The sequence below is a fragment of the Oppia nitens genome, unplaced genomic scaffold, assembly GCF_028296485.1.
Source record: "Oppia nitens isolate AA-2021 unplaced genomic scaffold, nextdenovo-longstitch-racon4-pilon3 scaffold3_pilon_pilon_pilon, whole genome shotgun sequence".
Taxonomy (NCBI): Eukaryota; Metazoa; Arthropoda; class Arachnida; order Sarcoptiformes; family Oppiidae; genus Oppia; species Oppia nitens.
In genome coordinates this window covers 5,701,015-5,761,962 of record NW_026533221.1, presented here as the reverse complement: position 1 = coordinate 5,761,962, position 60,948 = coordinate 5,701,015, and the positions used below count along the sequence as shown (strand labels likewise).

At 22.2% G+C, this 60,948-nt stretch overlaps 11 protein-coding genes across 11 annotated transcripts in view; 8 read left to right on the top strand and 3 right to left on the bottom strand.

Annotated features, from left to right (window-relative positions):
• Window positions 1-455: 455 nt before the first annotated feature.
• On the top strand, window positions 456-1,994 carry LOC128958323 (uncharacterized). The gene is made up of 2 exons (XM_054304164.1): window positions 456-896; window positions 1,287-1,994. Exons 1-2 carry the CDS (start codon window positions 516-518, stop codon window positions 1,845-1,847), a joined length of 942 nt encoding a protein of 313 aa, XP_054160139.1. The 5' UTR covers window positions 456-515; the 3' UTR covers window positions 1,848-1,994.
• Window positions 1,995-5,379: 3,385 nt separating this feature from the next.
• On the top strand, window positions 5,380-10,651 carry LOC128957958 (palmitoleoyl-protein carboxylesterase NOTUM-like). Its single transcript, XM_054303772.1, has 4 exons — window positions 5,380-6,380; window positions 7,916-8,354; window positions 9,570-10,331; window positions 10,639-10,651. Exons 1-4 carry the CDS (start codon window positions 5,588-5,590, stop codon window positions 10,649-10,651), a joined length of 2,007 nt encoding a protein of 668 aa, XP_054159747.1. The 5' UTR covers window positions 5,380-5,587.
• Window positions 10,652-11,053: 402 nt separating this feature from the next.
• On the top strand, window positions 11,054-12,276 carry LOC128957957 (uncharacterized). Its single transcript, XM_054303771.1, has 2 exons — window positions 11,054-11,170; window positions 11,263-12,276. The coding sequence occupies exons 1-2, from the start codon at window positions 11,066-11,068 to the stop codon at window positions 12,274-12,276; spliced, it is 1,119 nt and encodes a 372-aa protein (XP_054159746.1). The 5' UTR covers window positions 11,054-11,065.
• A 694-nt stretch (window positions 12,277-12,970) lies between these two features.
• On the top strand, window positions 12,971-14,155 carry LOC128957589 (28 kDa heat- and acid-stable phosphoprotein-like). Its single transcript, XM_054303381.1, has 3 exons — window positions 12,971-13,133; window positions 13,191-13,424; window positions 13,717-14,155. The coding sequence occupies exons 1-3, from the start codon at window positions 13,124-13,126 to the stop codon at window positions 14,004-14,006; spliced, it is 534 nt and encodes a 177-aa protein (XP_054159356.1). The 5' UTR covers window positions 12,971-13,123; the 3' UTR covers window positions 14,007-14,155.
• A 3,323-nt stretch (window positions 14,156-17,478) lies between these two features.
• LOC128958517 (uncharacterized) lies at window positions 17,479-18,425 on the top strand. Its single transcript, XM_054304388.1, has 2 exons — window positions 17,479-17,725; window positions 17,947-18,425. The coding sequence occupies exons 1-2, from the start codon at window positions 17,521-17,523 to the stop codon at window positions 18,309-18,311; spliced, it is 570 nt and encodes a 189-aa protein (XP_054160363.1). The 5' UTR covers window positions 17,479-17,520; the 3' UTR covers window positions 18,312-18,425.
• A 5,763-nt stretch (window positions 18,426-24,188) lies between these two features.
• Window positions 24,189-25,065, bottom strand: LOC128958439 (mite group 2 allergen Gly d 2.02-like). The gene is made up of 4 exons (XM_054304295.1): window positions 24,924-25,065; window positions 24,729-24,830; window positions 24,477-24,658; window positions 24,189-24,370 (listed from the first exon to the last, which is right to left on the bottom strand). The coding sequence occupies exons 1-4, from the start codon at window positions 25,018-25,020 to the stop codon at window positions 24,287-24,289; spliced, it is 465 nt and encodes a 154-aa protein (XP_054160270.1). The 5' UTR covers window positions 25,021-25,065; the 3' UTR covers window positions 24,189-24,286.
• An 890-nt stretch (window positions 25,066-25,955) lies between these two features.
• On the bottom strand, window positions 25,956-26,746 carry LOC128958487 (uncharacterized). Its single transcript, XM_054304349.1, has 2 exons — window positions 26,712-26,746; window positions 25,956-26,615 (listed from the first exon to the last, which is right to left on the bottom strand). The coding sequence occupies exons 1-2, from the start codon at window positions 26,718-26,720 to the stop codon at window positions 26,079-26,081; spliced, it is 546 nt and encodes a 181-aa protein (XP_054160324.1). The 5' UTR covers window positions 26,721-26,746; the 3' UTR covers window positions 25,956-26,078.
• A 4,087-nt stretch (window positions 26,747-30,833) lies between these two features.
• Window positions 30,834-31,507, bottom strand: LOC128958558 (uncharacterized). The gene is made up of 2 exons (XM_054304438.1): window positions 31,444-31,507; window positions 30,834-31,353 (listed from the first exon to the last, which is right to left on the bottom strand). Exons 1-2 carry the CDS (start codon window positions 31,450-31,452, stop codon window positions 30,838-30,840), a joined length of 525 nt encoding a protein of 174 aa, XP_054160413.1. The 5' UTR covers window positions 31,453-31,507; the 3' UTR covers window positions 30,834-30,837.
• Window positions 31,508-42,413: 10,906 nt separating this feature from the next.
• On the top strand, window positions 42,414-43,386 carry LOC128957956 (probable H/ACA ribonucleoprotein complex subunit 1). The gene is made up of 2 exons (XM_054303770.1): window positions 42,414-42,422; window positions 42,664-43,386. Exons 1-2 carry the CDS (start codon window positions 42,414-42,416, stop codon window positions 43,384-43,386), a joined length of 732 nt encoding a protein of 243 aa, XP_054159745.1.
• A 6,963-nt stretch (window positions 43,387-50,349) lies between these two features.
• LOC128957955 (uncharacterized) lies at window positions 50,350-51,050 on the top strand. The gene is made up of 2 exons (XM_054303769.1): window positions 50,350-50,358; window positions 50,436-51,050. Exons 1-2 carry the CDS (start codon window positions 50,350-50,352, stop codon window positions 51,048-51,050), a joined length of 624 nt encoding a protein of 207 aa, XP_054159744.1.
• Window positions 51,051-59,024: 7,974 nt separating this feature from the next.
• Window positions 59,025-60,948, top strand: part of LOC128957530 (F-box/LRR-repeat protein 16-like) — a 3,733-nt gene continuing 1,809 nt past the window's right edge. The window contains exons 1-4 of the mRNA XM_054303304.1: window positions 59,025-59,654; window positions 59,787-60,198; window positions 60,355-60,503; window positions 60,566-60,736. Of these exons, the coding sequence (XP_054159279.1) occupies window positions 59,175-59,654; window positions 59,787-60,198; window positions 60,355-60,503; window positions 60,566-60,736 (1,212 nt within the window). The 5' untranslated portion in view covers window positions 59,025-59,174. The remainder of the gene's footprint in view (window positions 59,655-59,786; window positions 60,199-60,354; window positions 60,504-60,565; window positions 60,737-60,948) is intronic.

Genomic DNA, 60,948 nt, shown 5'->3' with positions numbered 1-60,948 from the left:
ATATAAATATTATAAGTTTTATGATAAAAAATATCAAGTTAACTATTAATTACAATTTAGTCATGAATAATCATGAAAAAATTAATTAGACAAATATTGATTTTAATTTAGTAATTAAATTGCTTAAAATAATTATAATTATTAATAAATTATTTATAGCATGTATTAAGAACTAACAAATCATATAATTGGTTAAATGACAGTATTTATAGGCACTAATAATTGTGTTATTTATAATATCTTTATTATTATAAAAAAGGTATTTAATATTGATTTTAGTTTTGTATTTATGGTTCATTACATTTGTGCCTTTAATTAAGTAATTTGTAAAAATACTTAACAACAATGTATAAAAATGTACATGTACAAATAACTACGTTGAATTGCTAATTTTATCTTTGAATTGTTAGATAAAAGTCATATATAAAAATATAATGATTAAGTAGTGTATCTCCCTTAACAATAGTAGTTTTTAAGACAAACGGTATTACCACACATAAAGGTGTACTATAATAATGAACAAACTTTATATACTTATATTAATTGGTGCCATTTTGCTTGTGGGCACTGGTTTTGCAAATAGCCTAAAGTTAAAAGGTCACAATGGGTTTGGTAGTCAAAGCGATGAGTATACAGTAGGTCAAGACAATGATGACCAGAGTGATCAAAACGGCGATATATTTGACAAATTAGATGATTATGACGACGACAATCAGTTCATCACAAATGAGGCCAAACAATGTTTTAATAAAATTTTGGGCCCATCCATGTCGTGTGCCGTCGCAACTATGGGTCACTGGAAAGTCAGTGCCCAACAAATGCGAACATTATTAAACTCGAGGTCCGTTTGTTGCGCTTTTTGGCAAATGTCCGGTTGTTTTACAGAACAGGCAAAGGTATGTTTCAATTGTTTTATTGACTGAAATTATGTCGCAATCTTCATGTAATACTATTGTCAAGTCTTAAGACTTATTGTTAGTTTCCATGAAATTTTAATTAATATAAAATCTTGTGATTTCATTGATAGCTAATACCTAAGTAATGAGTAAATATTTTTCTATACAAATCAAACAATACTTTTATTATACATTATTTACTTATCATAAATGTCATGATTTCCTTATAAAAATATATTACATTTATTATACAGTATATTCTTAATTTAATAAAATTACTTTTTCAACTATTATACAGTATAAATAATTAATTACAATTTATTTAAATATTTTAAAAAATGAATTTAAAAACTTAATATTTTAATCATATATTATTGAAATAATTTTCAGAAACATTGCAATCAAAAGGAAAGAATTGATTTTTTGAATCACTTGTCTTCAGAAATCGAGAGAAGAAGTCGTAAAAACTGTTCGAACTATCCGTATGTCGACAATGACTGTAGTCTTGGATTGCAATCCAATGGCCGACAAACCATCAGAAATGAAATGTTATACCGAAGAGGTAATCGTTTTTCAGACGACACTGTACTTAGTCGTGAACTCAATACACCTCAGTTGCAACAATTAAGACCACATGACAGTGATGTCCAACAACACATTCAACAACAAAATGATCCGTTAGATCAACACAATGATGACAACCTATTGGATAAAATGCAATTACAAAATGATCAAAATCAAGCAGATTTCCAGTCTATGCCCAATATTGATGAGTTGGGTTTGGCAAACAAATTGTTAGATAGAATCGATAAGATTACTGTAAATCAGTATATTATTGATTTGTTGCCATTAAGACATCCTCACCGACAGCACCGATACGCTAGTAATAGGATGGTGTCTAAAAATAGATTGCAACATATCATTAGTGAACCGGTTGCTGATATGCCATAAACTGTATTAAACTAAAATAGCCAAAAATATTTTTAAATTTCAAAATTTTAATTTCTATCTGACTAAACAAAAATTAAAAATATAATATTTATCTTTAATATTATAAGCAATAAATATCCACATAAATTGTGCTAAATATTTTTGATTACAAAAAAATAAGTTTATTAATTTTCTACAAAAAAATTATTTTAAATAAAAATTTATATAACCACTATAAACAAAATTTTTTAATTTTTTCAATACTATCATAGTATCGAAAATGTAGAAAACTTTCGTAAATTTATATAATATTTTAAAACAGTGAAAATACTAAAAATTCAAAATACGAAAAAACAATAATAATAACAATTCAAGTAAATAGATGTTTAAAACTAATGCTTATTTAAGACATTAAATTTGATTTATAGAAAAGTTACTGTAATTTACTATTAAATTACTTTAAAAGTTGTATCAAATAATCCATAATATTAATAGTATAACAATACTTTTATTTTACTGAATATATTATTATAATATCTACTTTTATAATGTTACTATTATTTTTAAAAATAATCAATATTAAATTACATATACATTTTGTTTCTATAACAAAATATTATATAACTGATTAAAGCTTTTTTTATTTGTTTCCAACTTTATTGTTATATAGTATAATATATAGTATTTCAACCTAACATTGAAATATGATTTTATTTTTTATGCAAAATTAAAAACAACAGTTTTGTAGTTTCAGTCTTTTCAGATGTTTGAAACCAATTTGAAACCATTGTTGTTGTTGTTATTGGTGTTAATTTCAAAGCCTTAAATACAATTACAACATATGATTACAATTATATAATGTAATATAATAGTAATCAGTAATATAATGACTTATATTTGTAATTTTATTTACCTTTATATTTTCCGTATTTGTTTCATCTTGATTATAAACACATGCAACACTTAAAAATATATTTATTAATGTAATTAATAAAACACTATTAGCTGTTAAATACATAATAAATAATTTTTCAAAAAATCAAAAATGTTACTATTAGTTATAATATCAACATAAAATAATAACAATAAATTTAATTAAAAACTAATAATTTTGATTTCACGTTTATTTTAATTAAAATTTGAAGTAGTCATTTGTAATTAAAAGTATTTAACTGTAACTCAAAACATATGATATAGAAATTGATTTTTTTAATTTATTGAAATATTAAAGAATTATTAGTTTTTTTATTCATTCATTGAATTTTTTTTAATACAACCCATAATAATTAAATAACGTTTAAAGTAATAATTTTATTTATATTTTTTGTTTTACAATATTTATGTAAATTATATTATTATATTTTATAATTCTTATTTCTGTTGAATAATTAGTTATATTTAAACTATTTAAAAAATTTACAATAAAAACTCAATTAAGTAGATAATCTTATTTATTTAAAAATACAAATTAAGTAAATTATGTAATAAAATTTACTATATTTTAATAAACAGATCTAATAATAAACAAAGTAAAATATTTCTAACATACAATATATATATACCGTATATACAATTTATCTCAAATGTGATGATTAAATTTTATTTATTATAATCAACATTAACTAACATACACTAATTTGTTGATATAATTTACATACAATTTACACAATACATGTTTTGTATATACATTTGAGGTTATATGATAAAATTATATACAAACTAATCAAGATAATTTTTGTGTATTTTAGGACACTCTCTATTGCATTGAGGCCATTGACAGTCATCTACGAGCCAGTGATGACACTGATCTCTATGTGCTTGAATACGGTGCTGATGATGATGACTTTGATGGTTATTATTATTATTATGCTGTCTATGCTGATGAATGGCTCCAACAATACCAGTGCTCTTATTATTATTGGTATTATTATTATTATTAGAGATATTGTCATTAAGTAAAATTTGATCCCTTTTTGTCTTATGTCTTCTGCGGTTATGTTTTCGGCGTTTCTTTTTTTGCTTTGACTCTGGTTTTCGGTAATAATTATGTGGCCAATCGTTCATAAGCACCGTATCATTTGACATACCAGTACTACTATAATAATCAACACTATGTCTATTGATGACTGTCTTATGCGTGTAGTCATTGGTTGTGTGACTACATGACTGTTCCCAACATCGAATGGCATCCGTGAGTTTGACACCGTTGATGGAAATGGATCTCCAGTCAGGTTTAGTGAGAACACAATGCGAGACACAACTGGGCGCAAATACGGCCGACACGTTCTCAAGTGTTGACCGTAACTGTCGGCCCAAACTATGTATATATTTGAACTGTTGTTGTGAGTGACTTAAAGACAGGCCATCAATAGGCAGAGTACGACAATGAATGTCTGTATGGTTTAACAGGACAGGACAGGACAGGACAGGACAGGACAGGACAGGACAGGACAGGACAGGACAGGACAGGACAGGACAGGACAGGACAGGACAGGACAGGACAGGACAGGACAGGACAGGACAGGACAGGACAGGACAGGACAGGACAGGACAGGACAGGACAGGACAGGACAGGACAGGACAGGACAGGACAGGACAGGACAGGACAGGACAGGACAGGACAGGACAGGACAAAAACAAAATGATTAACCATCAAAAAGTTGTCAAAAAGAATAGTAAAAGTATACAGGTAATTAACTTATATAAAATAAAATTGATTAAAAATAAATTAAAACTACTATATATATAATTTACATTAATAAGTTTATATAAAATTTAAACACTAACTTAAATGCAGTTTTGATGCCATCCATAGGCGCACAGTTGATAGCATCGATACACTTGTCGGCACACTTCAAAGCACTCTCCCGGTGTCGACGCTGTTGCGCTCAAGTGTGCCATAGATCGGCACACATCAAAGGGATAGGTGTATACCGCCATTGCCTTTTGATGTGTGCCGACACATACAGATTACAACATATATAACATATCCAATAATCACAATATACTTACTGTGTGTATGTATTTGAGTGTGTGTTAGAGTGTGTGGAGTGTGTGTATGTATGTGTAGGTTCTCGGGAACCGATCATTCAGTTGACTGTTTGCCACAAAACTGTATGTAGTGTTGAATTATAAACTCGAGTTTCACTCGCTATCGGAGCTGATCTTCAATAATATATTAAAAATTATTTATGAATTTATATATTCACACATATGTTTGCCTATATAAGTGTGCTATTAATAAACTTGGTCATTGTCTAGTTTATTAATGTGTTTAAGTTTATTACTGCAACAATTTTATTGCCTCTTATTGGCAATAATAAGTAAATCTTTAAATTGTCTAATTGTGATTTTGCAAAAATTTATAGTAATATTGAAATACATCTAAATGTTATATTTTTTGCATTTTTTAATAATTATAAATTACTACAAAATGCTTGACATATATAACCAAATTTATATGAATATGTTCAACAAATATTGCATATTAAGCTATGTTTTATTAAAGTCATTAAAAATATAAAATATATCCTAAGTTTTGTTTTATCAAAATATGAGGATTTTATGAAACGGGAACGACATCTCTTAAATCAGTGCCAATCGGCGCCTAAAAGTAGAGCACAATAGCGATCAAAACAGATCATCACTGTTGTGACGGCGAAACGCTGACCATCGGTACCAACATTATTGATACCAGTGCCAGAAGTAGTACATCATTAACAGCGGACAGTTATAGTGAGAGCACTGAAACCACGAGTACAATGATGGATGTCTTACCATTAATTTTGCTGTTAGTCATGGGTGTCGTCATATCGACCACTTGTGGCAAATATACCTCAGAATCACAGAATATAAACAATAACACATCCGAGATATCAACTACCGATGCGCTCATAATTGATAATGACCACCCGGAACAGTTAAAACATGCTAATGAAGCTATTGATGGTGCAGCCAATGATGCAGTAAACTTGGATGAAAAATTTGTGGCACCCGATAGTAGCAGCAGTTATGTTCAAATGAAGCGACAATTATCAGCCCAGTCATCATCATTAGCAGATCCGTCACACATCAGTCAATCGATGCAAAATAGGAGACTTATGGCTTCATTGGTCGCCAATAATCCATCAAACAGATGGCCACCGCCGCCATCACCTGCAATACCAGTGGCAAAACCAAAGCACAGGGAATATACCGAACATCATAATCATGACAATCAAAACCATCGCAATCATAACCATCACAAACATCTCACGCAAAGATATAGTGACAGTCAATTGCACGCAAGTGCTGTCACCAGTAATACTGCCTATCAAAGTGACGGCCAGTATTACCGTCCCTACTATTTAACGAGAGTTATGTTAAGCAATAGTAGCGTCACATGCAATGATGGAACGGTAGCCGGTTATTATATTAGACAAAATTATGCCTCCCGGCGATGGATTGTCTTTCTAGAGGGCGGTTGGTATTGCTTTAGTGCCGTCACGTGTCACCAGCGATGGCTCAAAATGCGTGGCTTAATGACCTCCGCTCACTGGCCAGAGGCTAAATCAGGTATGGCTATGCTTTGTGAAAACTTTATGTATATACTATAATATATAGTATACTGTATATACTGTATACACACACACACTATGTTTAATCATTTGTCATGCCTTTCCCCACATTCACTAAATCTTTTAACTACCTGTGCGCTAAACCATATATACTTATAAGAAAACTCATTCAATTATTAAGCTGTTAATGTATTACTGCTAATAATATCTCTTCAATATTTGTTTTCTTTTGTATCAAACATTTTGCAAATATGAAACACAATTGAAAGTAATTATATATTTTTGCTTTAATACAATCTCTTTCTCTGTTTAAAAATATATTTTTTAATTTTATAAACAAAAATATACATTATATACCTTAGTATATATATTATATATAAATATATAAAAATATATAATATGTTTCAAAAGACAAGTGATTATTATTGATGTCTATAAAAATTATGAAATATTACAACAACTTCTTGTAAAACTCTTTATATTTACTGATTCACTCACTTTTTTCAAAGTACAGTATAAATCACTTTCAATGATTCATTCACTAACTCACCCACTAATCCGTAAATAATATAACAACATATGATGACAGATATATTATAAAATTATTAATTATTTCTAGTGTTTCTATAATAAATTGTAAAATAAATAAATTTATTATATATATTATATATATTTAGAGAATTTCTATACTTTTTTCAAAATTAACGTTAAATAAGTGAACTAAAATCTAGTTTAATGTTTATAAATAGATTTTGAGGAAAATAAATAGTTCTCTAAAGATATAATATAATATAAAACAATTTATTATACTTTTATTGATCTGTTATTTATGTTAATCTTTTTTATAAATTATCTTTGATTTATGAATTATTTTTACTAATAATAAGACGATATTTTCATAATATTATGTGAGCGCTCTTTTGAAATGAGGATAAAAGTATAAAAATAAAATATCTACTTAATGTAATTTTTAAAAATAATCTGGCAACCATAAACATTAATTTTGTTTTTAATGCTATTTTTAAAAAACTTCCTACAAATTGTAGGCTACAATACACTAGTTAACTGAACTTTTCAATTGATGCTATACTTTATATTGAGACCTGTTTAGTTAGAGTTTACTGTATTAGTACAAATAAATTACAATTTTTGTATCAAATATTTTATATAACGAACAAATTATTTAAAATTACATTTTTCGTAAATTGATATTATTTTTTTTTAAAAAAAACTATGATTTGATATAATCAATATTGTTTATGAGTTTGTTATTTTATTTTATATAATCAAAAATACAATTTGTTTTTTATTTTAAAAATTTGAATTAATAGTCAAAATCATAAAATTATTTATGTAACATTTAAAGATAATTATGTTTATACTACAGTATTATAGTTTTATACATTAATATATTATTTTTTAACATTTTACTATATATTTCTATTATATATTATATTTTTTATAGATGTAATCTATTTATAAATTTAATAATCTATATAATTAATAAATATTATAATATATTATTATATATAGTTGGAGGCATATTATCTTCATCACGTGATGAGAACCCTCACTATTGGAATGCAAGTCACGTTTATATACCTTACTGTTCATCGGATATTTGGTCGGGTGATAGTCCCGCCAAAGCACCGGGCGATCTGTCTTTTTTGGGCTCACGTATTGTCGAGCAAGTCATACGAGAACTGCTACCTCGGGGATTATCTGATGCATCATTACTGCTTTTAGCCGGTTCATCTGCCGGTGCTGCCGGTGTTATGATCAATTTAGACAGAGTCACACATTTGTTAACCAACGAGGGATCTAAAGCTCAGGTACGCGGTATCGCAGACTCGGGTTGGATATTAGATAACGAACCGTTCAATAATAATCTACATAACAATAATCACAATAAGAAGCCGTGTATCGATGCTATCAACTGTGCGCCTATGGATGGCATCAAAACTGCATTTAAGTTAGTGTTTAAATTTTATATAAACTTATTAATGTAAATTATATATATAGTAGTTTTAATTTATTTTTAATCAATTTTATTTTATATAAGTTAATTACCTGTATACTTTTACTATTCTTTTTGACAACTTTTTGATGGTTAATCATTTTGTTTTTGTCCTGTCCTGTCCTGTCCTGTCCTGTCCTGTCCTGTTAAACCTTACAGACATTCATTGTCGTACCCTTTTAATAATCTCTGTATTGTCTATCGATAACTATAAAAAACGTGATATTTAATTTTATATGCAATTAAGTTGATTAATATATTATATCCATTTATGTTTTTATAATTAGATAAATATTAGTATAAATTTACTGTATAATATAATACACTTTTATTAGTTTACATACCTATTGCTGTTTTTAAAATGTATTATTTATAAGATTAGCTAAGTTTACTGATCAAATATATAAAAAGGATTACAATTTAATAGAGGGATCACTGTTGTGAAATATTATCACATCCCGGTTTCTTCTACCAGTTCCTGCCCGGTATTCCCAGCATATATGGTATTCCCGGATAATTTGTATTTATGTATGAAATAAATTACAATAAAATTGATAATAATTTTATGTAATCACAGATAAAGTTTAAGTATTAATGTATTTTTTTTTTAAATAATTAAATTTTTATTATAAAATAATGTACTGATCTATTAAAATATTTATAGATAAAACTATGAAATAGAATTTTTTGTCTAATAGAAAATTAATGAAATAATTATTAAATTTAAATTGATACTACTAATCATATCAATCAAATCAATAGTCAAATTTCTAAAAAATTATAAAAATATTATATCTAAATAAAACATTTTTTATGAATTAGTGATATGATTTTAATTAGTGTTATTTAAGTCTGCAATTTATATATATACCATATATAGTGTATGTAAAGATTGTTAGTATGTTATGAATTTAGATAATTATTAACTAATTTAAAATTATTGACACATTCTTTAAATTCATTAGTAAATTATTTCATTCAATATTATATCATATGGTATACCCATACGATTCAAAGCGCAATTCATACCCAACCCTAATATAACTTCATATTTACTTAAGTTTAGTATTAATTTATATTAAACAAAAACTTGATTTTTAATTAAAATTTTATTGAAATATGAAATTTGTTGGAAAAATGATACTAATATGGGAACACTTGAATTATTAGGATGTGGTCATCTCGAGTTCCCAGTGCTTGTGCTATACACTATCCTTTAGAGCCGTGGCGTTGTATATTTGGTTACCGTCTTTATCCTACTTTGAAGACACCGTTATTTATCTTTCAGTGGCTCTACGACGAGGCACAGATGCATATTGACGGCCTGTCTTTAAGTCACTCACAACAACAGTTCAAATATATACATAGTTTGGGCCGACAGTTACGGTCAACACTTGAGAACGTGTCGGCCGTATTTGCGCCCAGTTGTGTCTCGCATTGTGTTCTCACTAAACCTGACTGGAGATCCATTTCCATCAACGGTGTCAAACTCACGGATGCCATTCGATGTTGGGAACAGTCATGTAGTCACACAACCAATGACTACACGCATAAGACAGTCATCAATAGACATAGTGTTGATTATTATAGTAGTACTGGTATGTCAAATGATACGGTGCTTATGAACGATTGGCCACATAATTATTACCGAAAACCAGAGTCAAAGCAAAAAAAGAAACGCCGAAAACATAACCGCAGAAGACATAAGACAAAAAGGGATCAAATTTTACTTAATGACAATATCTCTAATAATAATAATAATACCAATAATAATAAGAGCACTGGTATTGTTGGAGCCATTCATCAGCATAGACAGCATAATAATAATAATAACCATCAAAGTCATCATCATCAGCACCGTATTCAAGCACATAGAGATCAGTGTCATCACTGGCTCGTAGATGACTGTCAATGGCCTCAATGCAATAGAGAGTGTCCTAAAATACACAAAAATTATCTTGATTAGTTTGTATATAATTTTATCATATAACCTCAAATGTATATACAAAACATGTATTGTGTAAATTGTATGTAAATTATATCAACAAATTAGTGTATGTTAGTTAATGTTGATTATAATAAATAAAATTTAATCATCACATTTGAGATAAATTGTATATACGGTATATATATATTGTATGTTAGAAATATTTTACTTTGTTTATTATTAGATCTGTTTATTAAAATATAGTAAATTTTATTACATAATTTACTTAATTTGTATTTTTAAATAAATAAGATTATCTACTTAATTGAGTTTTTATTGTAAATTTTTTAAATAGTTTAAATATAACTAATTATTCAACAGAAATAAGAATTATAAAATATAATAATATAATTTACATAAATATTGTAAAACAAAAAATATAAATAAAATTATTACTTTAAACGTTATTTAATTATTATGGGTTGTATTAAAAAAATTCAATGAATGAATAAAAAAACTAATAATTCTTTAATATTTCAATAAATTAAAAAAATCAATTTCTATATCATATGTTTTGAGTTACAGTTAAATACTTTTAATTACAAATGACTACTTCAAATTTTAATTAAAATAAACGTGAAATCAAAATTATTAGTTTTTAATTAAATTTATTGTTATTATTTTATGTTGATATTATAACTAATAGTAACATTTTTGATTTTTTGAAAAATTATTTATTATGTATTTAACAGCTAATAGTGTTTTATTAATTACATTAATAAATATATTTTTAAGTGTTGCATGTGTTTATAATCAAGATGAAACAAATACGGAAAATATAAAGGTAAATAAAATTACAAATATAAGTCATTATATTACTGATTACTATTATATTACATTATATAATTGTAATCATATGTTGTAATTGTATTTAAGGCTTTGAAATTAACACCAATAACAACAACAACAATGGTTTCAAATTGGTTTCAAACATCTGAAAAGACTGAAACTACAAAACTATTAAAACCTACAGAAACTACAGAAACAGCAGAATCTACAGAAACTACAGAATCTATAGAGACTACAGAAACTACAAAACCTACTGAAACTACTTCTACCGATAGAAAGGAAAAATCAATAAAAGTCGGAACTAAGGATAAGCCAAATTTGAATCAACTGTTTTTGCTTAACTATCAAGAGTTTCAAGACCTGAATCCAAATATTTTACTTAATTGTAGTAAAAAAGCTAAATTTCCAAAAGTAGATCCAAACCTTAACTGGGGATTAAATCCGTCAAATATTAAGCGTTTACTGAAATCTGGTGCCATTGATGAAGATAATTATGAAGATATTTATCTGAAAATATCAATGGAAAGAAAACTCGATTGTAAGAACTGGATCTCAGATATCGAAGACACCAACGATTCCAAAGACGACAACAAACCCAACACAACGACTGAAGAAACTGAAAAAGAAGACGAAAACAGTGACGAAGAGTCGACTGTCGGTCTCTTCGATTCATTGGAAGTATTGAATATTCCGAATCGTTTGGGTAAACGATTAAATGGTATTAAAAGTATTAAAGGTATTCAAAGCATTTGTTACATACGGACACCACTTTCAGCACTTAATGGTGCCATTGAATCATTGATCAAATATTTGAAGAAACAACAGAAAAAGAGGCCTAAAAAACGAAAACTTATCAAAAAGTTAACTAAAAAAAATACAACACTTTATAAGGATTGTAGATGTGATGGGTTTTATGAAGATCTAACATTTGTGGGACAATCAGTAAAAACATTAGAGTCAGTCTTCATAACCACCAAACAAGTTATCCGATTGTTAGACTCAGCAATGATTTCACCATTAGGTGATTTGTGTGAAAATGGACAGGGTCAGTTGGCTGAAAAAATTGCTAGTGATGTACTACCATTGGATCTAATCGGCTGATTATCAATACTTTTTTTTATTAATAACAAAAATTACTCTGTATTTTAATCAATTTACTATTCATATATGTTTTTTAAGTTTAAAAAAAAATCTAATATTAATTCTATACTAATCTAGATAATTGTACAAATATTTTTGATTAGTTAATAATGTAATAACTAAATAATTCTAGATTAGTAACAATTTATAAGAATATAAATTAATAATAAATTTTGCTATAAATATATAACAAAGAATATTATAATTATAAATGTTAGCAAAAGAGAAATTTTTTTAGTTTATAAATATAATTGTAAATTTGAGGTAATGTCAGATCTAATACCTCATAGCTAAAGATCCAACGGATTTGGGATCAGGTTCTCCACAATTACATGGAGACCATCATTGATAGTATGCCAAACAAGATTCACGTTTGTAAAGACGCTAATGAAAGGGAATTAATTAATTAATTAAATTTATATACATATATATATATATATATGTTTATTATTTATTAAATATGTTTAAAATTGATTTTTTAAATTTATAAATATATTTGCAATTTATACTATAGTTTAGTAAAATTATAGGAAATGTATAGATATATGATTTAAAGTATTAGTAATACAAATGTACTAAAAATGCATAATATTTTTCAGTTAGAAATCCATTCAATAGATGGCAGAACAGCGCATGCGTTGCCATAAATGTAAAGCAAATGCATTGATGAACGCATTGATCATTGGATCGAATGTTTAGAACAACAAAACACAACACACTTTGCAAACAAACAATACATTCATTACATTGAATACAACAATACATTCAATACATACAAGACTTACAAGACTTGCATTCATTGCAAACAATGGCCAGAGGTTTGACATTTGACTCACTTTTGATGAACAACTGATCCACTCTTTGATTACTTTTAGGCAGAGGTCGCGGACATAAAGGACAGAGAAGACACTTCACAACACCTGAAGATATTGAGGCTCAACGAAAACGCAGAGAAAATGAAGAGTTAGACAGTGAAGAGTCAGAAGAAGGAAGTGAAGACTCGGACGATGAAGACGACGACGATTCCCGACCTAAAGGTGTTTCGGGTATTATTGAGATCGAGAATCCAAATCGTATTCAAAGAAAACCTCAGAAGAATCTTACACTCGGTATGTATTCGTCGAAACTTAACTTAATTTCTGATAACTGAATGCATTCTTTGATAATATCATTAACTGATCCATCAATGAATTGGTTTAATTGTTTAATTTATTTGTTTTTTATGACAAATACATACCTTATGAAGATATGATAACATTATTATTGTTTTTTTAATTGTCATTTTATCAATTGATGGATCAATCAAAATGACCGATCAGTTGATTAGTGAAATTGATTGTCAACGAAGAAGTAGTAGTAATAATAATAATAATAATAACGTATTGTTTATTTATACAACAGAAACCCCCAGTAGTTCTCGAAACGGACCTAACAATGATAGCGCGTCGGGAGGCGAACAACTGTCTAGACGTGAACGAGAAGAGATCGAGAAACAGAGGGCACGGGAGACGTACCAGCGGTTACACGCCGAGGGCAAGACTGACCAGGCAAGAGCCGATTTGGCCCGACTCGCCATTATTAAACAACAACGAGAAGATGCGGCCAAACGACGAGAGGCCGAAATTAAGGTCAAAGAGGCCGAAGTCAAGGCTAAACATTCAATGACTAACAAAGCGTTGGGCAAAAAATGACAAAAATGTCTTATTATTTCGATTATTAACTAATGTTTTCATTTATTATATTATATTAATAATATATTATTGAATTTTTTATTTATTCAATAAGTGTTTTACATAATTTATTTTTGAAAAATAATAACGATTTCTATAAACATTATCGACAATAGTTATACATCTAAAAACAATTTATTACACTTATTTACGGTAATAGTAAAACACAAATTAAAAATTTCAAATTGAATTTCTTACACTTATAAACATTGAATTTAATTATATTTAACTATAATTTGTTATAGTAAACTGAAATATATATTTTTATGTAAACTTTAATTTTATTTATAATTTTAAAATGATTTTCACTATTGATTAAATAATTTACAGTAACCATAGTTGATAGAAATGGTGATATACTGTATGTTTATGCATTGTTGGCAATTGAATTAATGATTGAAAAATAGATGTTATTTTATAATTTATTAAATGTTTGCCAATTGGAAAATGAATCCCCATTTGACAAATGAATTATTAATATCATAATTATATGCAGTATTAGTAAAGTTAATATTTTATCAAATTATTTATATCCGTAACTTAACATCTGTTTAATCCCAAAAATGTTTACTTATTTATAAACAGCAAAATAGAGGGCATTACTATGTTTTATAATTATATTTATTATTTTACATTTAACTACCGTTAGATAAATTATCAAGTTTTTAGTTACGGTAACCTATTTTGTGTTTAATATATTTCAGTTATAATTAAATGATAAAATATTATTTTTATCAATATTTATAAATTAATTATGTTTTCTAATTTTTTTTTACAAAATACTATTTTTCATTAATAATTATATTATTAATATCAATATTAATATTATATATTTTTTAAATTCTAGATTATATTTCTAAAAGTCATTTTCTACTTGTATTTGATTTTAAATTAAAGATGTTATCTTAATTTTATGCATTATGTAAAATATACTTTTAAATATTAAAGATATCTTAATTGATAATATTTTTATTTAAATATTTAGATAAATTTTGATTTATAATCTACATTTAAAATAATTTAACAGGAAATGGTATTATTTTTATAACAATAATAATAATTATTATTTGTAAATTAGTCCAAAACATAAATTTTACTAAATTTCTATTACTTTTATTAGATCTAATAACAGTACTTTTGGTTTTTATAAATTTCAATTAAAAATATATTTTTTTGATGTACAGCTAAACTTTTCACGAATTCCTGAAATGGCATTTTTGCATATTTGCATTCTATATGTCTGTCTGTCTGTCTGTCCCACAAAATTTTTCGATTTTTTAAATTTTGATTTCAGATTTTGATAAATCATTAAAAATAAGCTATGTGGATCCGTATTAAAATTTTGATATATTCTCATAAACATAGAGAAACTGGTGTCCAAAATAAAACAAATTTATTTTATTTTTTAATTTAGATTTGTGTAAAAAATAAAAAATGATTTATAGGGACCTGCATTTAAATTTTTTATCTCTTCAAGAACTTGGAGAACAATAAACCAAAAATAAAAAGAACAAGAAATTAAATTTAACTTAATTTTTATTTTTTATATTAATTTAAATTGTTTGAACAGCAAAATGGAGTGAAAATGTTTTAAAAAATTTTGATATATGTTTAAAAATGTCGGATCTTTATTTTAAATACTAATGTTAAATATATTAAACAAATAAACATAACTAAAGTTATTTGTTCTATAATTGTGAATCATTTGATACCCTATACGACTAATTTTGAGTTTATTCAGTCAAACCGAGTCATTTGAAACTTCAAGTAAATTATAATTAAATATTTAATTTGGATAAGGAGTTCGTATGGAAATGCTTTCTAGCATTCTCAACTGGTTATGAATAAATGTTTCATTATATTTGTCTCATTAATAATTTGTTTCTTCCATTTTCGCAGTCAATTAACAACTATTTGTAACCATTTGTTAATAACAGTCTTTTACTGTAAATTAAGAACATTAACCAAAATAAACATAAATAATAATACTTTTATTAACTGATACAAAATATTACAAAATTGAGTTTAAATTTTTATTGATATAATAATTTTATGACAAATTATATTTAGAGTATATATGTATTATACTGTAGTAATAGATCAGAAAATACAGTAAATAAGTTTTGTTATTTTTGGGTACTATTAAACTAACATTATATGAATGTGTAGTATAACTAATACGACAAAATCATACATTAGTCAATTGTGTTATATTTGTCGATGAAAATTGAATTCAGAAAGCATTAGACATTAGAAACAATTTTTTTTTTAATATAAATAAAGTTGTCTTATATTATGCATTAATACAATATATGTCTTATTAAAGTCCATTATCTGAAACAAAGATAATCTTATGATATCTAATGATATTCCTATGGGATCCGCAATCAATGTAAAGTATTATATGACTATAGATATGACATAAGTGTAAAACAAATGTCATTGAATTGATGTCTACATTGATGTATATCAATAATATTGACTTTTATATAAATATAATTTATACTGTATTTGTACTGTATTTTAATTAACTACTTATTTGTTAATTATTAACTATACATTAACTCACATTATTATTTAATAAAATATATAAATTAATTGATCTTTTAATAATAAATAAATAAATAACTAATAATAATAACTATAACAATAGTTTTCAAGTGTCTACAATAAAATCATAATTAAAATATGTATTATAAATTATTATTTATAGATTAATATTAATATATTCAAACTCTAAAGTAATAAATGATATATAAATTTAGTAATAAAGTTTATCAAATTTATTTGGATTTAATATATAAACCTCAAAATGACCTTTTATTATCTATAATTTTATAGATGACATCTATTGTGTAGGCATTACGTTGTCTCTATAATGTATAAGTTATAGGTATACTTAAATTAATGGGATGGTATAAAAAAAGATAACTGGCCAATGGTTGGTCAAAACATGTCAGATATGATATAAGACCATTATATTTGTTAGTATTATCTATATTACAAACTGTTTGCTTACTATGTTTATAATTCCTACGAAAAGTGCTTGAAAATATTTTTTCACTACAATTCACATATAATCGGACCGTAAGACAAAACATTTACAAATACAATACAATAGTATAAAAATCGTTGTTATTATAAAAAGCTTATGATCTTTGCGGTTAAAAGTAAATTATTTGAAGATAAACTTGTATTCAAAGTACAGAATATATAGTGAATTATATATTATAGACATTCATATATTAAGAATATTTTATAAATAAGACATTTAAAAAAATATCTGTGCTTTTAATATCTAAAGAACTATATTATAAATGAGTGTTTTTTCAAAAAAGCTTATCTGATATTTCATAAATAGTTTGTAAATTTTATTGTTTATACTTTTTTAATAATTTAAAAATTTATTACTATATCTCTAAAAAACATGATGAAGTTGATTGTATCCACTAATAAAAATTCAAACACAATATTAATGACCGTTTGGTTTGTAATGGCTTACATTATTATAATGTGTTGTCCAGCGTATGGTACGACCGGTGTTATGGTTGACCAGAGAGAGTATAGGAGAGTACCGGAAAATATTTTGCAATTAAAGGGAAGTCTGACGACAACACCCGCCGACTCTTATATAGACGAAGAGGACGACGTGTTTGCCATTCCTATTGACGACTTTAGAGGTCAATATATTTTTGTATTGCTTATCATTGTTCAAAAAATACTTTTATTATACTAATTATATACAATATATATTTGTAATCTATTTTATAATCTTTAAATTTGTTTTAAAACAAAAACTAGTTTTATTTTTTTTAAAAGTATTTTTCTACAATAAAGAGAATCGAAACAATAGATAATTAGAAAATATGTTATTAATAAAAATATTTGATATATACTGCAGACTATTGGTACGGTAGACGTATAAAGCGGTCGATTGAATCAGATGAACAAAATACTTATCCATCACTTAATAAGAGATCGGCATATCAGCCGTGGGGCGGAAAACGAGCCCGTTATCCATGGGATGTGATGCGGTTGCCTAAAGGTTTCAATCCTAATGGCGGCAAACGGGCGGAAATAACGCCTAATTACTCCATAAAGAAAGCCGATAATGAATCGGCAGATAATAAAAAACGTATGTCAAAGACATTTCAGAATTGGGCCGGAAAAAGGAAAGGTAGTCCACCGGCCAAGTCATTCGTTATTTGGGGAGGAAAAAGAAGCGGTAGTTTCCGAACATGGGGTGGCAAAAGGGCCGGTAATTAAATACTCATTTTAGTCTAGATTTATTTGATTTTATTATTTAGTATAAAATTTAAATAATTTGTTTATTTCAATGACTTTATTTTATTTAAAAATAATGTCAATATTCATATTTAATGCAGTACAAGCTAAATAATTATTTAGTAATATATATATAATATAATATATTACACAAATAAAAAGAAACAAATATTATATAATACACTGTTGTATAAATGAAAATATTGGTTTTCAAATATTATTTATATTTATATTTATTGCATATTAATTTATAATTATATTATAAAATTATTTGTACTATCTATGTATAAAAATATAAAACAATAAAATATTTAAAAAATAAATAAATATACTATTATACATACCATAATAGTAAATAAACTTAATTTATAAATGTTGAATAAAATACAGTATAAAAATATACTGTACTTTATATTATAATATAATAATAATAAATAATAATTATTATTAATGTTTGACAAATGCAATCAAAGAATGGACTCGTTTTTTGTCATAACCACTAATTTTTCCATATTTTTGGTACTCTTTCCATACGCTGGGCTTTACATGTATTTTAAGCTTTCGGTCGAGTTTTTTGTCGTCCAATACATAATCACGAACTGCTTCTTCATAATAATCTGCCGATCGTTTGAAAACTAAATTTGGCTTAAGTTTTGCCTCATTTTTATTGATGGAAAGCAATGGTCTGAGTCCTGCATAACCCGGTCTCAGACCACTATATGATTTTTTTACGTGAATATAGTCGGGAGTATACTTAGGTTTACTATAAATAGGCCTTAAAATACTGAGTCCAGCTCTCAAGGCATTGTATGACGGCTTCATTATGACATACTTTGGTATATTATCAGAATAGGATGGCTTGAAAACAGTATACGAAGAAATTGGACCATAATTATAGCCATAATTCCATGTCGATTGACAATGGCTTAGATAAACAGTTATTAAAAAGAGTACCTGGATCAAAATCAAAATCAAAATTTATTTATCTTTAATGCTAACCTAAAAATACAAAAATGTTATCAATTTTTATATATAAAAAACTTACCAAATAATTCATTGTCACACAATCTATGTGTTTGTTTGAATCACAAAACAAGTAATGAGAAAAATTTATTTTTAAACACAAGAAACAACTGATACGCTTTAATAAGAAAATAATTTCAATGCAACCAAACAAACAAACTGGTTATTTGCCGATATATTTCATGGCTGTTAAGCATCCCATCAAATGATGTACTTTTTATATATAATATAATGTGTGATCCAAATAATTTATACGTTTTTGTGTTTGATTTTTTTATTATTATTCTTTATTTACTTATTTATTTTCCTACAATAACACATGATTTATTTGTTTTATATACTTTACATTTTTTATATATAATTAAGCAAAAAATAATAAGCAATTTTTAGGAATAATGTATTAACATATACTGTACTACATTTTATATTACAACTACTGTACTTTGAAAATATTATTATTGCAATCAAAAATAAGATAATTTTATGCAAATATATGGGTTTCAATATTGACATATCAAACTTTTTTCCAATTTATTTTTTTTGCAATAAGGCTATGTGTTAAAGGTTAGGTTATATAAAACATTGAATCACATAATTGGCAAATCACACGAAATTGCATAACCGGTCCATTTATTGATAAAATATAGATATAACAAATGTATATTATATAAAAATAAATATATTGTATAATAAATGAACCAAATATTGATATTTAAATCTATAAGTTATTGATGTTTGATAAAAAATAAATAACATCAAATTATAAAAATATATTTTTTACAAACCTAAAAAATACAGCAATTAGGTTGTGTAAATATAATAATATACATTTATGTAGCTATAGCTATATTATTGTTTATTATGTTAAGTAACAGACACTTTGTATTATTATTACTAATAATAATAGGACACATTCAAACATATATAAATAAATAAATATATATATATATTGATTTTATCCAGATTTTATTTAATCATTATTGACTATAATATAAACATAATGAAATTTGTGGCAAACCATTATAATAATGTTGATATCCATTAGTCTCTTTCAATTTAATTATATTGTATCGCCAAACTATCTTTAATTTTAGGTAAATACTATTTTTAAATTATATGAATACAATTGGTATAATACAGTATATAAAACAAAATCTTTATACTTACAGTACTTACTTAAAGTATATATTGTATATGATATAAATGTCATTTTTAAACATAAATGTAGATCAAAATGTTAAATTAAATAAAATAAAGTGCATTAAACTTCTGTTTTAAAAATTTATTTACTTTTCTATTTATTACTTGACATTAAACTTGATTTACCTTTTTTTGAATTATAAAAGTGATTTTTTTTGTATAATCAAGATTTTATCAATTTATATGATGGCACAACTGTTTAAAAGGAATTAATAAAATGATATTCATATATATTTGTAGTATTTGTATAATTTATATTTAATAAACAACAAATAATTATTAAAGATTAGTAAAAACCTAACATAAATTAGTTTTAAGTTAAAAATATCGAATTAACAGTTTATCAAAGAGATATTTTTAAAAATATTTTTGTTTTTAATTCATTTTTATATAAATATATTATACCGATATACAAATTACTAATAATTAAAAAAATTTATTTTTGTAATATTTAGTACTCAAATTCATTATTATATTACTTAATATATATATATATAAATGATAATAGAAATAGAAATTAATATTAATCAAAATTCAGTTCATATAAAAAATGATAGTCATAAAAGAGTTTTGACATTTTTATATGATTTTTGTAACTTTAATCTACCCATAAAAAACTTTAACCCCTTTTTTAATGGTCAAAGTGAAGGACATAATAAAAAATTAAGATTATTGATCTGACTGCTACTATATAAATAAAGTACCAAGTGCATTTAGTCGACTATACAAGTGCTACACTTTACTAAACAACACTTATTTATATAATTAAAACTTTACTTATTATTATAATAATGAAATTTTTGGTAAATAACTAATTAAATAATATTAATGTAATACTAATATATATTATGCATTCAATTATATAGGTTATACTGTTTGCATTGATTTCAATATCATTGGCCGCACCGATACTCTATTATCCGGACACTTATGTGGATTCAACACTATATGCTTCCAATGGTTTATACGATTCAGGATTTGATACATTAGTTAATATTGGCACCACTTATGATACATACAATGACGGCTATTATATAAATTATCCCTTTTCTTATACTTATTTAAATAAATAAGTTTTACATAATTAACGGCTCATTATATTAAGAAAACAACCTTTAAATTGTTTGAAAAATAAATTTTCCGATTAATTCATTTAAAAATTATTAAAAAATAAAATTTTATTTATTTTTATAAATTATTGAAATAAAAATTAACTTTTGCATTTATCTTTAATTGTAAATTCATTAAAAACATATTCTAATATTTATATATTTACATAAAACTATAAAAGTTTTATGTAATAAATCTTTTTACGGTTTAATTATTGCAAATTTTAATGATTTATAAGCAGTGTATCATAAAATTATATGATATGTTATAAAAATCCTAAGTATTAAAATATAATATAATAATATTTTATTTTCTAAGTAATATTCTATTTAAATATAAATGATGTGTAGATACTGTATTATTTTTATTAATAAGCAAACTTTAATATGATAATATATGTAGTAATTTGTAATCAAATAAAATAATAAAAATAAAATTGTAATAAATTAAATAAATATATTTACAAAATTATATATTAATACATTATATAATTTTGTTGAATTTTATACTGTTAATTTTGGTAATACAGTAAAATTGATATTATTTAACTGTATTTCAATATATATATATATATATATTGTATGTACATATGTATATACAGTATATTATTTAAAGTGATTAAAATTTGATTTTCAAATATGTTAAATATAATGTTATTATTATTAGTTCAGTGAACAAATGATTTTTTTTGTTATCAGATAATAATGATTCTTATATTGAAATTAATTATTTATTTTTTTTAATTTTATGAAAAATTTTACCAAAATCTTTAATAACAATTCCATTTTAGAATATATCCATTTCCTAATAAAAAATCACAATTTTTGCTATAATTTTTAAAACACAAGTTATAGATAAATGATTGAGTTTGAGAAATGTTGGTATTTTTATATCTTTAATTATCATTATTTTTATTATGAAACAATTAATTGAAAAATGATAAATTATTTTATACATATAAACAAATGAATAAGTCTTATATATTAAATGATATTTTAATAACTAACGATGTATAACAATTTAAATTAACAGTTAATGAATATTGAATAAATATTGAAAACTTATTTAAATGTAAAATTTAATACTTTGAAACTATTAAATAATATAAATCATTGAACCAATTAAATAAGCATTATTACTAATTCAGTAAAAATAGCTAATTTATTTGAATCACGTTATACTGTATATAGTATATTGACGCCATTATTGAATCTTTAACTAATTTGAATCATTAATTGCGTAAACAGGACTATACATTATAAATTGTATCCACACATCAAAACAAGTCGTAACTCATCTTTAATTATCTATCTTTCTATTAATTGTTGAAATATTTGGTTTATACTGTATTATATTAACATTATATAATAGCATATATGAAATAATGAAAATTGATAAATATGTGTTTTAAAATTTTAATCAATATTACATAAAATCTTGGATTTTACGCTAACTTAAGTAATTATTTTTATTATAAAATTATTAACATTATAACTAACATATTTATTGCAAAGTGTTTTGAACCCATAATAAAATAACGAAAGGACTTTCCCTTTCAAATAATTTGGTAATTATGTCATTATAACATTTTATCAAGATCAATTTGTTTATAAGTAACATAATTTATTGGGCAAAAAAAAGTATATAAATAGAGTTTGCAAACTAAGAAAAAATAAATAAATAATTAGCTTTACTTTAAGACACTCTAAATCCACAAAAACAAAATAAAAATGAAATTTTTGGTAAATATTATTTTAATTTTAATTATTTTAATTAATTATTTATTTATAAAATATATAAACTATTTATATATTTTGTTTTATTTAGATCCCATTATTGGTATTGATTGCTATGGTTTGGGCTACTGAAGCAATATTGCCAACTTCTTATGGCTATTATGACTACCCGTATTCATACAATTATGGTTACAGCTCTCCCTATGCTGTATCCACGTACTACCCGTCCTATGGCTACAATTACTTGCCAACCTATAGCTCGCAATATGTGTACAAAACTCCTTATTATGGCTATAATTACGGTGTTTATGGTTATCCTATTGGATATGGATTAGGCAAGAAATGAGCACTTGTATTATAGCACCTGGATCATTTTTATTATGATGTTAACCTCCAAACAAATTACTTGTCAAAATTATTAATTATTTTTGTACAAAAATTATCAATTTTTATAATAAATAAAAAGACGTCATTCATATTATTATTATTTGTTATTTATTTATTAATTTTTGATCAAATATTGTTCAAATTTCTCTTTATAATTGATTTAATAATTTTGCTATAATCTTAAAAAAGCATTTAATATTTTAAGCAATAATTTTGTAAATTCATAATATTATCATTATACAGTATTATGCTTTTATACATTTTAAATATCATACTAATGTTGAAAATATTACAGTAATATCAAATAATTTTATTCTGAAGTTTCAATTATCATTTTGTAAAAAATCAATTATATTTCAAAACTATCACAACAAAAATTAAACATATTTTAATACAGAATAAAATATAATTGATATTTTATTGCTATTTTATATTATCAATTTTATAAATTTTTATTTTTTTAAATAAATAAAACAGTTTGAAATATACTATAGTTAATACTTATGACTTAATAAGGCTGTGAATTGATCCGCAAAACAGTTCATCGGAATTGCCTTTAAGTTGTGCCTTAAGATCGACTTCGATCTGTAAGAAGTGTCAAAATATTTTTAAAATAAAGTATTTAAAATGTTATTATATTTTTCAACATAAAAATAAAATCATATGAAAAACAATTGACAAAATGACTTACATCGGGAACTGATATGGGAACAACAATGTCATATTTGAATGATTGTTTGGCACCCTTTTTGATGGGACAAGTAGTTGAATGGCAACCGTTTTTATCGAAGTCCTTAATAAGTGTCGACATATCGATATCGACACCGCCGTGACTGGCAATCAAACTGAACTCAGCCTTATCTGAGTCCTGGTCTAACAATTATATTGTAATTTATAAATTTATAATAAAAATCATATATATATATAATATTACTATACTTACTGGCGGTAAAGTCAACGCTAAGAGTAATTTTGTTTCCTTTAACAAAAACACACGGTTCGCCACTACAACCGGTTATCTCAACATTTGTCACCTCTTTTTTGCCTATTTTTCAACAAAAAAAATTATTAGTAATATTATTTAAATATATATAGTTTATTCATAATTATTATTATTTAATATTTTTCTTATACAAACCACAATCCTTATAGGGAACTGAGGCCAGAGTCAAACCTAAACATAATATCAGAGTAAAGAGTCGCAGCATTTTTAGACTATTATAAAAAAATATCATTTATTTAAAGTAAAAGTATTATTAATGGTTTTAATGAAAAGAAAAAATATTAAGTATTTATATGTTTAAATAATCTTATATTAAGATATTTTAAAACATTATCAAACAAATACTCTACATTTATAGTCTAATTTTTAATTATACTGTTTATAGATATTTGTTACCAATTGTATAATAATTGAATTTAGGATTTAGATATCAGATAATCAGTTTTTGAGAGGTAATATTGAAATTACTGATCAAAGTCTATATAAATATAATTAAAAACCTGTAAATGATCAAGGACTCATTATAAATAATCAAATAAATTTAATATAACAAACTTTGAAACTTTTTATTATTAAGTTTACTCTGTTTTTCAAATTTATCTTATAATTAATTAAGATAATTGCTTATACAATATAAATTATATAAGATAAATGGCAGTCTGTTAACAATAAATCTGATTAATTAAATTAAACTTATTTACTAAATATTTCAACAAATAGCTATTATGAATAACTTAAAGGAAAGTTTATATAATAATATTAAATAAATCAGTTTATAATTAATACATTTATTCAATATTTAATATATAAGTCACACTTAAATAATTAATTATTACTTAATTTTTTGAAAAAATATAGATTTAAATGATATAAATCATTGTCAAACTAACAAAAATTGGTGTCAATTTTTTAATTTTATTTAATTATATTATAAAACAATTGTCTTTTTATACATTTCATATACTTACAGGTCTTTTTAATTAATTACAAATTACAAAGTAATAACATTTATTTGTAACAATATTTATTACATAAAATTAATAAATATTTTCTATCATTTCATTTAATTAAAAATGTAATTTGATAATAAATATTTATAAATTTTATTCACAAGTTTTTTTCTATACTTAATAAACACAAAATTTTGAATAACTTTGCAAAATGTGCCAATTTGTGGATGTGTTGTGTAGAGAGAGAGATAGGGATGTATAAGGGATTCAATGGGTCCGTGAGTTAAAAAAGGAGGTAATTTGTTGAGTGTCAGTCCGTAAATACATTGAGTGTTATTGTTTAATACCCTCCTTTGTATCCATCATTGCCACCATAACCTCCATTTCCTCCATCATTGCCGCCATAACCGCCGCGCTCTCCCTTATGTACTTTTGTGAGCACTTCCTCTCTGACCGGTTCGATAACTTGGACAACCTTTCTGAATGGAGTAATCACTTCACGGAGCTCTTGGATCACGGGTTTAGTCACTTCGTGGACCAACACATGTGGTTCGTCCTTTGATGACGAGCTTTGGTACGAGCCTTTGCTACCTCTGTGTACTTGATTCACGTGTACGGGTGACGATTGGGTGCGGAAAGTCATGTAAACTGGGAGAACACCGCCGGGAACATCAACATAGGTTGCGTGACTCTCTCCTGAACTGTGGACAGGAATCACTTCGATTCTATGGCTCGACTTAACGGGCAATTCAATAGAGTGACCACCATAACCACCATAACCACCATTACCGCCTCCATAACCGCCACCATAGCCACCTCCCATACCATTATAGGAACGGGCGGCACATACGACCAACAGAGCAGACAATGCAATGAACTATACAAATAAATGTTTATAATTTTATATTAATATTACAAACAATTAATTTATTTAAATTTGAAATTTCTTATTCAATTAATAAATTTCACTTACTCTAAACATTATTACAAATATTTATATAAATAACACAAATAAATAAAGTGATACTTAATAAAACTTAAATTTACAAATACTGAAATTATTAGCTAAAAGGTTATGATATGAAATTGTATCGAAATTATGCCCACTTTTATATAGTTGACTCCGTCAAGTCATTTACATACACACCCATAGAGTTTCACAATAATATTTAAAAAGACAACCAAATTTGAAAATATCTTTTTTTATTTATACTTATTTTTATTCTTTGATATAATTTCTTAGTCATTATAACATATTATGTAATATATATGTGTTATATACTGTACTTTATTTTGTGTGTGATGTTTGATATTGAGAAATCACCATATATTAAATTATCTGATGAATCTAAACATTATAAGCAATAAAAATAATAAAAATAAAAATAAAATTGACACATTCTGGGTAATTGCCGTTTAAATGACATAAAACGTGTTATTAATTAAGTAGATTATTATGCTTATAATAAATAAGTAAATAAAATATTTTTAATACAATAATAATAATAATGTTATTTTTATAAAAAAAATGTCTATTTCATTGAAATAAATGATATATTGCTACTAATTATTATATATAGTATTTTACTATTGCTTTTCATTTTAATCTAATTTATACAATACTTAAGATACAATTATTTTTAAATATTAATAATCTAATAAATAGATTGTTTTTATTGTTGTTAAATTTTATTTATGTATTTTATTGTACAATAAAACATTGAAATTGTTAATTATATTTTAATGATTTTGCAATTGAAATGTTGATATTTTTATAACAAAAATATGAAATTAATATTTATGTTAATTCTTATTTTAATTCATACACTTATTGTCAAATTTTAATGATAATATATAACTGATATTAATTTATTTGATTTAAATACATTTAATAAAAGTATTTAATTGTTATATAAATTATTAATAACACTTTTAATTAAACTAAAAATCATGTTTTTACTCTATTTTTTATCTTTATACATTTTATTAAAAATTACATGATATGATGAAATATTATGAATACTATATTCTAACAAATTTTGAAAAAATTGTTTACTGAAATCTATACAAGTATTTTGTGTGTGTTTATGTGTCTAATTTTATTTGTGAATTTCAGATTCAGTTAAAACAACAGTTAGAAAATAAGATAAAAGGGATGAGCATTAAAAAATGACCATGATCATCTCAGTAGAAACATAGTCAAAATGGCGGCCAAAGTATAAAAAAGTGCAAATTTTGACTTTGAATTCATATAAAGCTTTCAAACGTATAAAAGTTTGTCTTAAGAAGTCTTGTCTTTAACATAATCAAAATGGCCGACAAAGTTATTTTTACAAATTTTGAATGGTTTGAAATTAGAAATAATTATATATAGTATTAGATAAATATAATATAACTCAAAACAATTATCTTATTTTATTAAAACTTCAACTATGACTTTATAAGAAGTAATTTACATAGAGATGTGCAAATAGAAAGTTTCTAGAAAATTTCTCAGGAATAAATTTCTATAGATATTTAATTTTATTGTTATACTATGGGATCCCCATATCTATAGCTATTGTAATAATATATATATATATATATATATATATATTAATATATAATGAGAAATACTACTACTCATATAACATTATATTATACACTACTATAAAAAATTCGATACCTATATGTAAAATAATTATAATTATTTAATAATAATCAGTTCTGTAAAATTTTAATAATCATTTTATTAAATATATAAGAATTTAAGATAATTAAATAAATAAATTGTTACATTAATTAATAATTAAAATATTAATACTAATATTTAATTATTACTTGTAAAAACAATGTATTGTTACATAATAATATATATCGAGAAAAACAAAATTAAAATGGTAATCCCATAGATAGAAATTTCTTTTAGAAACTTTCTAGAAATTTCTCTATTATTTTATAAATTTCACTTTTTTGCCAAAACTAAATTTACGTCATTTAAATTTGTTTCTGGTAATGCTTTCTAGCATTCTCAACTGGTTTTATGTAAAATATAATAAATATTGTTAAATTTTATAATATAATTTATAATTTTAAAAATTATAATATAGTCTAAAATAAATTCAAATATTATTACCGTTGAATGCAAATCAAATAAAAAGACGATGTTAATAAAAGTAAAATTTTTAGTTACTTTAATTAAAGTTAATTAATTTAATTAGTATTATTAATAATAATACTATAATAGTTTGAAAAATATACATTAAAAAATATAAATTTAAAATACATCTATTAATATATTGTATATATATTCTTATAGGACTTGTAAATAATTATATTATTTGTTCTAATTTTATATAATTTAACTGCTGTTAAAAAATCAAATATTTATTATATATATATAATTAATTTATAATAAAAACTGTTATCTATAATATCAATATAATATATGAGATAAACAATTAATAATATAAAATTTATAATCAATAAAGAATAATAAATATTATGACAAAAAATAAACTTTCATACTTTATAAAATTATATAACCTTATTATATGAACTAAATAAAGTTTTAATAAGTAATTTACTAATTTTTATTAGTAAAAATATACTGTTTTAATATATAATTTACAATTTATAGCATAAAATAAATAAAACTATTAGTAATGAAAACAATTAAAAGTGAATATCATATTTAATGTAAAAATTTGAAAATGTTGAAAATTTGTTTACATAAACTACAATTATATTAACAATTATATTAATTTTATATATAGTGATGCAATTTGTTGGTATAAATATCTAAGGATTTCTTAGCATAAAAATAAAATATTGGTTTATAAAAACTTTTATTATAAATTCATTATAATTTCTATTTTCCTATCTCTAGTCTATAATCGTAACAATGTTTTTAAAAAATCAAAACTTATATCTAAGGAGTCAATTGTTGGCATTATTAAGACAAACAATTTTGGAATATATGAAAAATATGTGTTAAAAAATAGTATAATTTAATTTCGGTAAAGTTATACTTTAATTCAAGCATTTTTATGAAATGATGTTTTAATACCAACACATTATAGGAAAGACTCTACTGTAACGGCAATATATATAAATTTCATTAATTTTATATCAATATTAAGACATAATAACACTAACTTAAAATAGATATCAGAAAACATTGAAAGTGTTTATTTACAGTAAATTCCTAAATAAAAATAATATACCGACATATAATTTATACAACTATACTAACTTCATAATGCCATTTATTATAACGTGAAATTTATTATCATATTAAATGATTAACTCTTGATTTATAATTATTAATAAATTACTTTTAATACTAAAGAAAAACTTAATTTTAAATTATTATAATATTCTTATATTGTCTGTATTATTGTATTTAATATGATTTGCTATTTATGTCATTTCAGATTCAATATTTGTTTTAATTCAAATATTTATAATAATAGTGATACAAATAGTTTATGACTTTTCAAAAAAATGACAGTTATTTTGATTTATTATCAGTTAATTTTTGCTAATTATCAGTTTTACAGTACTTTGGTTAGCAGTGATTGTCAATAATTTTTTATTATTAAGTATATTATTATATTAAGTAAAAATAAAAGATTTAGTATTAAAACTAAAAATTTAATCGTTTTAAATATTAATATATTTAGTCTCTATAAATATTTTAGTATAAGTTTAGTATTTATTATACTGAAATCACTTGTGAATCATATAAATATAATTTATAAAAATAAACAAATAATTAATTAAATTAGTGCCAATTTATTTGATTTCTATTAAATGATCAGATTTATAAAAATTGTTTGATGATTGTTTGAATTTACATACTAATTCAAATGTCTCTATCAATAATGTTATTTAACATACATTTTAAACAATTAGTAAATAATTTAAATTTAAAGATCACAAAATTTAGATAAACAACTATATAAATAATAAATTTATAATAATCTTATGTGCGTTTACCAAAAATTATCAATCAGTTCAAACATTCAATGTTTAAATTAAGTTTTTATATTATAGTTGTTGTATATTAGCAAACAATGATAGAGACATTGCATTTAAAAGTTTAGTTGTGATGAAGTTTAGTATCCTTTTCCATAGCCACCATCATTACCACCATAACCGCCATTTCCACCATCATTACCGCCATACCCTCCACGTTCTCCTTTATGTACTTTAGTGAGCACTTCCTCTTTGACGGGTTGGATAACTTGGACAACCTTTCTGTACGGAGTAATGATTTCTCGGAGCTCCTGAATGACGGGTTTGACCACTTCATGGACGAGCTTATGTGGCTCATCGTGTGAATCTGACTTTTGATAACTGCCCTTGGTGCCACGATGTTGTTGTTTCACATATACTGGTGATGACTGGGTCTTGAATGTCAAATATACGGGAAGGACACCACCGGGAACATCAACATAGGTTGAGTGGTCCTCCTGTTCCGAGTGAATGGGAATCACTTCGAGGTCATGCTTAGACTTAACGGGCAATTCAATGGAGTGGGAGCCTCCACCATAACCACCACCATTGCCACCGCCATAACCGCCATAACCTCTTGCACTACAAATGGCAAACAACGCCGACAATGCTATGAACTGATTTAATAAAATAATTTAAATTATTAAAGATATTATAACTTATTTCTATATTTTAAAAGCTATATTGAAATTTTATTCAATACATACTCTAAGCATGATGAATTTTACAAATTAAATAATTGTAATTTACAAAACTTGAATATGATTTTGAATGATCAATGACTACAAGTGTTCACCATTTATATACTAACTTTCATAATACCGGTGTAGACAACATCATAATATGTAAATACATTAATTGTTTTATTTTTATTATTAATAGTAGTGTTATTATAATTATTATTTAAATGAAAGTCCACTCAATTTTTATTTTAATGAGTACTACTAAACTAAGATTGTTTGATAAACCGATAGATAGTGAGGCCATTCAAGCAAATTATGTTTAAATTTTTACTTCTCTATATACTTTCATTTTTTATTTATTTAAAAAATAAACTGGAGCATTTTTGTTTATATTTATAATTTGATATATGATTATTTTTATGATTATATAAATTAATGCTATTAAACACAATTGCAATAGTAATCCAATTTTTCAATTGAAATTTAATCTAGTTATTTTGAGCATGTTAAAATAATTTAATACAATATTATTAATATTTTATAATAAATATTAATTGTAAATTTAGTAAATATTGTTTTAAGGCTACAGTTAATATTTTATTAAATCAACTATAAAATTGATATCAATATTGACCATCTATTTAAAATTTTGTTTTAATACTTGTTTTAAATTAATCACGAAATATGATATAAAGTAATAAATAAGTGTTTATTATTTTAATCTTAATATTTCAAAATAATAAATAATGAGTTTGTTCTCATTCAAGGGTGGGGCTAACTCATGGTCAACGTTGTTAAATGTATGGGTGGGTCATAGGTTAACAAGTATTTAATATAACAAATTTACAAACAATACAATAAATTATATATTTTTTAATATATTTAATATATAATAATTATATAATATGTATATATTCTGTATGTCTATATAATTGTAAAATATTTTATTAATTTGTTATTAATTGAAAATTCCAAAATAACATTAATTTAATGATTTTTATTTATTTACACTACAAGTTGAAATTTATTTAATTTTTATAATAATTTTTTAAAACTTTAAGTAAAATAGTGATAACTTTATAAAACATTATGAAACCTAAATTTCCATAATTTTTACGATAAAGATAACAATTAAATAAAAATTAATAAACATATTAAATGTTTTTATTATACTATAAAAGTATTTTTTAATTGAGTATAATATCTTATTTATCATAACCAAAAATTATTATTAAAATTTATTTCAAGTTTTCTTTATTTTTAAAAAATAATTTAATGCAAACAAGTTTTTAATATTTTTAAAAACATGCATTTGCAATATAATTACTAAAAAAATTAATTAGAATTTATATTAAAAAAATTTACATAAAAATAAATTAAAAAGAAAATAGATTTTTGTCAATAATTTGAATAAACAAAAATAAATAAATGTTTTGATAATTATAAGCTTACTTTTTAATGTAATGTTCATAATTTATAAATTATTTAGTCAATGCTTCTAATAATTGTTAATATTGTGAAATAATATTTATAGTTAAATTTAAAGTATATTGTTGTATATATTCATATATATATATTTGTATTTCATTGAATATTTAAGATATTAAGTTTAAATGATTTTAAAAGAAAATTATAACAAGTATTATATGATAATAATAATAATTTAAACTTTAATACATCATATATTCATCATTATTCAATGAGGTATAATTATATATTAATTTTAATTTTTTAGCTAAATTAGCCTCAAGATAACAAGATTTTTATTTTTAGTTAAAAAATTTAAACTCATCATCTTATAAAGATAATTTATAATAAGCTATATTAAATAGATACTATATATAAATTTATTCATTCAATTTTATGTCTTACAAATTATTTTTAAAATTACAAAACAAATATTTATTTGTCATTTAAAGTAAAATATTTTATAAATCTAGTTATTTATTTTTACTAAAATCTTTATAAATGTAGCTTAAATTTCTAAAAATTATAATATTGTGCTATAAAATTAAATTATGAAAAAATTGTATTAAATTTTTTTTATTTATTAATACATTATTTTAAAATTAATAGTCATTAAGAGTCAAAACATATAGAACAATATATAATATATATATATAACAAACAAAATTGACCATGATTAAATTTAGCAAAAACTCAATTAAAGTTATAACTTTAATGATTTTATTGTTGACTACATTTTTAATAGATGTTTTCAATTGATAATCGGTTTGACTTTACTAATTAAACACATGAATTCAATAGTTAATATGTTAGTCATTAAATTTGACAATTTTTTTTATTGAATATTGTATTATACAGTAGATCTTGGCATCAATTTTCAATCTGCGAAAACGTATACAATAAGGAAAACAATAATTTTAGTAATAAAAAACAATTGTCACATTCAATAAATATTAAAAATTATGTTCAAAATTAAAATGTCATATATAATAAATGTTTAAATATAGACTATAAATCATAAATGTCAATTTAGACTTAAAAATATTTGATACAATTAATATATCATATGTCATAATAAATAACTATTGCAATATCAAAATTATAATAATTAAAAAGCATATATTGTTACTCTTCACTGGTTAATATAATAATTTTATTAAAGATATATCAATCATAATAAATAAATAAACAATTTATTTTAATTAATTTAAAGTAAATATCATTATTAATTAAACTGTTCTTAATTTTAACATTTTTACAAAATTCACATAAAATTTAAGATTTTTGTGAAATTATTTTGCTATTTATATTTAAAAATATTTTTTTAAATATGTAATTTATTAAATAGTTATAAATATAATTTAATAAAGTTTTATGCATAATTTAAAAGCAATTTAATCCTACACTGATAAATAATTATTAATATAATCTAAATTATAAAATCATTATTTGTAATAAATCTTGTTTTATAATTTTTAATATTTATAATTTTTAAGTTTAAATTAATAAATTTTAATTTAACTAATTGTAAATCATAACACAAATTTTGATTTGATTTTACAAATCAAATTATTTCAAATTTAAAATTTTAAAATATTACATTTTGATTTTATATATTTTAAACATGTATTATCATAATTTATATTAATTAAATACAACATTTCCGGCTATATTTTTATCATTTATTTTATATAACATTTAATATTATTTTATTGAACAATATTTTACATTTTTAGAAGAATAATATAATAGAATTGATAAAAATGTAATAATTTTTGTTTCATTTCAAATAATATATATTTTATCACTAATTCAAAATCAAAATGTAATAAATTAATAGGCATTAAAAACATTGGGTCAACAGATATTTACTTTTTTTGATAGTATAACTACTTTATGTATTAAAAATTAATGATAATATATTTATTTATTAAAGTAGACCTAAACTAAAGTCTATTGACTTTAAACTTAAGACTTGTATAGAATAGTATATATTATTTATTATAATAAGGCGTGGTTCACATATTACGTTCGCACTTGAGGGGAGGGGGGTTAGCCAAAACGAACTTTTGTGAACGAGGGGAGGGGTAGAGACTTTAAGAACGTTCGCATTTAGATATCTTGTGGGTGAGGGGGTAGCGGTTAGGGACATTCGAACGTAATTTTTTTAATGATTACATGCGAACAATTGCAAACATAGGGGAGGGAGGGGGTCTAGATTTCTTAAAAAGTGCGAACGTAATATGTTAACCACGCCTAATAAATTTTGTTGTTAATACGGTATTATTATGTACTAACTTTTAGAAAATAGTTAATTAATTTAATTATTCAATAAATATACAATATTTGCTTTTTAAAATTACTATAACACTAAACATATTGTATTTGTTATGACATCTACAGTATATTTTGAAAATTTATTATACATTGATTAATAAAATCTTTGATAATATTTTAATATATTTAATACTAAGTTATATTTTCAAATAAAATTATCAAATATTTATCACTAGATTATTTCTCTAAATATTTTTATTATTTATTACATTTTTTAGACAAATATAATTATATAATAGTCAAATTTTAATTCATCAAATCAATATTTACTATAAATTAAAAGTAATAATATTTTAAAAATTTAAATATTTATATTCTTTAATTTATAAATTTAATTTTAATTAGCATAATTTAATTATTATTTTGAGTAAGTGATTGCAATAATATTGAAAGGTCAAAATAAAAAACATTTAATAATATAAATAATTAGATATAGTTCCTGTTTTATTAAACTAGTTTTTTTTATTTTGACTTTTAAATAAAATAAATCTATTATTATTATTAATACTGAAAAAATAGACAAATTTACGTGGGTTTATAACAAAATAGTTGTCAAATATGAATATTTTATATATAAAAAATGCACCAAATAATTTTTTTTGTTGATAAATTTTATATAATTGAATATATGAAACTAATATAAGAAAACTTATAAAAAATATAATTTTTTTAAATAAAAAAGTTTATAAATTAATATTACAGATTACAATGAGAAATATCACATTATATAATGATTACATACTAAATAATATTATAAAGTATGTATTAGACATTATTTATCTAAATTCTAAAATATATTTTTATTAATTACATCATAAGCTATATATTATATGTTATTTTATTCAAAATGAAACTTAAAATTATTTATTTTTGTGTAATTCTTTAAAAAGTATTACAATTTAATTAAAAAATATTATTTGAAAAATATTGATACTAATATATTTTACTAATAATATAAATATTAATAATATTATTTATAAAGTATTATAGTGAATTTATAAAATTAAAAGTTAATGTTAATATTTTTTAAATAAGTAAAATATAATTGAGGATATATTATTATTGTATATATTATTAAAATTTTCAATCACTTCATTTATTTAAAAAATTAAATCAAAAAAGAAAAAAATCAATTTTAAAAAATTTTAATTTCCTTTAAATATCTGACATATAATATAGTTATAAACTTAAACCACTTTATCGAACGCTATTTGTCATGAAATCAGAAAATTATATTAATTTAATTCTAAATAAAATTAATGTGATTTTAATTTCAGATAAAATATATAATAAATAAAACAATTTAATTTTAAATAAGTTATTGTTAAAATATGCTTTCAATTTTTGAAAAGTTGAAATGATTTTGTAATCGATAATATTTAAATATATGTATTTTAATGAATACTGTACTGTACTATCGTTATATAAATAATAACGCATAATATACATATACAAATTGTATATTGTATATTATACAATATACTGTAAACATGTACAATAATATATATAAAGTAAATTGATAAATTAATTATTAAATAGATTAATAACTTATTAAATAATTATTAAAATTGGATATTTATGTTATTTTTTAAATATTTTAATAAACATATAAATATATTTATATTTATATAGTATATTATAACTTTCATTATTTTTGTTATAATACAAATATTTTTAAAAAATCTTATTTAAAATTTTATTTAATTGATTGTTATTTTAATTTTACATAAGTAGTATTGTATTATTACATAAACTTTTTAATGTGTTTCATCACAAGTATAAATAAAATTAAAATATTAAATTATTAATTGATTAGTGTTTATCAAATTACTTTATGATTTAAAGCTATAATTATGAAAATTAATTAAAAATATTTGATTATTAAAAAAATTGAATAAATATAATTAGGATTTAATCAATTTCCATCCCTCGTTTAATTACCAAAAGTTCCTTATGTTCTCATTGGGAATTCATAGGGAATTAATAGGGAAACTATTTTATTACAATACATTTTATTACGATGTTTGAAAAACAAATGTTATATTAAACTTTATTTTAAATGCTATTCATAAATAGTATCAATAAATTTATTGAATTGCAATATATTTAAGTTTTGGTACTATTTATTGTAATAATATAAAATACATTTTGAATGTTTGAATAATAAATAAAAAATTACATTAAACGTTTTACTTAATTTAGTATAATGTACAGTACAGTACAGTACAGTATGTAATAAATATAATTATTTTTACTTTTTAAACGTCATAAACAATATAAATAAATTTAGATTTTAATTTTTATTTATTTTTTTATACTAAATTATAGAAATATATTTGTATTTTATTAAACTTAAATTATTTTGTTTTTAAAATAAATTATAATATTATTTATAAAATTCATAAAATCCTAAATGTTTAACACATTAGTTATATCTACAATATTATTGAATTTAATTAATATATAAAACTAATTTTTATGCTATAAAATTCATTTAATGTCATATTTAAATGTCATTTTAAATTTATCCGATATTATAAAACATGTTTATATAAATTAGTTTTGTTTTCAGTATTTGTATCAATAAACTATTGTTAGCAAACTTTTAATATAAAAATTTTATGCTGTCAACCTCTTTTTAATTTTTGTTAATTATTATTTAAAATAAATGTATTTAAAAATGTCATTACTTACAAGGAAATTTAACAAAATTTATTTAAATATAATTTATTTTCAAATATTTTTTATTTATTTTACTGAGGCTACAATAACTGTCACAAATTTTTATTTGATTTGAAAAATAAAAATTTCTTATAATTAATTTTATATTTCATATAAAACATACAATATAATACAGCTTGAAATGAAATTTAAAATTATTTAAAATTTTTGCATATGTATTACAAAATATTTTTAAAAATTAATACAATTCGTTAATATAAAACTAAATTTTATTTATTATTAAGTAATTTTAATAAAATATAATTTTTAATATTTTGTATTTAAATTTCATATTTATTAACATTTTCAACATAAATTTTCATTAAAAATAATAAATAAATACTATATTAGATAATTTTTCAATGAACTTGAACTCCAATAAAACAAACTAATGTATAAAATATTTTTACTTATTTATTATTTGTTTAATCAATTTTTAATGTTTCTTTGATGATTTTAATTGTTATTTATTTTTTGCCAATTTTTTAAAAATTTCAAGTGTTTTCACTTAACAGTAACAATAATAATGTCAAAACAGCATTTAAAATATAAAAACATGTTTGAATTTTGAGTTATATCTCAAGTAAATTTTGTTAGCCTTTTATTTACATTTCTTTAAAGTTAAAATGTGTTAAATATTTTTTTATTCATAGGATATGTAAATAAATTTTATTTGATTTATCATTATTTACTAAAGTTTTTTTATAATTAAAAAAAATATTTAATACAATAAAACAATTTTTTGTTATAATTTTTGACATTATAATTAAATAATTTGTTAAAAACACAAATAAAATTAATTGTAAATTTAATAATTTTATTTATAATAAATTGTATCTGATAATCTTTTTTACACCAATAATAATTATAATTTACGTTAAAAATAACAGATAGATTAAATTTATATTAATATTTAAAAATAATTAATTAAGATTTTTATCATTACATAAATCTAATAACAGTATCTAAATCTATACACAAATATAAAAATGTAAAATTAAACGTTTATTAATAATTAATTATTAATACATTGCAAATAGCTTAGAAATTAAATAAATCATTTTATATTATTTTTTAAATCAATAATTTATAATATTTAACTTATTAAACTTTGTGTTTAGTAGACAATTACACAAAGTATACATAAGGTTTTTTTTAAATAAAATATATAGTTTTAAATATAATAAAAAATTATTGAAAACATTTCAAATATTTATATTTAAAAAAAATTATAATATAAATAAATAATATTTAATGTAAATAAAAAAAATAATTTAAGTTATTATTTGCAAGTAAATAAATTTCAAAAAGACTAAATATTTTATTTTTATTTGTTACATACAATGTTTGCTATAAAAAAGTAAAATTTAAAACATTACTATTATTTTATTTTTACTGTAAATGTATGAATACATTATAATAAAATTCATTATTATAATCATATATTATCATATCTTAAGTGTCAATAAATTATATGTATTGTCCATGTATTGTATCAAACATATAGTGCCTTAAGTTACAGTCAGTTTAGTTTAGATTATGATTATAATTTAATTTATACATCAATTTAATATATAAAACACCACTTTTGTAATATAAAACACAATACAATATACTTATTATTACTTATATATGAACTTCTTTTTTAGTTAATGTATTGGAAAACAAAAACGTGTCGATTCTGTTAAACAAAAATAAAAAAATATCCAATATTTTAGATCACGATTTTCTAATAGAGATAACTCATATTTTTTTTGGTAAAAAAACTAGATTTCCTAATCATTTTACTAATGGTGTCAACAATATTTGCAAACTTATTTGGTTTTGACCTACAGTTTTAGTAAAAACTCTATTTTTCATTAGTTTTTAACCATGATAATTTATTTTAGATTTTTAATAAAATATATTAATTTAAGGAAATTGAATGACAATTATTTATTGAATTAAATTAATAAATTTCTAATTCATATGAATTTTAGTTTTTATTAATTTTAAAAATTGTTATTTATGCATATTACTTATTAATTGATTATAATTAAGATAACGATAAATTCAATTAAGTGTAAAATATTTTTAACTGTTTAATGCTAAATCAAAATCTACATTATTATAATAATTTATATAAAATCATTATAATTATAAAGAATTTAATATGATTTTGAGTGACTTATAAACTTACAATTAATCATATATCCTTAACTTAATGTTTATTTATTACTATCAAATTGTAATTGTATTCAAATTATAAACATGTAAAATGCATCAAAAACTCATATTTTATAAATTCAATAGCAAATAATTAAAAAATACAGTTGTTTAATAATTATAATTATTCAAATTTACACATAATAATAAAAAATTAATTTTTACTTTTTTATTATGCCTCAATATTATATTAAAAGCTACTTCTGATTACATTGTAAAATGCAAATTTATTATTATATAATAATTAAAAACTTGACTATTGTTAATGATCATTATAATCAATATAATACAGTATATATTATAGTTATTATATACTATATACTGAAAAACAACAGAAAATATAAATTTGTGATAATTTTTAAAAATGATAATTACTATATGACAATATGTTATATATTTTAATGATGTTTTCATTGCTCTAATAGCCTTATATAAACAACAATTAAATAAGAGGGTTAGCCATCATATCTTTACAGTATATAATTATATGGTCTCATAATATTACAAATAATGTTATGTATAAAATACCATTGATTTAGAGAGGAAGTCAAATAAAATTGTATAAAAAATTAAGATAATTATCTTTGAATTAAATAACATTATATAATATCTTAAACAATATGATGGCAGATGTGTTTGTGTGACTATAGCATAATGAGTGAGCAAAATCCAAATATAACATAATCTAATACATATCATACCTGGCCTAAGGCACAGGTGTAGTAACTATTTATGTTATTTACAATATGTATACTGTCTTATGTCTAGACAGCTTATGTAATTAAATAGACATTATAAACAATATTTTGCTATAAATAAACAATTTTATATGAAATTCAAAATCGTTTTATTAGATTAAGATTTGTGTGTGTAATTCACATTAATTTGTTTGTATTTGTTTATTAACTATTTAAATATTATTAAATAACTATATATTACATCAAAACAATTTGTCTTAACTTAAGTCTTTAGTAATCTTATAAACAGATTGACTCATTGAACTGTAAAACAGATAAAAATATTTATTTAATAATCTAATTATTATAATTAATTTAAACAAAATGGGGTTTAAATATATTTAGATTTATAGTAAACAATGTTATAGTATTGTTTTAACATGGTCAATATTTTAAAATATTTTATTTAGTTTTTAATAAGTTTTGTTACATTTTGAAAAAATAAATACTAAATTAATAAAATAAATCATAAAAATAATAAAACATTTTTATTATATGTAGAATTGTGTTCCAGTTTGTGAAAAGAACCGGCAAAAAAATATACAGTAATCTAATGTAATGTAATGTTTATTATAATTACTTTTTACAATTATTATAATAATTTAATAAAAAAACATTGTATAGACTAACAAGTAATCAGTTATACTCTGTGTTTATTATATAATACACAATGTAGTGCAACCGTAAGCAAAAAAATAAGTCAGGCTTTCCCCTTTCGGCCAAACAGTTAGGCTATTCCCATAAAATTATAATCATCTCCTGTTCCTTGAATATGCTAACTGTCCCCTATGGAGAATATAACTATTTAAAACAAAACTTTCACTTGTTCCTTTTCAACAAATCTAATCTAATTATTACTACATTAAAAATTATTTAATTAAAAATTATGCATGCATTTATATTAATTTATATTATTAGCTTAAATTGTTATTTATACCGTATGTATACCTGTATGTTCTCAATAAGAAAAATTTGATAAATTTTTATTTAAATTATTATGAAGTAATAATAATAACTTAATAGTAAAATAGAGAGGAGAAAGTTTAAATTAAAATTAAAAAACGAGTCAATAACTAACATTTGCAAAGTAAGTCTTGAAACTACTTTCTCTCTCTCTCTCTCTCTCTCTCTCTTCTCTCTCTTTCTCTCTCTTTCTCTCTCTTTCTTTAACACATGATTTCACTTTTTATGTAACTCCACTCCCCCACTAAACCTACTGTCCCAATGACACCACACTATGAGCCAAATTGTATAAATGATTTTTAACGGAGAAATACACTATGAACTCATTGGGCGGTTATTATTCCGGTTTACCATCAAATTAAACATCGAATTGTTGTGATCTCAGGTATATATAGAACCGTTAGTTTTACTTTCTCTATCAATATCTCTCAAACAATCGTATTTGACTCTCATATCTGAGAGAAAAAATATATCAATTTTTTTCTTTAATATTTATTTCTTTTCATTGAATTTTATGTAAAGCTTTGTTACAAAAGTTTTAAAATTTTCATATATTTATTAAATATGTATCAGGTTTGTGTCATTTAGTTTTATTAATTTTTGATTATTAATTTTATTTTGATTTAATTTAAAATATAATATTTTTAAAAATAATTTTATAATATGTAGATCATAATCATTTTTAATAATAAATTTAAAAATATTTAACGTACACTTAACGTGTTTTTATTAATTTTTTATAAGATCTGATTAAGTGATAAAATAATAAATGATAAAAAGATACTTTAGAAGAAATTAATATTTTTTGATACAGTTTATAGCACTTTCATTATTTGTTGGCGTTTGTACTGCCAGTTATGGAGGCGGCGCCGGTGGTTATGGTGGCGGCAGTGGAGGTGGAGGTGGAGGTGGCGGCTATGGTGGCGGATATCATTCAATTGAATTACCCATAAAATCATATCATCACATGGAAGTGATCCCTGTGCCATCATATGAAGAGCCGTCATCGACTTATGTTGACGTTCCCGGTGGTGTCCTTCCCGTATATTTGACATTCAAGACCCAGTCATCACCAGTGTATGTTAAGCAACAACATCGTGGCACCAAGGGCAGTTATCAACAGTCACAATCACATGATGAACCACATAAACTGGTCCATGAAGTCACCAAACCAGTCATCCAAGAGGTCCGTGAAGTGATCACTCCTTATAGAAAGGTTGTCCAAGTAATCAAACCGGTCAAAGAGGAAGTACTCACCAAAGTTCATAAGGGAGAGCGCAAACAGGGCTATGGAGGAGGAAGTGGTGGTGGATATGGTGGTGGAAAGGGTGGTAATGCTGGATATGGCGGAAATGGTGGAAATGGTGGTGGCGGCTATGGAGGAATGGGTGGAGGATATGGAGGTAGTGGTGGAGGATATGGCGGTAAAGGAATGGGTGGCGGATATGGAGGTGATGGTGGCCACGGTGGTGATGGTGGTTATGGTGGCGGTGCCTATGGAGGTATGAGTTTGGGTGGATATGGCGAAGGTTATTAAGCTCATAAACTATTATAATGTACATCAAACACACCCTCACCGCCCCCACCATTATATATATATATCATTATTATTTAATGTGACACAAAACTACTGTTGCATTATATTTAGTAACCATTGTTTAAACCACATTTGCATACAATAAAAACTACCGATAAAAAATTGCGGACACACTCTTTGTGTTTGACATATAATTAATTAATTAATTATTGTTATTTTTTATTAATTGATTTATATTTTAAATACTATTTCAATTTTGTTATATATTTAATTTTTATTATTTTAAATATTTTATTGTAAATTACATTATTTAATTTTTAAAATACAAAGACAACATGTCTATTTTGCAAAAAATTGCATAACAAAAACAATACAATTATTTAATAATCATTTTAATTGTTTATTTTAATTTACATATATTTTTTCTTATTTTCTCTCTCTCTCTCTCTCTCTCTCTCTCTCTCTAACCACAGGTTTGTTGTTTAAATTTGTTACATTAAAACAATTTGTATTAATTGTTTTTTAAAGTGTAAAAAGATGTCAAAAAATATCACTATAAAAAATATAAAGAAATTTTTTTTTGTTTTATAATTCTCTTTAAGTAATATAATAATAATAAGAAGAAAAAGAGATCATAAATTCAATTGAATATAAAGAGATAAAAACTACTTTACATTAAATTATTTTAAATCACATTCATTTCCTGAACCTTTTTTATATTTATTTTAATACTTGATTATTATTAATTTGATATACAATTATAAATTGTTTATATTATAATAATTATTACTATATTACAGTTATAATAATTATATTTTTTTGATGCAAATTTAAAATCGATTATTATTTTAATTACAATTTATTACTTTTAAATAATCAAAACATTGCGTGCAATTACTTACTCTATTTATCAAAAAAGATAAATGATTAATCTTGGTAATATTTTTTAACTTGTTTATACAATTACTTATTTTCCTTATATTTGTAAAAATTTTAATAATTATTATAAAATAAAACGTACTACATACTAATTTGGAATATATTTTTACAAATTTAAATATAATTAAATGACTCATTAATTTTAATTTAATTTAAACTAAAAATAAATTACAAACAAACACTGAAATTTTTTTTATAGATATAAATTATTCATAAGCATAATAAAATATAATTGTAAATAAACTAAAGTATACAGTATTTTGTATAAATACAGTATTTTTGTTAACTAAAGTTTTATAAATAAAATTCATTGTTTTAATTACAAAATATTTTTTGTGTATTCAATGCAAGATTGAGATAACATTAGTGTTGATATATATCTGGAGGCATCTCATGGTTTACAAAACTAATTGTTTTTTATGAGATATATTTCTAAAACATATGCATTTTACTTAATCTTATCATTACTTCCTATACATTATGTTAGAAAACAAGAGAGTCTTATAATTTCATGTTTTAAACAATTCTTGATTAATTGATAACAATATGTAGTGAGTAATCATATAATAACAATAATATTCATAAAAAATATTTTCATGCAAATAAACAGTATATACTCTATAAAAAAATTAATCATATTATATGCAAAAAGTTGAGAATTTACAAAAATAATAATACAACAAATGTAACAATTTTACTATTAGTCAATATAAAAATATTACAAATAAAAAATCTATTTATTTATTATTTTTAAAATATGCAGATTATGCATTAAAATCAAGTAAAATATGCATATTTAGCAAATTATAAATAATTTATTTTGTATATTTAACAAAAAATGCTTAACTATAAAAAACATATTTATATTTTAAATCAAAAATATATATCTACTGTACATCTGTATATAAGTATTTGTTTAGTGATTAGACATAACGTTTAGTCAATTTTATTACAAAATAGTCAATTTATTTACATAACTTCTATATACATATTAGAAAATATAAAATATATTTTCACATATTTTGAATCCCTTTAAGCTTCAAACCCAGACTTTAAGGAAATGATAATAAACTAAATATAAATTCCTGTGTTTTAATTATATTAATTCATTATCTAAAATATATGTTTTCATTTAATATTTGTTTTGTTAATAAAATTTTATGTTATCGACAAATACAAATTTATATTTTAACTAAACTGCATAATTTATCCTCTATTTTAGTCTAACATTCAGTAAATTTTACATTTATCTATTATCGCCATTTAGTTTTTCACATAACTTAGTGCAATAATATTTATTTGAAACAAATATACTTTAATACCTGTAATGATATAAAGTATGATTATAAAGATGTTTACTTTAAAAATATAATATATTTAATTAAAATTTTAATTAATATGTAAACGTTTGAGTATTAGTATCTTTATTTTATTCACAATTTTCTAAAATATAAACATGTTTTTACATTATTTATTTACAGTATTTATTTATATCTAAAAAATAACATTATTAGATAAGTAAATATAACAGACAAAAAAAACAATTTGCAAACATTTATTAATATTATTTCTTATAAGTTGATGAAAATAAGTGATATTATTTATTACATAATTTTAAATTTTGTTGTATAATATAGCTATTTGTATTGATATAATATAATTAGGATTTATAAAAAATTTTATAAATACAATAAATAATATATTAGGTTACAGTATATTATATAGTGGGCTTTTAAACAAGTGATTTAATAAAGCATTTATTTAGAATTATAATAAAAAGCATAACAACTTAAATAAGACAAATGTATAAACATATCACTTTTGATTTAACTATAGTTATAGAAAAAATTGATTGATGATAACAATTTTAAATAATAACAATTCAAAATGATAATACAAAACTAGTATATAGTATTTATCAAAACATTACTGTCAATCAAATTTCAAACAAATAAAATAAAATAATAAATTTTATTATTTTTAATTTGTTCCGTTATTTTATACTTTTCTATACATTTAGGATAAGTATATACTTTTATTTTGATATTGGTATAAAAATATATTTCAAATAACACTACAATTTATTTTGGTAAATAAAATAAATTTAAGTAAAATAATTAAATGTTTAAAATAATAAGTTTTGAGAAAAACTTTTTTATAATCATAATTTTTTCTAATATTAAATTAATAAACATATATTTTTGAAAACTATTTTTATAAAAAAAAATAGATTTTTGTTTTTTAATAAGATTTTGATATAAAGCTGTTTAAATATGTGTATTAATTGTTTGACATATATAGTCTATATTTGTTAAATGACATAAAATAATATTATCTATAATTAAAGACTAAAATTAAATAACTGAGTTTATAATGTCTTTTTCGAGAGTTTATTAAAAAAATGATGAATTAAATGCTTTAATTATAACTTCACTATCAGTTAAATATTAAATAAATATTTTTTAAAATATAATAATTTAGTAAAATTATATTTAATAATATAATTCAATATTGTATACAATTTTAAGTATGTAATTCAAAACAAGAGTATAATGATTACAACAATTTTAAATTATATTTTAAATCAAACTTTAATGTCATCTCATTCAGCATTTGCTGGTATACATTGAAAGCTCACTTCTTTCATATAATATATGTATAAAACATTTGTCACATTAATTGTCACAATATTTATAGTTATGATTATTTTGACAATAATATTAAGTTTGAAAAATTAGTTATAATCTTATTATGAAAAGCAAGTTATAAAATCTTTGTTATTATTTTTATAAGGCGTGGTTCACATATTACGTTCGCACTTTTTAATAAATCTAAACCCCATCCCTCCCCTATGTTCGCAATTGTTCGCATGTAGTCATTAAAAAAATTACGTTCGCTTATCCCTAACCGCTACCCCCCCCCACCACAAGAAATAAGATATTATCTAAATGCGAACGTTCTTAAAGTCTCTACCCCTCCCCTCCCCCTCGTTCGCAAAAGTTCGCTTTGGCTAACCCCCCCTCCCCTCAAGTGCGAACCTAATATGTGAACAAAGCCTAATATACATTAAATTAGTTGATTATAAAATCAGTTTAATTGCTTAATATTTAAATTAATATTAATCTAATATTATTTTTATACGCATTGATTATTAAAGATAATTGCAGTCAAAAATTTTATGACAACAAATGTTATAAACATATAATTAGTAATTTAATAATTATTATTTAAATATATATATATAAATATGAGTATTGAATTATTTTGCTAAATATAAATTAATTTAGTTTTAAGTAATATAAAATTACAATTTATATAAATAATAAAATTTAAGATTATAATATTTAAAAAATAAAACTAATATTGTATTAGCTAAATGTTGAATAGCTATAATTAATAAGCTTATTGTTATTATTAAATACTATAATAATAACTTTTATATATTATAATATATTTATAAATAAATTTAGCTAAAATTATACTAGATTTTTAATAAAATGTTTATACAAATTTAGTTTTTCCTATTAAAATTAAATTTTTTAAAAATACAGTAAAGTGTATAAAGTATTTCCATTTATGGTAATATACTATAACTTTATTTTTAATTTTTTTTATTACTGTAGTTACTTTATTTTAAAAAGTTTATTAAGTACAACTAGGGTTAGATCTAGAGATGGGCAAATAGAAAGTTTCTAATAAATTTCATTGAGAAAGTTTCTCAGGAATAAATTTCTATAGAAATTTAACTTTATTGTTATACTATGGGATCCCCATATCTATAGCTATTGAAATAATATATAAATAATGAGACAATACTACTATTCATATAACATTACACTATACACTAATATACAAAATGCGATACCTATATGTAAAATAATTATAATTATTTAATAATAATCAGTTTTCTAAAATTTTAATAATCATTTTATTATATATATATATAAGAATTTAAGATAATTAAATGAATAAATTTTTATTTTAATTAATAATAAAAATATTAATATTAATATTTAATTATTACTTATAAAACCAATGTATTGTTACATAACAACATATATCCAGAAAACAAAATTAACATGGGGATCCCATAGATAGAAATTTCTTTTAGAAACTTTCTAGAAATTTCTCTATTATTTTATAAATTTCTCTTTTTTGCCAACACTAGTTAGATCATATTCCCTCCTCGTTTTATTTTTTAAAAGTTCCTTATGTTCCCTACTCTAAACAACACATATTATATTATAATGTTTGAAAAAAATATTATATTAAACTGTTTTTAAAGTTGTTATTATAAATAGTGTTACTAAGTTTATTGAATTGAAATTAATTTTTAAATATTTTTTTGTAAAATATTTAAATATTGGTACTATTTATTGTAATAATATAAAATATTTTTCATATTTTCCGGGGAATGAAGTTCACTCACTGGGAATGTGATCGAACTCCTATGAAATACAACATAAGTTTAAATGTGATTATTGTATATTGTTTTTATAAACTAGTAATCTCTTAAATATCAAATAAGTAATTAATATTTTATCTTAAAGTATAATTTTATTTGTTTATATCAATAGTGTAATATTACTAATTGATTTATCTTGTATTAAATAATATATATTCATTATACGGTATTATAAATTGTAAATAACAATGTTATAAATCATTTTTAAACTTAATAAATTAATTTGTTTTTATAATAGTATCATAATTTAAATTAAACGAATATAGAAATGATATTATAGTTAAGTAATTTTAATAATTTAGTATTAATGACATATTTATAATTTTATTAACGCTATTTCTAATTTTTTTAAAAAATTTATAATAGTATTGGAACTCAAAACTCAATGCAATTGATAATCCATTCAATGAATGCTTAATAATAATATATATATTTATTAATTTAATATTATTATTTAAGTAGATATTTAAACTGATATTATTTATTAATATTAAATTACTTATTTAATTAGTGATTGTTTTTATTTTAATACAATTCCATAACTTATAACAAATATATAACAAACCACCCAATAGTCAACCTTTTGACTTTAAATACCGGTATGTAATCATCGATAATGATTTGTCCATTTTGTTTGACAAATCAGTTTCATAAATAAAAATTTTGTTTGTATTTCTTACAAAGATTAGATAAATATAAATATATATTTCATAAAAAATAAATTTATGTATTATATAAATATGTTAAAACATTAATTATTTATAAATTAAAAAATAATTTAAATTAAAAATATTGTTTTAAATGTAAAAATTTTATTATTGTAATATTTATAATTTACTATTTCTATATAAAATAATTACTAAATTGTAATTGTTATAAAATAATAATTATAACACCATTATCAATATGTAATTTTAAAATTGCAAAACTGTATTATTACAATTTTTTAGTCATGATCTAAATTATTACATTAAAAATAATTTACAATTATCACATTTATATATTAATTTTAATAACTTATTTACTTATTTAAAAAAAAAAATCAATTGTAATAAATAATTAATGTATAAAAATTGTATAAATTAGTAATAATCAAGTTCATGTATCTATTTAAAATAAACAAAAAATAAATAATATATTAATAAACAATTATAAACATTTTACAATAAGCCATACAAGGAAAGCTATAGAGAAGTTTACTATTATAAAATAAAATTTTTTTTTTAATATTTATTTATTTTATTTAAATTTTCTAAAAACTAAAGTCGACCCTAAAAAATAAATGTTTGTTATGTTTCTCTTTCCATAAATTTTATTTGTTTTAAATATAAAACAAAATTAAGTACTTGACTATTATATAGTTCACCAATGTAATTTAAGATTTTATGGCAGTGGCAACTAGTTTGGGCGTGTAAAATGTAAATATATATATATTTTTTATATTAATTATTTAGTATAAATACGACAAAGAAATTTTATAAAATTAATTAAAAGCGAATTTACTATTTAATTAAGTTCTATAAATTAAATATATATAATAACTTTAAATATTTATTAAAATGTTTAAGGTATGCAAAAACTATGATTTTATTGTTATAATTAACTTTATTTAATTAATTTATTTGTATTTTATTTAAACAAACAGTTCATAGCATTGTCGGCGTTGTTTGCCATTTGTAGTGCAAGAGGTTATGGCGGTTATGGCGGTGGCAATGGTGGTGGTTATGGTGGAGGCTCCCACTCCATTGAATTGCCCGTTAAGTCTAAGCATGACCTCGAAGTGATTCCCATTCACTCGGAACAGGAGGACCACTCAACCTATGTTGACGTTCCCGGTGGTGTCCTTCCCGTATATTTGACATTCAAGACCCAGTCATCACCAGTATATGTGAAACAACAACATCGTGGCACCAAGGGCAGTTATCAAAAGTCAGATTCACACGATGAGCCACATAAGCTCGTCCATGAAGTGGTCAAACCCGTCATTCAGGAGCTCCGAGAAATCATTACTCCGTACAGAAAGGTTGTCCAAGTTATCCAACCCGTCAAAGAGGAAGTGCTCACTAAAGTACATAAAGGAGAACGTGGAGGGTATGGCGGTAATGATGGTGGAAATGGCGGTTATGGTGGTAATGATGGTGGCTATGGAGGTAAAGATGACGGCTATCAAATGGTCGATTCATACAAAAGTGAAAGCAATGATAAATACGGCGGCGGAGCGTATGGTGGTCTCAACATTGACTACGGAAAAGGATATTAAATAAATTGATATATTTATTGATCACAGGATTTATTTTCATCAGTTATTATAACTAAAATCATCGCATATTTATAGTTTTAATTATTTTAATATTATAATTCATACAATTCTATAACATTTAATTATTTAGTTAAATGATTTAGCAATTGTATAAATTTTATTATCACTACTATTTTTAAATAGCAAATTAATTAAATAAAACAATTTGAACTTTTATCACATTAAAATTATAATTTTAAAGTTTTTAAAAATATATATTTTATATTTATTTAATATAAGATTTACTTAATACTGAAAAGTTAAATTAAGTCACGTATTTTATTTTATTATATGTCAATAATATATATTATACAATAGTATTAATAGTACAATATTATTACATTATAATTACATGACATTATTATAAAAATGTAAATAAACAGAGGATTGTCAATTTTATTAAAATTAGATTATACAGTATTTTTTGAAAAATAATATAATAATTATACATATAAATTTTATTAGACTAATAAATAATATTAATTTTTTATTTACTAATATTTACATTATCATTATATTATAATTGTTATTCTATTTATTAATTTTTAAAAATCTAAAAATATATAACATTTTTGTTATATCACAAAATGTTAAATATTGTTTTTAATGTATTGACTATTGATGTAAAAAACTGTTATAACTATTGATACAACTGTGATACGAGTGTCACAATTTCACTTTTATAACATTATACTGTATAATATGTCTGTATTTTTATTTGTAATAAATTTTTATCTTTAAAATCAGAGTAAATAATTAGTATAACACTTGCTAATAACTTTAAATATTATTAACTAAATGTAACAAAATATAAATAGTCAAAATAACTAAATTATATTAACCTGAAATGTAAATAAAAATAATTATATAGTTTTTAAATAAATTATTTTATGATAAAAAAATAGAAATGTAAGGCTCTGTGATTATATAAGTAAATCTGCTAAATAGCAATTTTATTTTACTATTTTCAATCTAATTTAATCCATGAATTTTATATTTTATAAATTATATCATAATATATTTTAATAATAGTATACCTGTATAACTAACACGTAACAGGAATTTTGTTTATTGATAATATGTGTATAATTAAAAAGTTTGTGAAAGTTATAGAAGTATTATACATTAGTACATCATTTAAAAAATAATAATACAAACGTGATATATAATGTTATAGTCTATATTAAATATTTTATAATTAAAATATAAATGCTTTTCAGTCAAAAGATTTTCAATTTTTTATATATTTATCATAACATTTTAAGTAAACAAAATTACAATATATGTTATATAATATAAAATCTAAATTATTAATATATGCTAATATAAATTGATATTTTATTACAGTAATTATATTTTATATGATAATTGTTATAAACAAATATAACAATAATATTGATTTATTTAGAATACATTTATTAAAAACATTTTTCAAATTTATATTTATAATACAGTATATACAGTAGTAATTGTACTGTAATTGACATCATTTTATAGAGAGGGCATAGATAGCAAAAGCCATAACATCACTAAAAGCATTGAAAAATTATATTTAACATAAAATTATTTATTGAATTATCATATATTACATATTAAGATCATACGGTATGATTCATACATCATTTAAATATATATAAAGATATATATACAGTAATATATTATAAATTTCATTACTTTTTTCATTTAATGACAATTTTGAATTTTGAAATACTTTTATTTTTTAATTTTTATGATTATATAAGATTAAATTAATCATATAAATGATTTGTAAATAGTATACTAGATTTTATTTTTAATATCAATATAAAGTTTTTATTACAACAACTATATAAAGTAAATATTAAATATAAAAAACCATTATATTTCTATTGTTATCCAATGAGAATAAAGTATTCAATTTAATGAAAACTTATTTTAAAACCTTAAAACTTTTGTTAACATATTTTTTAACGTTCAACATATAAACTGATCCCCAATGAGTGTTATTGCAATAGTAGATCATTTTATATGATTTAATATACAGTATTATACACAACCACTATAGTAGTATCACAATATTTTTGAACATTTTGCGCATCTATGGTAACATTTGGTTCATAACTCACTACTTTTCACAAATTACCAAACTTTGGGAGAGTATATATAAACATACGAGAGAGAGAAAGAGAGAGAGAGAGAGAGAGAGAGAGAGAGAGAGAGAGAGAGAGGGATGAGGAGGAGGAGAGGAGAAAGAAAAATCAGTTATATTATGATAGAGAGCACACAAACATACTATATATTGAATATAATATATAATTATTAGTACTGTACTGTAATACTGAACTTATATACACTGTATATACAGTGCATGTGCTCTTGAAGTTAGGTTTGACTCTCTAAAAGCACGACATATGCATCGATCGGCTCTTATCGATCGGGACTCTCAACTACCAGAGCTAACCAAACAAACATACAGACCATAACATCGCTTTGTTATTATGGAAAATGTCGGCACAATTGTGGTGAACAACTGCTTGTGTTTCTCTAACATTCAATAATTATATATTTAATAAAATTAGTTGATTTACAGTTAATATCATAAATGATATTATTTAATAAATTTAAATTTTCATATTATAATTACTAATTAATAATTAAATTAATATATTCATAAGTTTACTTCAACTACAATATTAGTTGTTTATACTGTAATATAAATTAATTAATTAAACTCTACTTATATTATGATTTAAACTAAATTAAATAAAATTTAAAACTTAATATACAAACAAAACTTGAAGTTTACAACAATTATAACAATTATAAGACGATTGTATCGATATATTCATTGACATCAAGTGCTGAACAGTGAATGACAGCAATAAAACCGATTAATAGTTGTGTTATACTATACAACTGTATAACAATCTAATGGTTATCTCAAACAAACACAACCAGTGATCGGACAAAACAAACTCAAGTCAGTCCTCAAGAGTTTCATTGAAAAACACAATCGAGAGGAATGACTGACTCGAGTTTGACACAAAAGATTCAAGACTTGATCCATAAAATTGAAGACTGTTTTTAAAAACATATTTAAGTGTCGATGTCTTGACTGTTGTGCTAACGGACAGCAAACTATTATTTCTGGTAATTATTAGTAATAATATTATATAATTTATATTTAGTTAATAAATTTTAATATGTATTAAGTTTAATATCATATATTTTATACAACAAATTATTAAGTAGTCTTAAACAAGGAATGGTATGGTATGGCGGGGTATGGCCAGGTATGGCTGGGTATGGTCATTTTACCCGCCCCTTTTAACTTATTTAAATTAAATTATCAAGTAAAATACAACAAGTAAACTAGCTAAAATTACATTATTTTTTAAAGATATGAAACTAAAATATTAAAAATTAACTTAAAAATTACAATTAAAATCTATTTTTTTATAATAATAATAATAATAAAATATGCTTAATATTATACTGTTTTTATAAATTATTCTTACCTTTTAAACGCATAATTATTATTTTATTTTTGTTATCAATTAAAAAATTTATTGATTGAAAATATTAACTGAATATAATATTAAAATTTTTTATAAATTATTTTGAAATTTTAATCAAAATTTAATAGTTTTAATTAATTTAAGAATAAGAGATTTTTTTGGAATATTGTTTATTTTTCTGGAAATTCCTCCCATTTATATGGGAATATTTGAGAATATAAGGAATTTTTAGGGAATTTTTACTTGACCCCACCTTGATTTTGTAATTTTAAAAAAGTGCCGTTTAAAATTTAATAAAAATGTACACCCCTATCCTACACCCCTATCCTACACCCCTATCCTACACCCCTATCCTACACCCCTATCCTACACCCCTATCCTACACCCCTATCCTACACCCCTCTAAAATCCAATACCTTTCTTAACCCTAATTAATAAGATTACTGTTATGATTATTATTTTTAATTTGCTTAATAAATGGTTGTAAACAATTTCTTATTTAATTTAAAAACATTTATATATTAACTCTAATTTTAAATTAATGACTAAAAGTGATATTAATATCATATATTATAGTATTTTTTGAATTATTGATTAAAGATTTGAAGATAGTATTATTTACAGTAGTTTTTAAAAACATTTTTCAAAAATAAAACAAATTTATAATTATTTAAAATTATACAATATTATTTATGCTGGCATATAAATTATACTAAACATATAATAATAATAATATTCTAGACTATAATATATTATATTTTTAAAATAAAAATATAATTTATACTTATATCATAAAAGTTTAATTAAACAAAATATTTTAAAACTTGACTGTTTTCGACTGTTGATACTATATATTAAATATCTGGTAAATCATACTTTAAATGTAAAAATGATCAGATAATAGCAGTCAACTGTTTTTTAGCATTTGATTGCTGTTATGTACAGTTGTAGTTAGTTTTACGAATAATAAAAAATGACCAAGTTAGTACAATCTTATTGAGTTTAATATTATCTATAACTATGACATTGGTCATTTTTATATTTAAAGTTTGGTTAACCAGATATTTAATATATAGTATTAACATCGAGTTTTAAGATAGTTTCTTAATTAAACTTATAGTTCATTATATAAACATTTATTGTTAAAACAACTATAAACAAACATATTGTTTATTATGATATCTGTATTATATTAATAATAATAATAATAATACAGAAAATCAATGAAAGTATTATTGAATCGATTTGTTTATACATTAAATACTATTTATATGATATCTGTTATATTTTTATGAAACAATCAACAATTGCTTTTGAAATGATTTTTTTTATAACAAACATACTATACTATTGACTAAATTTGATACAAACAATCTCTTTAAAACAGTAACTCATATATTGTAGTAATATTTTTACACAAATACTACTCAAATTCAAAACTATTTTTAGAATAAGAAAAAAATATCAAATGAGTTATAGAATATAGAAAAATAATAATTGAATTGTATTTATGGTTATATACTGTATATATATTTCTAATCTAATTAATCAACAAAAATGTTACTATAAATATCACTTTTTGTCATTTTTAATTATAATAGTAAACAAAACAAATTTTCACATATTGTTTATTCAATCTGTCTTTAATTTTTATTAATAAACTATAGAAATATATATTATATTATTTTTTAAAATCAAAATAAGTATTTAAAAATAAAAAATATTCAATTTTGATTAGTGATTTCATTTATAATGTAAATAGTAATTTAGTAATTATCAATGACCTTGATCAATTTCATTGTATTAGATATTGATCGGGTAATGATTTGCTTGTACATTATTATATAATATTAAGTCACATAACGTCATAGCTATTGTTTAATACAATTTATAAATAATATTCAATGTATTGAAGTGCATCAAAATTGGTTTGTTTTTTATTGATAAATGTTTATAACTTTATTATATATATAAGTATAAATATAAAAATTTGTTATAACAAATTAATGAATATAATTAATATGTAAACTTTATTTAATTTTGTTAAGTTTAGTATACGTTTATTTAATGAAATTAAGCATTGATTAAATCTAAATAACAATCTATACATTTGTTTTATTTAAATTATGAAAATTACACATTTTTAATTAAAAGTTATTATTTAATTTATAAAAATGAAATAATTTACTAACTGAACAAAATATAAAGCATTTCTATGTTTTGATTTATTTTAAACACACACACATATATATATATATATATTTGTTTCAATAAAAATAGGTATATAATTGTGTATTTTGTATATAAATGTATATTGTTTTATTAACATTTGCTTAAAATATTGTGATGAATGAATTTTTAATCAATAATGTGTTTTCAATTGAGTTAACAAAAATAACATAATATATCGTATATTCAGGTAAACAGAAATAGTATCCAATACTAATTTATGTTATATTATATTTAATATTGAATTAAATAATAGGAAATTATGTAAAACATGTTACGTTAAGCATTTTGTATCTCAAAATAGTTTCAATTTATTATTCACAACTTATGGATCTATATTTAACAAAAATTTTAAAATTTATTTTTTTAATATTCATTTATAAATATAAGTGATATGATATAATACATTGTTATCTGAAATATACATAAAATAATTGACAATTTTTTAAATGACTACTTCACAAATGGTATAAAATTTGATATTAACTCAATTCTAAAACATATTTTTAAATAATTTTAGTAAGAAGTAGTTATTATTCAATATAACTAAAGTATTACTATAAATATTTAAATTAAAAATCAAATGATTCAACTATTCATTACTGAAGTATTATTTTATTTTAATTATAACATTTTTTCTTTAAGATTTGTTATTTGTTATATTTTTAATCTAAATTAAATTATTACATAAATATAGATTAGATATTAACTTTTATAATTTAAAAATTTTTAACAGTCGACTGCAAATTATCTGACCAATCATATTAGTAATTAAAAAATGACCAACTACAACTTTATTTAGTTTAAAATTATCTACTACTTTGACATTGATCATTTTTAAATCCAATGTATTTTTACCCTGATAGTTTTTATTAATAGCATCACAGCTATAATCTCTGCCTCTGTTTAAGACTTTCTCGGGGCTACAAAATACTGTACTATAGTATACATTACAGATATATAGAAAATATAAAGTTTTTAATAGGACTATATATATAGAAAATATTTCTTTGAGCTTTTTTTAGTTTAGCTTTTCATATAATGTTAACATATAATGTTAACATATAATGTTAACATATAATGTTAACATATAATGTTAACATACTATTTTTCATTGTTTAATACTTATATATATTTCTGTATAATTTATGTACTAATATGTACTGTATTGTATAATTCATCACTTTTCAAATCTGAATTGCATAAAACTATTATATACTATAACTACAATATGACATATACTGTATAGCTATAAGCATAAAAATGATCATGTTAATAAGTGAATTATTTAAATGTTATAAAAAGCCAATGGCTATATTATATATTATGTTTAAAAATGATAAATTTTAAGTCAAGTTTATCCTTTCCAATGTTCACTTACATTACTTTTCTATATATATAATAATTATTACCTGTAGTTCTCTATTAAACACTTATACAGTAATATAAAATCTAATTATATTAAAATGTAATTAACTAACATTACAGTACTATATGCTATTATATAACTAATATTATATAACTACGTGTTTATTATAATTATTTTTTTAAGAAAATTGTATTAAAATATTTAATATTCCAGAAAATTGATAATTTGTATAATTTAATTGAAATTATGATTATTTAACAAAAAGACAAAATCAAAAGTCTAATATTTTTTAACTAGTTTACAATTTAATTTATTTAATATATTGTATGAGTTATAAATTATATATTATATCTTTTTATGTTTTATATATAAAATAACCTTTCACCTTTATATACATTTCCATGGTTTCAATATATTGACTTACAGTAAAATGAGTTAATCTATTAAATAACAGTTTTGTCTTTATTTTTCATTTACAGATAAACAGTCGAAACAAGTGTTTCAAACATTAAATCAAAAAACATTTGAAATTAAATTGAAAAACTTTGCGCACCGGTAGTCATCTGTTTATAATATATTTGCCATTTAAAATTCACCTAGATAATTTTTGCTTGAATAAAATTAATAATTAATTCTTAATAAAATAGATAAGAGAGTTTTTATTTATTTAATTTGAAAACTGATTAATATATTTAAATAATTAATTTCATAATAATTGGAAACTTAATTTAATAAGAATTAGTAATTTGTAACTGTATTTGTAATATCTGTAATATTTTAGTCAATTTACTCACATGTGTTTAAATAGCTTATTAAGAGTTATTAATATCTCGCAAATCGGATACAAAACTAAATAATAAAATCAATAACCGGTGAACACGTGTTTCAAGTGCGTGAACGGTGGAGCCGTCACAAGAAGTCATCACGGCTTGCATTTTGGGTGGACTGCAGGCCGCGTGGAGAAGCAGTTCCAGTTCAACATCGGACGGCATGTCGGCTGAGGTCAGCTTCACGAAGAGGGCCGCACAGGAGTTATCCCGTTGTTTCAATGGCATAACTGTCCGCCAGAATCGATCTAAAGCACAGTCAACTGCTGCTAACAATGCGGACAACACTTCACAACAACCGATTAATGGCAATCAAAAACCATTAATCAATGAATCGACACAATTGATTGGAAAAACACAATTAACTAATTATGTTAATAATCGAAGCAATAATAGCTGTCATAATTTGAATTTATCGCCAAAATTCAATCATAAGGTTACACCTAATGGCACACCCAGGAGGGGCTCACGTAATGGTTTGCTACCACCACAGGCACCTCCTAAGACATGGAGGGCCCGCAGAAAAAATTATTTATTGAATGTTCAAAGGGCTAAATATATCGATGAACTCTGGAGTGACAATAAATTTTTGATGAAATTTTTCACTTATTTCTCTCCAATTGAACGATGCCTATTGGCTCAGGTAGTCTATAAATTTACAACAAAATTTATTTATTTATAATTTTATTTCATAGTATTTTAAAATTAATATTTTTGATTTTATTCAAAATTATGTTTTACTCATTTACTTATTTCTAATACCAATAAAATATAGGTTTGTAAGACATGGCAAACATTGTTATATAGTGATCACCGATTTTGGCGACACTTAATGCCCGTATTATTTTGTGATGAATTAAGACGAGAAAAGTCATTGACCAGTGCTGCCAGTGATCAGCAAATAGTGGTCAATACATGTGGTCCACAATTAGGACTTCCAAATGGCGCTGATTTTGTGATCAATGAGATCAAAGCAAATCTTTACTATAGTATCGATGTTCGCAGCTTTGATTCAATTGGTATGTTTGGCGCCACAGACGGTGATATCGTTGACTTCACGTCCAAAACAAGGCCAACACTTTTGAATCGTTTGACGACTGTATCACTACGTAATTCATCCATTAGTGATAAAGGACTGGAAGTGCTTCTCTCCTCTTTGTCATCGCTATTGAAACTTGAATTAACGGGTTAGTACAGTACACTAGTAGTACATCATATACAGTATTTTATATATAATATAAAGTATCAATCATATTGAGTCTACTATTATATATGGTATATAATTTATATCTACTATATTATATGGTATACAATAGAAAAATTAATAATTATTATATTTTTAGGCTGTAATGAAATCACTGACTCAGTTATGTGGACAGCTTTGGTACCCAAACTTGAAATTTTGGTTATTATGGACTGTATTAACATTTCCGACGAGACTGTTGCAGCTATTTGTCAAATGTTACCAAATTTAAAGAAATTACAAATACAAGTATTTATTAATATTAATATATAAATTATAAAATATAATAATTATATTGATGTCAAAAACAGGCATATCATGTGACTGACACATCAATGGCATATTTTGGTAGCACAATGGCCAGGGAGAATTTGCGTGTCTTAATGTTACATCATTGCTGGGAACTGTCTAATCAAGGTGTGGCTACACTCGCACACGGACTTCCAAATTTACATACACTCTCTCTGTCGGGTTGTTCTAAAGTATGTAATTGACATTATTTTAAGTTTAATACATTTATATTATATTTGTTAAAATAATTATTATCACAAAACTTATACAGTATAATACTATTGTACTGTAGTATCTATACTTTTATATTATATGACAAATATATATATACACTGTATATAAATTATATGTGTAGCTACTCTAGTGTTGAAAATAAGATAAGATTTTTAATTGAAAAGTTTAA

Excerpts from the sequence above, each read along its gene's own strand:
- LOC128958323 (XM_054304164.1), top strand. The coding sequence starts at position 516 with ATGAACAAACTTTATATACTTATATTAATTGGTGCCATTTTGCTTGTG. Across the intron at positions 897-1,286 it reads GTTTTACAGAACAGGCAAAG|AAACATTGCAATCAAAAGGA; the intron begins GTATGTTTCAAT and ends AATAATTTTCAG.
- LOC128957958 (XM_054303772.1), top strand. The coding sequence starts at position 5,588 with ATGATGGATGTCTTACCATTAATTTTGCTGTTAGTCATGGGTGTCGTC. Across the intron at positions 6,381-7,915 it reads CTGGCCAGAGGCTAAATCAG|TTGGAGGCATATTATCTTCA; the intron begins GTATGGCTATGC and ends TATTATATATAG. Across the intron at positions 8,355-9,569 it reads GGCATCAAAACTGCATTTAA|GATGTGGTCATCTCGAGTTC; the intron begins GTTAGTGTTTAA and ends TTGAATTATTAG.
- LOC128957957 (XM_054303771.1), top strand. The coding sequence starts at position 11,066 with ATGTATTTAACAGCTAATAGTGTTTTATTAATTACATTAATAAATATA. Across the intron at positions 11,171-11,262 it reads CAAATACGGAAAATATAAAG|GCTTTGAAATTAACACCAAT; the intron begins GTAAATAAAATT and ends ATTGTATTTAAG.
- LOC128957589 (XM_054303381.1), top strand. Across the intron at positions 13,425-13,716 it reads TCAGAAGAATCTTACACTCG|AAACCCCCAGTAGTTCTCGA; the intron begins GTATGTATTCGT and ends TTTATACAACAG.
- LOC128958517 (XM_054304388.1), top strand. The coding sequence starts at position 17,521 with ATGACCGTTTGGTTTGTAATGGCTTACATTATTATAATGTGTTGTCCA. Across the intron at positions 17,726-17,946 it reads TCCTATTGACGACTTTAGAG|ACTATTGGTACGGTAGACGT; the intron begins GTCAATATATTT and ends TATATACTGCAG.
- LOC128958439 (XM_054304295.1), bottom strand. The coding sequence starts at position 25,020 with ATGATATTTTTTTATAATAGTCTAAAAATGCTGCGACTCTTTACTCTG. Across the intron at positions 24,831-24,923 it reads AGTTCCCTATAAGGATTGTG|GCAAAAAAGAGGTGACAAAT; the intron begins GTTTGTATAAGA and ends GTTGAAAAATAG. Across the intron at positions 24,659-24,728 it reads TAGCGTTGACTTTACCGCCA|ACCAGGACTCAGATAAGGCT; the intron begins GTAAGTATAGTA and ends TATAATTGTTAG.